General features: G+C 34.9%; 4 protein-coding genes across 5 annotated transcripts; 2 read left to right on the top strand and 2 right to left on the bottom strand.

Moving 5' to 3' along the window:
- Positions 1-23003: 23003 nt before the first annotated feature.
- Positions 23004-24215, top strand: LOC146993925 (uncharacterized). Its single transcript, XM_085826429.1, has 2 exons — positions 23004-23238; positions 23346-24215. The coding sequence occupies exons 1-2, from the start codon at positions 23110-23112 to the stop codon at positions 24195-24197; spliced, it is 981 nt and encodes a 326-aa protein (XP_085682555.1). The 5' UTR covers positions 23004-23109; the 3' UTR covers positions 24198-24215.
- Positions 24216-26816: 2601 nt separating this feature from the next.
- On the top strand, positions 26817-28115 carry LOC118205042 (uncharacterized protein F54H12.2-like). Its single transcript, XM_035377322.2, has one exon. It carries the CDS (start codon positions 26817-26819, stop codon positions 28113-28115), a length of 1299 nt encoding a protein of 432 aa, XP_035233213.1.
- Positions 28116-31361: 3246 nt separating this feature from the next.
- On the bottom strand, positions 31362-34660 carry LOC118205043 (uncharacterized). Its single transcript, XM_085826626.1, has 10 exons — positions 34528-34660; positions 34076-34447; positions 33917-33997; positions 33556-33814; positions 33120-33446; positions 32729-33025; positions 32392-32636; positions 32235-32312; positions 31850-32128; positions 31362-31750 (listed from the first exon to the last, which is right to left on the bottom strand). The coding sequence occupies exons 1-9, from the start codon at positions 34533-34535 to the stop codon at positions 32002-32004; spliced, it is 1794 nt and encodes a 597-aa protein (XP_085682752.1). The 5' UTR covers positions 34536-34660; the 3' UTR covers positions 31362-31750; positions 31850-32001.
- An 88-nt stretch (positions 34661-34748) lies between these two features.
- On the bottom strand, positions 34749-37796 carry LOC146993924 (uncharacterized). Of its 2 annotated transcripts, XM_085826628.1 has the most exons (6): positions 37699-37796; positions 37373-37597; positions 37217-37273; positions 36420-37127; positions 34972-35276; positions 34749-34877 (listed from the first exon to the last, which is right to left on the bottom strand). In XM_085826628.1, the coding sequence occupies exons 2-6, from the start codon at positions 37412-37414 to the stop codon at positions 34847-34849; spliced, it is 1143 nt and encodes a 380-aa protein (XP_085682754.1). In that variant the 5' UTR covers positions 37415-37597; positions 37699-37796; the 3' UTR covers positions 34749-34846. The 2 variants fall into 2 exon arrangements, with proteins under 2 accessions (XP_085682754.1, XP_085682755.1); XM_085826629.1 differs by having other exon boundaries at positions 37373-37787.
- Positions 37797-72089: the final 34293 nt, after the last annotated feature.

Here is a 72089-nt window from a genome sequence, read left to right as displayed (position 1 = left end):
AAAATCTCCTTAATGACAAAATAAAATTTTTTGTTGACATATTTGTGATTAATTCTATGTGCACAGCTCTAGTAACACTGCATGTAAATAATGTTATGTAAGCCTTTTGAGGCGTATCCTTTCCTGATTTTATTAAAACTGGGCCAGTGAAATCTATGCCAGTTACAGTAAAAGGAGGGTTTTCAGTAATTCTACATTTAGGTAGTTGACTAGTTATTTGTTTAGCTGGTTTCAACTTATACTTTCGACAAATTAGGCAGTTACCTAATACTCTTTTTTTAATTTGTCTACCTCGTGGAATCCAAAATCTAGACCTAATTTTGGCTAGCGTAAATGTAACTCCACCATGAAAAATTTTATTATGTTCTCGAATAATAATTAACTCTGTAAATTTAGACTGCTTAGGAAGAAGTATAGGATGAGCTTCATCCTTTGTAAACGCTCCTTGTTCTAACCTTCCTTTTATGCGCAATACACCACAACTGTCGAGAAATGGGGCTAAATTTGAAAGTGGAGAGTTTTTAGGAATCGATTTACCATTTTTAAGGTTCTGCAATTCTAAGTTGAACTCTATGTTTTGCTCATGTTTTATCCAGTCTATTTCAGCATTTTGAAGTTCTGCTGTGAGGGGACCTGCAATCGTTTGTCGTTTTTGAAGTTTATTAACAAACCGTTTAACTAGTGCAGTTACTCTTAGTACCTTTAACAAACAACTATATTTCCTTAAATCTAAAATAAATTTCGAATTTTCTACCAAATAGTTATTTTGCACTGTACTTTCAAATTCCTTTTTTAGCTCTAAGTCTACGTCTGTAGATTTTAAGTTCTCTCTTTCAGTAGGCCAGTATTCAGGTGATTGGCTTAGCCACGGTGGACCGTTCCACCAAAGATGGTTTGTAGCTAAATTTGCTGCAGAAATTCCTCTGGACAAGATATCTGCAGGGTTATCCTTACCAGGGCAATGAGCCCAATTATTGGTATCTGATAAAGATTGAATTTCTTCTATTCTATTTTTTACGAAAGTTTTGTATTTACTAGCTTGTCCCTTAATCCAACATAATGTAATCATCGAGTCGGTCCAAAAATAACTAGAAGTATTAAATTTAAGACATTTACTTACTTGATGGACTAATCTTGCGGACAATAAAGCTCCCATTAATTCCAGTCTTGGTAATGTAAGACTTTTCAGAGGAGCTACACGACTTTTAGAACAAATAAAACTGATACTTATCCTCCCATATTCAGATATAGCTCTTAAATACAATACAGTTCCATAGGCTAAAAGAGATGAATCTGAAAAAGAATGAATTTCAAATGAAATAAATTTACAGTTCAAATTTGACAAATTTGAAAAATAACATCTAGGAGTCTGGAGATCTTCTAAGTGTTCGATTTCACTGCACCACAACTGCCACTTGTGATCCAGTGACGATGGAAGTTTATCATCCCAGTCTATGTCATGACTCCACAGTTCCTGTAGAATGCACTTCAGCTTTATGATGAAAGGCCCAAGAAATCCGATAGGATCATAAATACGACCCACTACTCGAAGAATAAACCTTTTCGAAGCAGTTCCGTTCTTGACAAACTTTGATAATTCTTTTACGGTAAAAGATATACTGTCCGCATCTGGATCCCAAACTAGACCCAACACCTTGGATGGTGAGTCAAGTCCTGTACTTGAGCTCTTTTCCTCATCGATGTCGAACTCAGCATCTTTCCACAGCTTACGCAGTTCCATGGAATTGGTTTTCCATTTTCGTAATATCATGCCACATCTTTTGAGAATTTCTACACTTTCAGTCGTAATTTCCAAAGCCGCTTGCAAGACTTCTTCACCTCCAATCAAATCGTCGACATAAAACCATTCTGACAGTAATTTGCAAGTATCAGGAAATCCTTCTTTACATTTATCAAAATGATATTTCAGAGTTGCAGCTAACAAATATGGGCTTGGTTTTAGTCCAAATAAAACTCTACTAAATTTCATTTCTTGATATGAATTAGAACCGATATCATCAGTCCAGAAGAATCTAGTAAATTTTCTATCACTAGGATCGATCAAAATTTGTAGATACGCTTGCTTTATATCCGCTGTGAAGGCGATTGTATTTTGTCGAAACTTTAAAATCATTTCAAATAGATTTGGATACAAGTTTAGTCCTTTAAATAAACAGTCATTAATTGAAAGTTGTCCTCCTTCATGAGAAGAACCATCAAACACGATTCGAAGTCGACTAGTAGATTTGTCCTCGCGAATGACAGCGTGGTGGGGTAAGTAGAATGACTGCTCAGAATATGACACTTCAGTATCTGACGACGAATTCTCAATGATACCTTCCCTACGATAATCATCAATTACCTTTTTGTAATCCTCATAAAAAGCTGTATCATTTCTAAATCTCCTAACCAGACTATCGAAACGTTTCCGAGCCACTTCTCTATTATTTGCTAATTTCTCCTGCATACCTGGTTTCCACGGCAACTTTACACAATATCTTCCATCTACGAACCCAACAGAATTATTAAATTCATCAAGTATCTCCTGTTCCACTAAAGTCAAACACTCCGCTTCCTTGTTTTCAATGCCTAAACTTTCCATTTCCCATAAACGCCTGAGTTCAGCTGATACAGTGCTTTGATCACCTAAAACTAAGTTTACAGCAGCCGTTTTACTCATATCACCACAATTTCCCTGCAAGGACCATCCAAGTTCTGTGTTTACAGCTACCAAAGACGTATTTAACCTTTCGAAACCTTTTGTCAAATTCCAATAAAAATCTATACCTATTAACAAGGAAATTTCATTATCATCTGACGCTTGATTATAACCCCACGTTAAAGTTAATCCCTTGGCTTCCATTTCAGCTCTTGTACGCTCATTCGGCAAATTAATCGCCGCCCTCGAAATTTCATCTGTTTCCAACGCTTGTATTACGACTTCATTTCCATCTAAAATATTTCGCAATCTCACTTCAACTCTGCGACATGTTTGCAACCTAGGATCCTTTGCTCCAAATGAATAAATCTTTAATGTTTCTGACCCTAGACATTTTAATCCCAACTTCATAGATACATTTCTTTTAATAAAACTCTTCTCACTACCGTTATCGAACATTGCAATAACTGTACCTGACGATTTACGACCAACAATTTCTGTCCTAACACACTGCAATAAAATCACATTCCTATCATTTACAACTGAATTCGAAATAGTAGGCTGAATTTCCAATTCCTTTGGTTTTTCTTCTTCCGGTTTTGAATTAGATTTACACTTGCTAGAATTTTCAAATTTAAAACAAATAGCTTTGGCGTGTCTACCAAAGCAGAATGAACACTGTTTAGCATTACATTTTTTCACAAAACAGTTTGTGTTACAACATAACAGACATCTCCTTTCCTTAATTAATTTATCCCTTTTTTGCTGTACAGTCATGCTTTCACATTCAGTCTTACAGTGACCTTGACCACAGAATAAACAAACTTCGGAAGTTTTCGCCATAAATTCTGTTACTGACGCGTGTTGATTATTGCGACTCGGATGAAAGTTTCGTTTCTGATTTCGAAAATTGTTTTGTTTGTGTTGGTTACAATGAAAATTATTATATGAAGATACATTATTAGAATTAATACGGAATGCCTTTTCTCTTGCACTAATAGCATTGTGTAAAAACTTCATCAATTCCTGTAAATCATGACAATTATTTATATTTTGCTTCGAAAATTCAAGAGTCAATTCTCCTGGCAGATTTTTTAGTATTATGTTAGTCAGTATTGTTGTGTATGTTTCCGATTTGACATTTAATTCCTCTAAACATCTAATTTGAGTTTGGGCTTCAAAATAAAGGTTACGAAGGGCCTGAATGTTAGAAGCATTTTTTACAGGTGCCAGATTTAATAAATTTGACAAGTGAGCATTTATTAAAATGTCTCTTTGGCCAAATGTTTCAGAAATTAATTTAACAGCCTGTTTATAATTATCTGGAGTAATTGAGAATCCTTTGATGCTAGCTAGGGCTTTACCACCTAATAACGACTTTAAATAGCAAAATTTGTCAACCTCAGTTAAATTAGAATTATTATGCACAGAATTCTCAAACTGATTCCAAAAATCTAAATATTCTGAAGGGTCACCATAGAATCGAGGAAGCGAAAGTTTAGGAAGTTTAGTTCTGTTTCCTAAAGTTTTATTTTCTACGTGAACATTTTCTGGATTTACTGTTTCTTCACCTGACTGATATGGAACTTTTCCATTTGATTTAATTTTGTTTTGCAACTTTACTTTAACTGGTATTATTTTTTCGTTATATTCATCTACTGTGTTAATTTCATCCTTAATTTCTTGTTCTTCTTTCAACAATTCATCAATGTTACTATTTAGTATGTTAATAATTTCAATTTTACTATATAATATAATAAATATGAATCACATACATCTATATCAATATCTGATTCATTCAAATATATGTTTATTTTTTCTACTAAATTTAAAGTTTGTTCACGATGTGTGTCACGCTTAGTTCGAAGCTTTAACAATTTAGCCATTTTCACAGTTTCTAGCAACAAATTTTACCCCTCAAATACTTTAACAATAAATTCTAATTCTAGAATTCTAAGAAAACAAACTGTAATTTTCAACAACAAATCACACTTCAAGCATTAACAACAAATTCTAATTCTAAGAAAGCACAACATTTTCTTATTTTCAAATACCAATGCAAATATTCAGTAAATTCGAAACCTAAAGTTGTAAATTTTTACCAAACAAAATCAACAACTTCAAACAACCCTACTACTTCAACAATTACAAAATATTCTATTCAACCAAATTTTCAACAAAACTATTTACTCACCCCACCATTACGATAATTCCCGGCGACAGCAACACATGTTACGAAGCGATTAACGATACTAATGCGTAGTTCGAAAGGCTAGTAATAACTTGACGATTCTTGTTCGAACGCTAATTTTGTTTCGACGAATTTGCATCAGTGGTAAATTTGATCTTGATTTGGATACAAAAAATTCATGACGATATCTTTCATTTATATTTAATGAAAGCACCAAAATATATCACAGCAATACACATACATCGCAATGGCGAACCACAGTTACATAATGTAAAAAACACAGAATTCTTTTGGCGCAACAGCGCCCTCTATACTATGAAAAGTTCCAACATCCAACAACACACACAACACACAGACAGACTCTTTCTTTTATTATATGTAGAGATATCATATGGCAAATTTGAAATAATTCTCAAAATAGAAGAAAAATATATGTAGAATAATACATCAAGTATACAATAACACATAATGTGCCATTATAACAAAATTTTGAATTTTCCAAATTTGGAATAAAATGCTAAAACAGAATATATCATGACAAATACTGAATAATACATAAAATATGGGAAATAAAATATAGCTTAATACATAAAGTATAGAATAGTACATAATATATCATATAATAAAATTATAATTTTGAATAAAGTGCTAAAATATAGGATAATATATGATATATCATATAATAAAATTAATAAAATAGAAGTATAACATGTAGAAGAGAATAAAATTGTATTTTAGAGTTCATGATCACAAATAGTTTTCAGTATTCATTAGGCAGACTTCATAAGTCACTAAAGTGTTCATGATTACAGAGATCATAAAAAGTTTCTCGTTTAAGTTCATATATTTTACATGACTCATACAATATTCATAGCTCATTTTTGTCATGACACAGCAAATCAATGTCATGACCAGTTATAAATAAATGTTTCTTCTTGTTTTTGATTCTTATTTAAAAACACTTAACAAACAACTGAGGTCGTGTTTTGGGATCTGGAACGGATTAATGGCATTTCGTTTAATTTCAATGAGGAAAATTGCTTTGAGATACGAGCAATTTGACATACGAGCAAGGTTACGAAACGAATTCAACTCGTATGTCGAGGTACCACTGTACGTAATTATATAATCGTTAGCAAGCTGATAGTAATAAATAATTTTAAAAGTCTGATGCTATCAATATATAAATTCTGTTGACTAGTATAATTAATTTAGAATTATACGCCTACATATAATAAGATGATGTATGTTACTTACATTAATATATACATATATAAGTCTGTGCATATATATGAAATCATAATTCTATTTAAACAAGTTAGCAGTTAGAATTACTGAACAACCATGAAAGATTCCCCAAGAATGAAATATGGTGTAACAATGAACACTTAGTTTAGAAATTAGATTCTATTTTATATTGTTGTAAAAGTCATTGTAAGAGTGAAAATTCTTCATTCTGCCTTAATGCGATTTTTTGCGTTTAATGCGTTGTTTGGAGATTTTATGATCCCGAATTATATTGATGTGATATATTAATACTGCATTTGTAGATATACGTTTTTTGAGAAACGAGTCAAAGCGATTGATTTTTTGTAAAAATTTGGATTTATCCTTATTTTATTGACGTGCACCAGCACTGAATTGAGAATGGCTTGTGCTATGCTTCGATGGATGAAAAAGCGTTCGTAAGTAATGAATATTATGAAAGTTTCAGCATATTTAAATGAATAGTATTAAAAGTATACATTTACTAATACACTCAATAATACTAATACAATAATGTGAAAATTGCAACACCATGAAGGACTTACGCGAGTGAGCTGAAATTTTCAGGAAATGCAAAGTAGCGCATGATATGCAAATGATTAGAATTGCAAATCCGTAGCGCATGCGTATGCTGAGCAGCGCCCTCTGAACGGTGATTGATCTATTGATGGATCCGAATAAATAGACGGCTGTAGCGAGGCGTGTATGGTTATCGGTGGTTATCTGCTAGTGGTAAACGTTAACTCAATCTGTACTTATGCCTCGTCGACGAAAGAGAGCGAGATTTGAACAACTTACAGAGTTTGAACGAGGGAGAATCATCGGCCTTCGTGAAGCTGGATTGTCGTATCGTGCAGTAGCCTCTCGTGTGCAGCGTAACAGCAGCACAGTGATGCGCGTTTGGAAGCAGTGGACGGACGAGTGTCGGACAACTCGGAAATCCGGGAGTGGACCTCGAAATGTGACGTCAGCTCGCGATGATAGACACCTGGTCCGCATGGCGCGGACGGACCGTACAGCTTCCTCTAGACAATTGGCAGCACTGTGGTCAATAGCTACAGGTGTTTCATTGTGTGCTTCATCAATTCGTAGACATCTGCTGCAGTGTGGACTGCGCGCACGGACTCCTTTATACAGGATCCCCCTAACGCACGACCATCGCCGCCTGCGGCTACAATGGGCCAATCAGCATAGAGACTGGCGTGCTGATTGGCAGCATGTCGTGTTTTCTGACGAATCCCGCTTTAATTTGTGGTACCATGATGGCCGCATTCGTGTCAGACGCTATGCCGGTGAACGCCACCTTCCGGAGTGCATTATCGAACGTCACAGTGGACGAACACCCGGAGTTATGGTCTGGGGCGCCATAGCATATCATAGACGATCTCAATTGCTACGAATTGTGGGCAATCTGAACAGCAACCGGTATATCCGTGAAGTTCTACAGCCCGAAGCTGTTCCCTTCCTTCAAAGCTTGCCAGGCGCTGTATTTCAACAGGACATTGCCCGCCCTCATACTGCTCGGATTGTTAAATCCTTCTTTGCAGCGCAGCAGGTACAGCTTCTTCCTTGGCCTGCCTGTTCCCCGGATATGTCGCCAATTGAACATGTGTGGGATGTCATTGGTCGGCGTCTTGCTCGTGATCCTCGTCCTGTTGCGTCTGCAGACGAACTTTGGGTACGCGTACAAACGATATGGAATGCTCTTCCTCAGTCAGACATTCAAACTTTGTTTGACTTCATGCCACGTCGTGTAGCAGCACTTATTGCGGCGCGTGGTGGCCACACAAAATACTGATTCTGATCTCTTGTTCTTGTTTGTTTGCTTTGAACATTTAATCATTTATTTGTACCACTACCACTCAACTGTGTATTAAATTGCATTCAATTATGACGATTCCTTCTTGGTGTTGCAATTTTCACAAACGTGAGTGTATATATATCAATAGTTTATGGTAAATGTTTCATTATAAATCTCATGATAGTTTCATTTCTTATTCTATTGCATTTCTATAGCGGTACATTAATTTTTTGGTCTACATATTATAGATTGCATCAGTTTTGCCGCGCAATTTATTCCTTGGTATGTTACTTGTAGTGTTATTAGAAATTCCATTATTTTTGTATTTTTTCTGCAATTTTTAGTATCTTATTAAGAAATTTATGTTTTATTTCAAGATGTAGCGTTAGCTTTATCCAGATAGATAAATGAATTTCCTATTTCTTAAATACTCAAAATAATAATATAGTATAGTAAATAAGACACACTCGGATAGTAGATTCACTGACTTTACGTTTTTTAAGGGTTATATATATACATTAAGGGCGTGTTCAAAACAACCATTGACGGGTAGTCTTGGCGTAATTCGGATTCATACCAAGTTTATCCATTTCTCAAGGCAATAATTTTCTTTATTTTTGTTAAACCGTTTACGAAAATATAATTTTCCGAATGCTGAACTCTTATGCATGAAAAGGCAGATTTTAAGATTTTTGTTTTGCAATTTGATGCAAAATTCGTATTTTTTAAACACTGATGTACATGTTCTTATTTTAAAACTCTGACAGTATATAACATTATATAACATTATTGTGTTATCACCATTTATAGATGTCGCTTGCTGTACACCCTGCTGAATACATTTTACTTTCTAGCTATCTACAATTACATCATGTTGTTTCGGTATGAACAGGGGCGAAGTATTCATTACTTAGATAAAGATAATTAATTAAATTTTTCTGATTTTTATATCTATAATATATAGACAGGATTACTGATAAAAAATTTAAGAAAACAGTAAAGGAAGAAGTAAATAGAAAAATTTCGTTCAGGTATTGTGAGATGCTAATATAAACTTCATACATTTTACTAGAGGGCTGTTGCCAAAGCAAAATTTTTACTATATATGTCTACGAGCTCTATGTATACAGTGTGTTGCTCAAAGTAAACTTCCTGCATTGTGAAGAGTACTACGTGTATGTCTTGATGCGTTCATGCGAAGCTTGTTTCCTCGTATACGCTGTGCCTCTTCGAACCAAAATTGTCCGTAAACTGCAGCGTCTTGAGTTATTTATACAGGTTCTTGAGCTGTTCTGGTATTTCCTGTCGAATCTGACGATGACGCAGAGAGTCTTGTAACCTTCGTTTACTTGCTACTTCTTCTATTCATCGCGCATGGTCTGTTGACGTTCCACTTGCCTAATGGGCCTCCGTTTCCCTTCTGCCTCCCTTTCCGGAGCATGCAGTGTTTCTTGGTTTTCTGAATGTCTTTAGTGTCTTTTACTAGTTTCTGATACAGTTTGAGCACGCGAAGTTTCTTGAGTTGCTACTTGTCTGCTGGAACTCCTATTCGTTTCTTCTTCAGTTTCTTGAATGCGTAAGCTTTCTTGTCACTATGCGTGCCTGCTGAGTTTCTAGTTGTATCTTCATTCATTTTTGAAGCTCGCAAATTTTATTGTACTTGCCTGCTGAGTCCCCTAGTGTTTTTTACTTAATTTTTCTGTAGCTCGCTGTACCATTTGTGCTCTCTTCTTGCGTTCAGACATTTTAGTAAATTGAAAAAAAAAAATTATGTAACTGTAGTAAAGTAACATTGCATCTAAAATACGTTAAATACCTACAGATGTTTAAACTTCTACTCAGAAAGTAAGTATAGAATAAAAGAAATTAAATTTTTATAAATAAATTTAGAATAGCATAAAATGCATAGAAACATTTCATTATGAAGAAAATGTATTCATTCTTTCCAAGCAACCAGCGATTCGTAAATAAATGTTTCTTGCCAACTCAGGAAGCAAAGAGCTTTGACACTTCAAGTAATACATTGGAGGTTATGATTTAAATTTATTTGAATATAACAAATTTTCAAAATCTCAATAAAGGAATTAACGTAGCGATAGCATATCGTGTCACGTATCAAAAGGTGAAACATAAAAGTTGCCAAAAGCAGCTATTCATTTAAAATACTGATATTAACGAAAAATTTTCGACATACAATGACGTTATATGGAATCACGTGCTTTCTTCAACTTCAGAATATAACCGTAAATAATAACAACAATAAGTTTCACGTTAGGCAATACTATTTATTTCATATTTTTTTTTAACTTAAAAATATCTCTTAAACAAACTCTACGATTTGAAAGTGAGAAGGGCGAACATTTTTCCAAGTAAAGCATTTTGATGTCCAGTGCGCTAGACTTCGGCCACTTGGAAAAATAAATACGAAAAATTAGCGTTTTCCGAAATTTTATATAATATCTCGAGTGATAGTCGTAGAAAGTTAACAATAGTTGGAAAGTTTTACCAAGAATTTTTGAAATCCGAGGGTACCTCCTTCCAAACTCAAACTCCCCGTTCCGGAGATATGATGTTACGAAGAAAAAAAACAAAGAGGCAAAAATCCACAGATATTTATATTGTTGATTCCTGTTTACAATATTCAATTTCCTTTAAAAACATTAAGCTTCATTTAAATAAAAGGAAATTAAATTCAGGCATTTTTATTACCTTTCAAGCTTTTATTGTATTTTTAAATATTCTTTTTGTCACAGTTGCGCAAGTTTTCCTCGGCGTCATTAGGAGCCGTAGGTCGAAAACATTTAAGAATCATTGCTGTAAATAATGGTCATATGATAAATTGCAATACATATTCTATTGTTTTTATGAGAATTTGAGTACAATTCTTTATACATCAGCTACTATGCCCCTTTATGTAACGACAAAGATTATTTTCAATGATTATCCGATGAGAATGATTCTTTACAATGATTTTTCGATGACAATGATTATTTGCAACGAATATTAAAAGCTGATGACTATGATTACTTAAATAGAATATGCATGTCATTCGATGACAGCGATTATTTCCAAAGAATCTTCGATCACGTCACTATTGTATATCGCTATACCCGTGGGGTTGGGGGCCGGTTGTGAATTGTACTACGGCCCTGTAATTAAGCGTTTTAAATGATGTCAAAAAGTCACTGATCCAGATATTTTACTAGTAACTGCCGCGTATTGTGATCGAAACCGTTATTTAAATCTTCTGAATAAAATTTGGGATAATTCCTTTTACATCAGAGAATAAAGCAATTTGTAACACGAATTTCAACAAAACTACATGCATCGAATAACAAGAATTATATAAACGGAAGTATCAGTACAACACTCTTTGCAGCTCCGCTTTTGTCCGACACTTGTTTTTCAGCTATCGTATCTACCCATTTGAAGATACCATGTGAAGAATACTTTTTTTAAGTGTGTAAATTAATTACATGTATGTTATGTATATATATGGAGATATTTTTTGAATTAGGAAAGCACCAACTTCTTTTAACGAAAACAACCGAGACATTATCTCCAGTCCAATTTAATTTTTCCTCTAAATCATTTCTTAATTACAAAAGTTAATATTAATTTTCTTTGCAAAGGAGACTAGGTGTTGCTGGAAACAAATGAAATACCAAACATCATAAATTTATTAAAGTCAACAGCAGAAAATTGTTAAACAATTAATAGATCACTTCAATGAAATGTAATTGCATTTAAACGTATTAAATTGTTTTCAGCAGATGTAATAATCAGGAACATAGGAAGATCCGAAGAGATATTGTGCGTTTAAATACTTCTTTTGTTTTGGCTAATTTTTTTATACATTTCAGTTAACGTGTAAATCTATGTTTTGAACGCATGTCCCGTTAAGTGAAGAAGTCTGTGGGAAGGAAGTTGTTAATCCTGTGCGGAAATTGTCCAAACGATTGATCAGTCATCGGCTCAGCATACGCAGCCATCAGGTTGAGATCCCAAACATTGATTAATTGCGCTCGACTGGAAATTTGATCAGCCTGGTCAACGGAAGCCACCGTTTAAATTTTTTCTTGCTCTTAAATATATGCTTATTAATTTTTGTAATATGATTAGATACTTATAATCACAGTTCCTTCACTTTCAATAATATATTTCATAAATGAAGTGGAGACACACACTTCATATTGTAGAAAAACGTTTCTCTGGAATTTTTGATGCAATTTTTGATGGAATTTTTGATGCAATTGATAAATTTTTTCTAAGAAGGGAAAGTAAGGGAGAGTGCCATTTATAAAGCTTAGGTTTTGCTAGATTTGCAGGTTTTTCGCGCTCGCATTTTACGTGCTTCTTAAGAATCTCTGGAAATAAAATGGGAACTTTCCATGACTTGTTGCCAATCTAATTGGAGAAAAAAATTTATTCTTTATAGAGATACTTGCAGGAGGTAACCGTCGAGCAATCTTCTTGTATCTGCCTCGTCCCATCCTGTTTGTTATTTTATTAAAACGTGTTTGGAAATTTTTTTCCTCAATGCAAGGTTTGATTTGAGATGATAGATGTCAATCAGACCTTTTAATATGGCATCCTGAGCTGCTGGTGCCAGCAGCTTCATTTCCTATTATACCTGTATATCCTCATAATGAAATTTAGGCTAATAAGACGAATATTCATTTCCATATTTATTGTTTTTTAAAGATTTTGAATAAGTAAAGATATTTTCTTCGTGGAACATAGAGCGTTTAAAAATCTTTGACAATCTGTAAAAATGCTCGCAAACTGTAACTTACTACTTTTGACAAAAAACGTATAAGTAATCATTTATTAAATTAATGAATTCAAACATATGAACATATATATTTAATAAAATAAAAATATTTCAGCGCAAATAATTATCGACGTGTATTTGAAGAAGAAGAAGGAAAAGCAGAAATACACTACAGCGAACAATTACTAGAAGAATTGGATCCCCAATGTTTAAGATTGCAATACGTGTCGGAGACGTAAGTCTTTTCGGAAAAAATAATAAAACAAAACATAATGTTTCAGGTCCAGTTTAATTATACATTTAATAATTTTTTGACAAAAACGCTGGTCTGGAAAATAATACGTTTTCAGATTTATAATGCTTAATGTTTTTTTCATTCCTTCATTACAAAAATAGATTATAAATGTTTAAGTTGGAAAATTACATTGTGAAGAATTCAAATTTATTGTAATGCTTTTTGATTATAAGGAAAGTTTATTGCATTAACTAATGAAATATCTAAACAGAAAGCTAATATACAAAATACACGTGTTTAAACGGCCAGTTTGTAAAATTTGTGAATGAGAAGTAAATGTCAAATAGTTGATATAATTAGAGTAGCAAAGACAAAAAGGACTCTATGTTTATAAATAATATGCATATATATATATATGTAAAACAAATTAAGTAAACACTGAAATCCATCCCATACTCTGTTCGGAAAAAATCTAATATAAATTGTTCTCTTCACCTCTTTCTGTTAGACTATATATTTCTAGATTTACAGAGATTTATGATATTAATTAGCTCGAATTTTGAGAATGTACTCATCAAACATAATAAAAATTTCGAGATTCTAGCTTTTCATTGCAATTACTTTTTTTTATTATATATAATATTAAATGATTTTGAATTAATAGCAACTTAAAAAATAAAAATTAATTAATTAAAATATATGTTTATGTAGATATATATAGCCCCATCACATGATTTTTACATAAAGATGATGACTTAGCTAAGTGGGAATATAAAATTTCCTGAATCAAATATTTCTCTTACTAAAGCACAATATTGTCGAACTATGCACATTTTTCCTATCTCTGCCATCACTGACACGGCGTCGAGCTACTTTCTTCCTATTCCAACAATATGAGAAATATAAATATTCTAGAAATAGGTAAGTTTAGAATTTCAAATGAATTGGGACCGCAAATTTGAATTGAAATAAATCTAAATATTTTATTCTTTTCATCTGCCAAATTTGCTCTGTATTATAGATCAACATGTGCGATCAGAATTACTAAAATTAATTCACACACACACACATATACATACATATATATATATATATATATATATATATATACGTTTATCGTATATATGTTACGGTGAAACACCGAAATCTGGAGAATGTCGACTTTCACCGGTGAATGTCAACATTCACATAGTCGCTTGTTGTATGTCCGAAATATTTTCAAATACTCTTATTTCTGACTTACACCGGTAAATGTCGACATTCACCATCTACTAATGGTGTATATATATATATAATCGTTTATTGCAATGCATTGTCGAAAACGCTTTCCTGGCGCCATAGTGACGAGAGACAACACAAGAAGAATAGGGTACGAACAGTGTAAAGATATTTGTTTATTATTCTTAGCGCGGCGGAAACTAAGAAATAAGAACAAAAACATTGGTTGTCATCAAAGAAAGTATTCGAAAGTTCCTTCGGAAAGTATCCTAAACATGGGTTTGGTAGGGGTAGTCCAGTGCATTGTTCAGCAAGATCACGAGCCCTCACTTGCATTATCACTTCCTCTAGTGTACGTCAACACATTAGTGCACGAAACCCCTGTTAGAAGTCCAAAAGAAACTTGTGGCACATATCGTGGCAGCTGCTGGGAAAGTCCTGGGGGTGCACGGTATTTTCCAAAACATCTTATGTTCGATGTGCGAGAGATGTGATACCTGTATCAGGGTGCAGGTCGTAATTTCGAAGACCTTAAGTGTCTAATTTTTTTCCTATTTTTTAATTTCTCTTGTGCTAAGCATAACTGGTGTCCGTTCTTTCTTGTGTTTTGTGTTGTTTGTACCGGCCAGGAAAGTGTTTTCGGCCATGTTTTGCCATTTCATTTTTCGTCGTCGTCGTCTTTCTCATATATGTGCATAATTACTTGTGACTCAAGTGTTGCTACTATATCATGAAATTTACAAACATAGTGTTTAAAATGCTACATATTGCCATCCGAAAATATCTTTTTTTTTTTTTTCTCTTGCCCTTCAAATAAGAAATGTTTGTCCTTCATTGTAAAATCTCCTGGAACTTTAATTCTTCTTTTTTCGAAGACTATGGAGAAAATATTTCAGTATAGGCAGCTGTCAATATTCAAACATTACATTTTAAAAGCCATTAAAGTGTAGCCGAAACGCTCAGAAAGGCTTAATTCGCTTAGGATTTAGGAAATACATTTTGTAAGACTTAGCAAATTTTCCTTCAATAAATTTAATGGAACAGGCAAAAGAAATTACAGGGAACAATAAATATAGGAGAAAACAGATATTACTTTTCGTAATTTGTTTTGCTTTGTTTGATTTCTTTTATTCTTCCTGTATAAATAATTAAAAATTTTAAGAATGCAACTGAAGAATGAGAATAAAATTTTCAATTGAAAACAAATGTTGGACAAAATCCTAGTGCTGCTCTTTTTTACCACGAAATAGACCAGCAATATATTCCGAATTTGGAATAACCAGAAAAAATTTGAAACCTGTGCAGCCAGCGATGCAAAGAGATTGATCTGAGAGGAAGATGACTTAAATGAGGAAACTCGGAGATAATGTAATGATGTGTAAGGTTACCTCTACTGGGATAATAATAAGAAAAGGTTAAAATACAAAATACGTAAGTAAATTATACAAAAATCGAAGAAATTTAAAATATCTGGCATGCGTAAGAAATAGTAATTGATTCAAAAATATAAATGAATCCAAAGCTCTCAAACTTATACTCGTTTAAATACAGATTTTGCTGATTCAGAAAGAACTTTACGTGTATATCTTCTAAAATGCTTTTTCCATCCTTTGTTTGTAGTTGTTTCATTTTTCATTTCAGTTTCATTTTTTCCTCCTATTTTGCAATTTTCGCCATTCTTTTCCTCTGCTTTTAAGCCACCTGAGTTCTGAAGTTTATTAGTACTATTATTTATATTGCAATTTATGTAAAAATTGAGTAAGGAAAAGTAAGGCACTGAAACTTTGCAAATTATTACGCTCTACGTGAGATTCATGGTGGTCGCTTATTGCATACAAATCATGCCAAATGCTTTAACTCTTTCGCATCGAGAGACGACCAAATCTGTTTTTAACAAACATCGAAAACGCCCGTGTTTACGAATTTGTCTTAGAATAGTTTTCCTTTCCCCCTGCGGTTTCATCCATTGTGTGCAGTTTCACCTTATGGCCGGTTTGCACCTGCGAACGTCAATAGCTTTCCGTATTTCTCCTTTATTTGCTTCAAAAGAATGATTGACATGTCCTTTAACAACTCGCGAAACCAATGAGCCATACACACTAACGTGGAGGGGAAAGAACTAGGTAGAAAATAAACGAGGCGTTGGGTCGGTTTGCTGTAGCCTGAATGAACGCGCGTTACGGGCGACTTCGACGCGAAAGAGTTAATTTCTTTGCTTGGCTTTAGGTCCTAACAACGAAAACTACAAATTCGCCCTTTGTAGAAAAAAAATTCTGTCAGGCAATGAATCTACGGGGAGATTTTTCCCTATGAAACTGAGCCAAAAGTGTTATATACTATCTAAATATGGAGATGTTCTACAGGTTAAACGTGATCTCCGTAGCATTTCTTTCACTTTTTGACTGCTGAAATAAAGATATACTGATTATTTTGTAGATTGGAAAACCCTCCTTGTGATCATGAAAAGGAGCAAAAACTGGAAAACGAGAAAGAACTAGAAAAGAAGCGAGAACAGGAAAAGATGCAAGAGCTTAAAAAGAATCAAGAGCTGAATAAAAAGGAAGAACAGGAAAAGAAGGAGAAACTGGAAAAGAATCAAGAACTGAAAAACAAGAAAAAACTGGAATTGACACAAAATCGAGAAAAGAAGCAAGAACTGAAAAAGAAGCAAAAGCTGGAAAAGATACAAAAACGAGAAAAGAAGCAAGAACCGAAAAAGATACAAGAATTGGAAAATAAGCAAGAACTGAAAAAGAAGCAAAAGCAGGAAAAGAAGCAAAAACTTGAAAAGAAGCAAGAACTGAAAATGAAACAAGAGGAGAAAAAGAAACAAAAACTGGAAAAGAAGGAAGAACTGAAAAACAAACAAAAACTGGAAAAGCAACAGAAACAAGAAGAGAAGCAAGAACTGAAAAAGAAGCAAACTCTGGAATGGATTCAAAAACTGGAAAAGAAAGAAGAACTAAAAATGGAGAAACAACTGGAAGAGATACAAAAACAAGTAAACAAAGAAGAACTGAAAAGGCAGAAGAAACTGGAAAAAGTGCAAAAACTAAAAAACAAAGAAGAACTGAAAAAGAAGAAGAAACTGGAAAAAATGCAAATACAGGAAACGAAGCAAGAGCCGGAAAAGATGCCAGAACTGGAAAATATAGACGAGTCAGAAAAGACGCAATACCTGGAAAAGAAGCAAAAAACGGAAAAGAATTCAAATCAGAAAAACAAGCTGGAACCGGAAAAGAACTGTCAAAAGCGAAAAGGAAACCGATGAACTGCGAAAGGAGCCAGACCTGGATAACGACTGTAGAACGATTGATTTAATGACCAAACGAAGCAAGACCCGAAAAAGAAAAATAGAACAAATAAATCATATACCACTGCAAATAATATTACTGCAAACATTAAAAATCAACTTCAAGAAAGGAAACACCCTTCTTCAAGGGGGCCTTGCAATACACTGTCATAATCCAGAAGATATAGAAAAACATCAGCTATAACCTCATTGCCAAAACAGTTGCAAAATATATAGTTAACATAAAATTTCCTGAAGCCAGAATACCAAAATGCACAATTCATAATATTCCAAAAAATTTCAACTCTGATGAACTGATTCAAATTATAGCCCAAGAAACATAATATTTCCGAGCTAAGACCTTTATTTAAACTGAATGATCAAAATAATACTCATAAATGGATCATAAAATGTCACGGTAAAACTTTCCAAAATTTTATGAGTAAAAAACAAATATATATTGGATGGCGCACCAATAAAATAATCCAGTTTATCGGTTTACGCAGATGTCAAATCTGCCAGGATTTCTCCCATAAGACAAACAAACCAAAATGCTCATTCTTCATCGGAAATTATCATATTTCTTGCGTTCTTCCCAAACTCCATACTGCATAAACTGCTGGATTAACAATGAAAAGTATGAAGCAAACTTTGACTGTAAACCTCCAGCTTTAGCTACTTACCGGTCCACATATCAAACAGAAGTTAGACGAGTAAAATCCAATACATATTATCAACAATAATACAAGATCCTTCAGACTATCTATAGACCCTTTCCATCAATAAAAATAATAATATTGTCATCCGCTTTCTCGAAATAAATCTTCAAAGAGAAAATACCGCCATCGACCAACTAAGTCAGTATCATATAGATTATCTGGCAGATTTTATTATAACACAAGAACATTATTGCATCACTGGCAAAATAGGAAGAATTCCAAATAACTGGACAATTATTAAACGTCATGCTTCAACTGGTGTTTTATCTTCTCGTACTTTATTCCAAACAATAAATGGAATTCTACAATAATGCTTAATACTCGAGATATAATCACAATTTCAATCAATACTAATGCATCTCAGCTTCTTATTACTAATATCTATATATCTCCGTCCAAAATCCAAATCAAACCTTATCCGTACTAAATGAAATCTTACAACAATAATAATAGTCCGCATGCTATTAGTGGAGACTTTAACTCTCATAGTACTTAATGGGGATACTTACAAACCGATCATAGAGGAGAAAAACTTAAAGAATTTTTAAATGCAAACAATCTCATTCTACATAAACATTTTACAGACCGACCTACCTTTGATAATACCTACAATAAAGATTGGACTGATCTTCTTATTTCTACAACACATCTTGATAATAAAATTAACAACAGATCAATACTAGATGAACACCGAATCTGATAACAAATATATCTCTTTTGATATAACTGAATATACGTCCTTTACTGTCCTTACAAGATTTAAAATCAATAATAACAAAGAAGAGAAATTTCAACAAAAGTTCAATCCAATTTCAAATCACTTTCTAAATTCTATTATTCTCTGTACAACAAAACCAGAACTTAATAATATTACCAAGGAACTTATCAGAAAGTTTCAAGATACCTAAGAACGTATCTTCTTCAAAAGATCATTAATTCCCATTATAAAAATCAACTGGTGACGAAAGAACTCCGCAAAGAAACACACAAAACACGAGCATTACGAAGAAAACTCAAATCATCGCAAACTGATGAAGAACGACTCAACCTACTTCAAAAATACAAAAAACGAAAAGCCTCATATAAAAAGCAAATAATATCTGCAAAACGTTAAGCATGGTGCAATTATTGTTCAAACAACCAGGATACATATGGCTCATTGTACAAATTGAAACTAAAAAAATCTTCCACCCAACGGAACTTACAGTCACTAATACGGGAAATAATGATAAAAATGTTACGAAGATCACTTTAGAAAACATCCTAGATGTTATTCTACCAAAAGAAAACATATATGATGATTCAACTGAACAAAGATTAATTCGTTTTAATCTACTTCCACGAAAAAATCCTAAGCTAATTCTAATCTGCAATAAATGTCTTCAAATTGGTATTTTTCAAGACTGTTTAAAAACAGGACAAATCACACTCTTCCTCAAAAAGAAAAAAGCTCCTGATAATCCTAATTCCTATCGGCCAATTAACCTTCTTCAAGCTCTTGGAGAAATTCTTAAACGTTGTATTATAGGAAGACTTGAATACCATTTTCACCATCAAAAATTTATCAAGGTAAATCAGTATGGATTTAGGCAGCAAAAATCTACCATTCATGCAACCAGTGCAGTCCTAAATCAAATCGATGTTAATAAAATCAATAACCTACACTCCGCAATAATCAGCTTATATCTTAAATCAGCCTTTGATTCATTATGGCGGCCTTCAATTAAAGAAGCACTTAGAAATATTGAATGTCCTTATAATATCTATCAAATTATCAATAATTTCCTTCATAATAGCCATAGTCTCATTTTATATAATAATACTTTAATCAGAAGAAAACAAGTTCGTGGATGTTCACAAGGCGCATGTATGAGCGCAGAATTATGGAATATTACATTTAATAAAATTATAAAAAGTGCCTAGCTTTCTTTTGCTAAAGTTACTGCTTACGCCGATGATGTCGCATTTGTTATCAGTGGAAGGTCCCATTTAATCCTTCGAAGAAATTGTCAAGAAATAATAGCCATATTCCAGCAAGAATGCAAGAAAATTAAACTTGAAATTTAATCCTCCAAATCTAGAATCATGACAAATCATAAACCTGGACAAAATCTTACTAAGCAATTTTCTGTTAAAATAAATGGCGAAAAAAATCAAGCATACTAAATCAATCAAATACCTAGGAAATTATAATACATGAAAACAACAACTTATCGAATATCTCAAAGAACTTAAAATTCGTACACATTCTATATGTCAAAATCTTCGACATGTGCATGGCATAACCTGGGGTTTAAATCGCCATATCACCAAATTACTATATCGTACAGTAATAACCAAAATGATTACCTACGGCTCTGCCATCTGGAAATTCCCTATAACCACAAGAAAAAAAATTCTTACCTCAACACAACGACAATTTACGCTTAATATTACCAGAAGCTTTCGAACTACCTCCAGTACTACTCTTAATATCTTAGCTGGAACTATTCCACTCCATGTCGAATCCATTTAGGAAGCAATTTATTCTACAATATATCAACTTCGCCATAATATTACTTATAACAAAACCATATACATCACAGAGGATTACGAAATGTGCCGTGCTCCTTACAATAGACATCTCCTGCTGTATCACACACACAAATAACAACAGCAAGAAACACTAAAACTAAAAACAATTCAATTGAAGTATTTAATTATAGAATTAAATATTAATACCGACCGTCAAACTGCCATACTGACCGTACTATCTCCAACCCAGAAAATCAGTCTTCTATTGCTTATGACATCAATAGACTCTCTAAAAAAACAGATAATTTAAAAATTCATATATCGTGGATAAGAGGCCATAGTTAGATATGCCGATGACGAAACATTCGACAAACTTGCAAAGAAGCTGTTCTTAATCAAGAAAGCAATTTTCTATATACGAAATTTCCCAAATCTTATCTTCGACTCTGCATAAAAGAACAAATTACCCAAATATGCCAAGAACAATGGAATAACGCATCTACAGGTCGACGAACTTACTAGTTCTACCCCTATTGCGATACTGACACCAAGAGTACAAAATCCTTTTTAACATGTAATATTACTGGCCATGGGCCATATCGTGTTTATTTTCATCAAAGAAACTTAATAGACACTGACATCTGTATATGCTGCTAGAAAGGAGACAGTGATCATTATCTTTTCTCATATCCTCTCAAGAAAAATTTCATATTCTCGCACCCAGAAATATTGATATATCATTCAAAAGAACGATCACCAAACTTCAACATCTTCATTGTAATATGAAAGAAATTCACCAAAACTTAACACAATTGGATTAAATCTATGCAGAGTAACCCCATCTACAACAAAGATTAATTCAATATAACAAAACTAATAATAAATTCAAATATAACAAAATATTTAATTTTCACCTTTGTAGAATTTTAAGATAATTATCGATCTTTGTCACAAATACTTATTTGTACTGATCGTAATAAAAATGCCTTGCAAAATTCATAATAAACAGAATAAAATATAAAAATTGAGTCGTCAGAGTAAACTAGAATTGAAAAGGTGAGTCATGATATTAATTTGCTGTGTCATGACAAAAATGAGCTATGAATATTGTATGAGTGATGTAAAGTATATGAACTTAAACGAGGAAGTTTTTATGATCTCTGTAATCATGAACACTTTAATGACTTATGAACTCTGCCTAATGAATACTGAAAACTATTTGTGATCATGAAACTCTAAAATACACTTTTATTCTCTTCTACATGTTATACTTCTGTTTTATTAATTTTATTATATGTTACATCATGTATTATCCTATATTTTAGCACTTTATTCAAAATTATAATTTTATTATATGATATATTATGTACTATTCTATACTTTATGTATTAAGCTATATTTTATTTCCCATATTTAAAGTACTATTCTGTATTTGTCATGATATATTCTATTTTAGCATTTTATTCCTAATTTGGAAAATTCAAAATTTTGTTATAATGGCACATTATGTGTTATTGTATACTTAATGTATTATGCTACATATATTTTTTCTTCTATTTTAAGAATTATTCCAAATTTGCCATATGATATCTCTACATATAATAAAAGAAAGATGTGTCTTTTATGTCTGTGTGTTGTGTGTGTTTCTTTCGTTCGCGCTACGCGTAAGCTAATAGACACACGAGTAGTAAGCGCAGGTAACCGTGCTACGGAAGTGACGTCACAGAAAAGGGGCGTGGCTTGGATCACGTGACCGGAAGTGCCACCATGTTGTCGAGTGGAGTTGAGTGGTTTCGAATTGAAAGTGTTTGTTTGAAAGTGGAAGTAGGAGTGAATAGAAATTTCAGAATTTAAGTTTTTTGGAAGTTTCATTTTTATTGTGTGGCAACGATTATTTTTTTATTTTTTGTGGCAACGAGCTCTTACACCACGTTTTTGGAATGACATCATCAGTTTAGGCGTGCTTTTACAAAATGGCATCGGGAGGATGACATCACCTATTCCTGTTTGGGCATGTTATTTTTCAAAATGGCGTCTGCCTTATTACATCTTTATGTGCTTCTGCTTAGGCGAACGAATACATTTTTCTGTGGACCAATCAGATTGTCTGAATAATGGACCAACCGCCTCTTAGCCAATCAGCATTCAGATGAAATAAAGAGTTCCTACCTGATATAGAGTTGTCACGAGAAACGTTCAGCATTTCGTTCCCTGCTCTTGCCTTGAGTGTACGCACATTTTTTGCTTGGGCGATCCTTGTTATTTTCTTCATCGGACTTTTATCTGTTTCTTCTCCGCTTCGAATATGGATCAGCTAGGAAACTACAACGCTGCAGAGGTAAGTTACTTTTCGAAAACATACTATTTTTTAGAGTGTTAATCTTTTAAAAATTTATTTGTGAAAGTGCAATGTGGGCTTACTTTGCCTTTTATTTTTCAGATGGAAAATCTATTGGAGAAAGAATCCATGCCTTTGAATGATAAAGTGTTGAGCCATGATGTTCCAAGAGAATCAGATAGCTCTTGTGCCAAAAGAAAAGCAGAAGAAACATCCCATTTCGAGAAAAAAGTACGTATTTACGAAAAGCTTATAAACTTTTTTTTATTTTATGTTACCTCATTTTTATGTATGTTCTTTTATCTGCCAACCGACTTACCATTTTTTCCCCTTTTCAGCGCAAAGGACTCTTTACCGAAGAGGCTATTCCAAAGGAACTCACTCACATGGGAAACAATGTCTTTGTGGGACCCAGCATTTACAAGGGAAAAGTGACTGTGCACATCCGAGAGTATGCTAAATATGGTAAAGCTTACTGTCCGACAAGACGAGGAGTAAACTTTGAGCCATGGTATTTGAATGTTCTCGTAACCATCATGACAGTGGAGGAACCAGACCTGCTGACACTCAATCTGGAATTGCCCAAGAACATTGTAGTTACATATAAAGATGACCACTTCACTTTGACTCAACTCTCTTCGACAGGAGAGACAAAATGTAGCCTCAGCATTACGACTGCGCAGTGGGAAGAACTGCTAACAAACTTTAGCCGTATCAGTGACATTGTCACCAACCTCGTTTATCAAAGCATGAACTTTTGTGAAGCTTATGAAAGCGTATCCGACGAACCTATTAGTGAAAAAACTCCTCCAGAATCCTTCGATCTTTCTATGGGAAAAACATGCCTTCAAACTATTCTAAAAACATCGCTTGAAGAGCTCCTTCAGCAGCAAGGAGAACTAAAATATCCCAAGCTCATAGACTGTGAAGAACTCGTTGTTCATAAAACAGAAACTGTGAATTCACTTGCTGTGAGATTACATCCTATAGACATTGCCAGACAATTTTATGGAAATATTTGGGGTGAAGAACCCTATTTAATGTTATTGAAACCTGCTCACTATATCACCAAGGACTTTTTAAAATCTGTATGTTTAACTGATGTATTAAACGAAGTAAGAGAAACTTTTTGTCCAACAAACTTAGAACAGTATGGTGCCTTTGGTACTGAATATTATGAATATTTGTAAAAATAGATGCTCAATAAAATGTTATTTTATTTTACAATGGCCTCATTCTTTGATTCAGACAATCTTTAAATGAAAAAAAAAGGTATAGTATTGTATTTGTTACATATAGTTTTTATTTAGTACGAACTTATCGATTAGAAAGAATATAAATATGGTTGTTCGTAAACATATATATCATTACTTGTTCAACCTTTAAGTTGTTATGTTCATTTTCTTTCTTGTTTATGTCATATTTATAAAATCTTTATATAGGCGAGTTATTATTTTCCTGTTAAACATATATAAATGAATATCAGTGCACGTTTTGATCATAATAATTGTTGCAATGAACTCAGCTCTAGCTCAGACCTATCGGGATCCTCAGGTCCCCGCGAGTTTCGGGGGTGTTGCTGCTTTACACCGTGCTTTAAAAGGTCGCGTGAAAACAAAAGATATACAGAAATGGTTGCAAACCAAAGATTCTTATACTTTACACAAACCCGTGCGACACAAATTTCCCAGAAACAGAGTCATCGTCGGAGGCTTAAACGAGCAATTTCAATCTGATTTAGTAGATATGCAATCGTTAGCCTCATTTAATAATGGGTACAAATATTTACTGACTTGTATAGATATCCTTTCTAAATATGCCTGGGCTATTCCTCTGAAAGATAAAACATCGGTGTCTATCAAATCTGCTTTCGAAAAGATATTTTCGGAACGTACACCCAAATCTTTGCAAACAGATGCCGGGAAAGAGTTCACCAATAAGCAAGTTCAAGATTTTTTGAAAAAGAAAAACATTCACTTTTTTACGACACATAATGCAACCAAAGCTTCTGTCGTGGAAAGATTTAATCGCACCCTTAAAACTAAAATGTGGAAATACTTTACTGAAATGAATACACGAAAATATATTGATGTTATAGATCAATTGATATCCAGTTATAACAATACATGGCATCGAAGTATTAAGACGGAACCCACATCGGTTACATTACAAAATCAAGAAAAAATTTGGAAAAGATTGTACGATCAGAAATCAGTAAAAAAACATGTTCCTACCGATTTAAAGATCGGAGACACGGTGCGCATCAGCCGAGCAAAATTGCTGTTCGAGAAAGGATATGAACAAAACTGGACAAGAGAAATTTTTACAATCTATAAAATTGTTCGGAGGACTCCTGTCGTCTACAAACTGAAAGATTTAGCAGGAGAAGTCATACAAGGGACCTTTTACAAACAAGAACTTCGAAAGGTTTCCGACTCTGGTTATTAGCCGGTAGAAAAAGTTTTGAAAAAGAGGAAACGTCGAGGGAAAGTGGAATATTTTGTGAAATTTCAGGGGTACCCCGAAAGCTTCAATGCTTGGGTAGAAGATGTTAGGATGCTATAAAAGGCCTGTACATTCTGCTTAACTCTCATTTGAAGAAACATGTCTTTCTTTATCACACTGATCAGCGACAGCTCCATGCGCTTTTTCCCAGACAACAAAATATCGCAATTTACCACTCAGCTTCCTACGCCGATTGATTTAAATAATCAGTGGGAATTATCTCTTGTGGACTTTATTTACCCTCACACGTGGTATAACGTCCGAAAAGACAACAATTTATTTGGATTTGATTTAGGAGATGGAAAACTGGAAGGGAGAAGAGTTCCTCCAGGATGTTATGAAACGATACCAGATTTATTAAAAGCCATGAAAATACCCTCCCATAAAAATAAGATTGAATTCAGTTATCATCCTGTCACGAAAAAAGTGACCATTAAGACGGACGAAAAATGCAGTGTCATTCTTCATGAAGGATTAGCTGAACTTTTAGGATTCGAGCCTGGTGTTTACAAAGGATTGGAGCAAAGTCCTTTTGTAGCCGATTCAAAAGCCTCTTTTCCTGTCATGTATGTATATTGTGATCTCGTAGAGCCTCAAATCATTGGAGATGTACAAGCTCCATTGCTAAAAATTGTCACGGTGGAAGGAAATGATGGGGATATCATAAACGCTCATTATCCCAGACCCTTTTACCTGCCAGTCATTCGTCAGCAGTTTCAGACTATACATATTGACAAAAGACTTCAATCTGGAGATTTAGTGCCGTTCGAAAGAGGCAAAGTATTTCTTGTATTGCATTTTCGCCTCAGACAAATTCTATAAAAGAAGCATCCATTTGAAAATCCATTTCATTTGAATTGTGTATGCAAGAATAGAAGCATCAAAATGAGAGTGCCTTATACGTGTTGTACGAAAAAATTTGAAGATTATTATGTAGCTCAAACTGGAAATGGGTTACCTTACTATCAAGGAACCATTTTACAGAAAGGTTATGGGATTGGTGGATTTTTTGCAAAACTGTTTCGCAGTGCCATGCCTTTTTTGATGAGGGGGTCAAAGACAGTGGGAAAAGAAGCTTTACGGACTGGAACACAGATTGCGAACGACGTATTGTCGGGCGAAAATTTTAATGTGTCCCTCAAAACCAGATCTAAAGAAGCTGGAAAAAAATTAGCTAGGAAAGCAGTTCAGAAAGCAGACGAGATGATCGATCATGGAAGGTTTAAAAGGAAGCGCAAAACCCCCAAACGCTTCATTTCGTCTAAAGCCAGGAAGGTGTCACGACGTGATATTTTTGACTCGTAATGGCTTTTCTGTTAAAAGATTCTCCAGAATGCGCAAAATCCGAATTGGATTTATTTTCGTTACCTCCCACTCAAACAGTGATAGAAAAAGGTCAGTGGGTTGAATTTCATCCATTAGCCAATGTGTCGGAAGGAAGTCCTGTTGAATTCAATGTTTCTGGAAGCGGAGACGAATACTTTGACTTATCACAGACACAACTCTATGTGAAGGTGAAAATTTTAAAAAGTGATGGCAAGCCTATCACCGCTGAAAGTAAAGTAGGACCTGTCAATCTGTTTTTACATTCCATGTTTTCACAAGTGGATATTAGTTTAAATGAAAGACTCGTTTCTACCAGTAATAACACTTATCCCTACAGAGCCATGATAGAAAAATTACTGAATCATGGATTTGATACGAAAACTTCGCAACTTTCATCAGAATTGTTTTTTAAAGATACAGCAGGACGTATGAATGTTTTTGATACCCAAGATACTCAGCCGAACGAAGGATTCAACCAAAGAGCAGAATTGTTTAAACTGAGTGCCTCAGTCGATATGATTGGCCGGTTGCATTTGGATATGTTTCATCAAGAAAGACTTTTGTTGAATATGGTGGATATGAAGATTAAACTCATACGCAGCAAACCCGAATTTTGTTTACTGGGAGATGGTGAATTTAAAGTCGTACTCGAACATGCTTCTTTGTTTGTAAGAAAAGTGAGAGTTAGCCCTGGTGTTGTGCTAGGACATGCAAAAAGCCTAGAAAAATCAACAGCCAAATATCCCATTCAAAGAGTACTATGCAAAGCCTATTCCATTCCCACTGGAAATATGACTTTTATTCAAGATAACATTTTCATAGGCCAAATGCCTAATCGTATTGTGGTGACTTGCGTCGATAATGATGCCTTCAATGGAAACTATAAAAAGTCTCCTTTCGAATTCAAGCATTATAATATGAACTTTATCGGCGTTTATGTAGATGGTCAACCGGTACCTCATAATCCTCTTCAACCTAATTTTGAGAAAAACCATTTTATACGAGCTTATCAGAATTTATTTACAAATGCAGACGACCGAGGACTTTACCTTTCAAGATCAGAATTTTCAAAGGGATATTCCTTATTTCGCTTCGATTTGTCACCTGATCTTTGTGATGGCTCTCATTTAAATCTGATTCGACACAGCAACTTAAGATTAGAAATAAAATTTGACAGTCCTTTAGAACAAACTGTTACCTTATTAGTGTATGCTGAATTTGAAAATTTGATAGAAATCAATAAAGCTCGAAATATTCTGTATGATTTTGGAAACTGATGAATTCATCACAGATTCATCAAATCTTATCTCGAGATCCTATTTCTTCGAGATATTATGCGGGTATTTTCCCATCTGACAAAGTACCTGTGATTCAAAATTTTCCCTGTGCACTGGTGCTGAATACGGACAAACATGATGAAAAAGGAACTCATTGGCTAGCTGTCTACCTTGCAGATCAACAGACTCTTGAATTTTTCGACTCTTATGGACTCCCTCCCGAAGTATATGGAGAAGATATCGCATCCTTTGTCAAGAAATATCGTCATGTTCGCTGGAACAAGATTTCGCTTCAAAGTTTAACTTCTAATGTATGTGGACAATATTGTATTTATTTTATTATTAAACGATGTCAAGGACTCTGTATGGAACTCATTGTATCACCGTTAACCGGAAAGAATTATGATTTCCGAATATTTCAATTTGTCAAGAAAAGATATGGTGTAAACATGATTTTTAAAAAATAAAGTTGTTTTAATTTTAAAAATTGTGTCTTGTATTTCTTTTGTGTTGTTTCTACATATATTTAAACAAAACTCGTGTAACAACAATTTAGATAACACATTTTGGGGTATAAAAGGGCTCTTCATACACAGTGTGAGCACAGTGTGTTAAACATCACGAACATGGAAAGACAAAAAATTGTTGTTGTTATTTTAGTTTTGTGGATTTTTTCAAGTATGGCCCTCCTAATTTGGACTCATCTCCAATGGACATCTAAACAAGATTTCAACTGTTTTCAAAATAAAACAACACTTGACATTTATAAAATTTATCAAAAGAATGATTCAATAGGTTTTATCAAGTGCCACGAGTTTTCCAATTTTTATTTAAATCACAAACATTGCGGAGAAACAATTTGTGAATGCGTTCAAAGCTCTTTAAATGTTTTCAAAAATCACTGTCTGGAATTTACGAAAAATATTGTGGATTCAAGGAGCGAATGTCTTCTGATTGCCAATATACTTAAAGGCTGTTTAGAGATTTTCTGTAAAGTATAAAAGTCAATATTTTCTTGTTCCTGTCATTTACAAAAATGGAACTGCCCAAGTTAGTACACCCTTCGACTTGTCTTCTGAGCGGACCCACAGGATCGGGAAAAACATTTTTTGCGAAGAAATTGATAGATCATAAAATGTTCCATCCTATGCCAACTCATATTATTTATTGCTACGGCAGTTATCAACCTCTTTTTAATTCCATGAAAAAATGTTGATTTTGAAGAAGGATTACCATCTAACCTGCAGACTCTCCAAAATGCTTTAATTATTATAGACGATTTAATGTCTGAACTAGCAAGCGATACCCGTTTAAGCAAACTTTTTACAAAAGGAAGTCATCACCGAAACCTTTCAGTCATTTTTATAACGCAAAATGTTTTTCACCAAGGCAAAGAGATGAGAAATATTCATTTAAATTCCCATTACCTTGTCTTGTACAAAAATCCTCGAGATAAAAGTTAAATTATGCATTTATCTAGACAAATGTTCCCCGGAAAAGTAAAGGCCTTTCAAGAAATTTTTCAAGATGCTACTTAAGCCCCTTTCAGTTACTTGTTGATTGATTTACGACCTGAAACAAGTGAAACGTTTCGCCTTCGTATAGGCATCTTTCCTGGGGATAAATACTATGTCTACCAGCCCCGACAGTTCATTTCAGTTTGAGACGTCGAATGGCTAACATGTCTTCTCCCATCGTGATCGATTTCGAAGGCTTTCAATGGATGCCTCATTGCTACGGGTTTAAAGAATTAGCCTTGTATTCTGTGCATGAAGGATATCACAGTTGATGGTCATTTTTACCTCCTCAACCTTGGAAAACATTATCACGATCTCAGCAAAAGTGTTTTGCCTGGGTCACAAGAAATCGTCATCACATGAACTGGAGTGAGGGTGTATTACCTTCTACTCATCTTCGTATTATTTTGCAATATTTGTCATCTGTTTACTCTGTCATATACGTGAAAGGGTTAGAAAAGAAATTATTTTTAGAAAATTTATTAGGTAGAGACATCATAAGTTTAGATTGTCCTAAGATAGAAAATTTTAAAAAGAAAAGTTCTTTAATATGTTCGATTCATGCAAATGGATTTAATTGCTGTGCTTTAACCAAAGCAGCTGGATTTGCGACCTATATAAAAGAAAGTGTGCAAGAAAAAGAGCTCATTTGTCATCAGAATGTCTCATCAGAAGGATGTGGATTATTTAAAATTGTTAGGAAAAAGTCGGACAAAAGCAGCTCTACTGAAAAAGTGCCCAAATCATCTCATCAAATCAGTTTGTGAATGCGTTTTAAATCTTCTAAAAGGAAACGTACCCATCACAAAACGCGTCAAAAATCGACTCACCCCATTCAAAAGAACTTTAAGAAAGCTAGCGGACAAAAAAGTACCTCTTTTTAAGAAAAGGCGTCTTTTGGTTCAAAAAGGTGACGGTTTCCTATCTTTCCTGATTCCTGCAGCAGTCAGCGTCTTATCCTCTCTTATCCATGGAACACAGTAAGAAATTTGCGCTGGTACCCCTGGATCGTATGCACCAGTTTGAAGATGAACATTTGAGTGATTTAGATACCCAAATTCAAAACATCTTAAAAAAGAAAATGGACGATGAAGAAAAGTCTAAATTGTACATCCAAGTTCTGCAAAAGTATGTTACATTTCCTCATGTGAACACTTCCGAAGAACAACCGCCTGAACAACGTTCTGAGAAAGATATAGAAAAAGAAATTATGCAAACAGTTCCTGTGAAGCAGAAAAGAACGGCACAGAAAATAATAGATTTTCTAAAAGAGCATCAGATTTCCTGGACACAGAATAAAGAACTCATTCTGGATGATCATGTGTTTTCTGGCTCTGACATTGTTCAGTTGATAAACTTTCTGTTGAGAAATAGAACTCAAAAACCTTTTGCCTTTGAACAGTTTAAAAATGTACTGAATGTTAACAACTTTCCTCAAGACTTTGTCAAAAACAAACATTTAATGAATGTAAAAACTATGTATGCTAGACCTAAAAGAAAATCCTCTTCGCAGCTGTGGCTAAAATTGTAATGACATGTGTAATACTTTGAGATATGAATAAAAGTTAATTTCTGATTATTTGTGTTATGTTTTTCTTTCTAATTAAACTAACATATAATAATAATTTTTGAAAAAATATAACAATTTTCTTAAAACAATAAAAACTTACCTTTCATGCCATTCTTTGAAAAAAGAAAAAACACCATAATTTTCAAACTTCTGTTTATTTTTTATCTAAATAAGTTTTTACACACAAGTACTGTGCATAACATCTTTTTACACACAAACATTTTTTGTACATACCATACATTTTTACAAAAGTTATTTTCAAAATCCAAATGGTAAGGTGGTCAAGTCTTGTTGGATTACCCTTTTATCCAACACAATTCTGTACAGTTTTGTTTCCGGTTTATTCACCACCTTTCTACTCTTCGCTTCTCGGGTGATTTTGCAGGGGTTGTGGAGAGAGATGATCTCACTTCGGTCGAGGCTGCAGACCAGACTTTTAATGGCTTCAAAATTCAGCAACTGGGAATTCCGGAAGTTCAATGAAAATCCTCGGACACTGCAGCAGGTTTTCCCAGTGGCCGTCTGGTATGCGTAGTTTTTCGGTCCTCCTGAAAAAATAAAACATCATGAGAAAAAAAGAGATAATAGAAAAAACATTAAACATTTTTTGGTACATATTAAATAAGGAACTTTTTAAAGGTGTTTACCTGACACGAAGGTTTTGATAACATCTCCATCCAGTTCGTCGGTAAATTCTCCTAAGAAGTTTCCTAAGGGGGGATCGTTGCAACCATTCGAGGCATAGATGATGGAATCTGTGTCGTGATACAGGACGTCTCGACCCAGCTTCTCCATCTCACTATACAGCTTGAGACGAGCCCAAGCTGTCGTAAAATGTTGGTCGAGGCATCCTGCGGTACAAACTCCTTTGAAGATTCCCAGCAAATGGCAGCCACCTCAGGCGTGGGAAGGAAGACATCCTTGATCTGAAAATAAAAGAAGAATCATAAGTTAACAGTTAAAAATAGTTATGAGTTAACAGTTTGAAACACACTAAGCTTATAGATGGATAAAATCGATAAGAAAACTTACTTTTTTAGTAGGATCCGCCAACATCTTGGCACCGTATGTACGTAGGTCAGTTGGGCTTTGTTGACGTTCATGCCCCATCTGAAACAAAAATTCAACATAAATCACAAAGAATTAAAAATGTTTACAAAAAGTTTAAGTCCAAAAGAAATCATCTTACCTGCGCCAGAAACTGTTCAGGGCCAACTTGGCAACTTGTCGACGCCCAGGTTTCTTGGAAATCTTTCCAGCGTCCAACTTGACGCCCTCTCTTCCTTCATACTGGCGAATGTACTTCAGTCTGGCTTCTTCCGTCACACACTCCGAAGGCCAACCGCTACTTTCCTGTTTGATCTTCAGAAAGAGATCAATGTAGGAACGAAACAGGGAAGTAGACGATTCTTTGAAATGATAGACTTCGTAAATCTAGAAAATAAAGAATAAATTTCAGTTATGACAAAAGATTTTAAATAAATTTGGGTTATGACAAATAATTTAAATAATCTTTGAATACTTACATGTGTGACGCGGTAACCTTTCTTTATCGCCAGCTTGACTTCTTCCGATGCCCACGTTCCGATAAGAGCTCTTTCATCGTCTGTGTGGGTACAGGAAGACTGAGACTGTAGAAAGTAACAAGTCCGACACAGGGGGAACATGAGCTTCTTCCTACACCGATAGGGCAGTACCGGGAGATAGAGATTCCGAGGAGGAATCACACGGCACTGGATAAGTCCAAAGTAATTTTCTATATCCCCAAAGCTTTCCGTAATGATTGTTGGATGTCCTACAGGGTAGACGCAATATTTGTTCACCTGTGAAATAAAACAAAGTCAAAAAAACATACATAAAAATCAGAAAAAACACATCATCCATGAAGAGGTTTTAAAATAATAAAAAAGTACGAACCCATGGATAGAGGGATGTGAAATCCACATATTTATCGTCTCCCTCGTGGAACAATTTGAGGGCATTGGTCCGTCCTCCGAAAAATGAGTCTCGAGGATTAAGCCGGTCCCTCAGATGGTGTTGCTCCAGGAAAGCTTGGAGATCCGGATTTTCCTCTTTTTCTCTCTGAAACTCATGCTCCCACATTTCTATGACGTGGAAACCCTGGGTGCGAAGCTTTCGTGTGGTCTCTTCCGTTTTCTCTCGCAACGTTGTCATGGAAACCCCTTTTAGCGGATGAATGACATCACCGTCATTACAGGAACTACACCCGTGGAAGAAACAGCCCTAAAATAATACAAATATATTAATAGTGTTCCACATGTAAATTAACATTAAAAGTGTAAAATCATTAAAAAAGAATCACATAGAAAAAGAAATGGTTATATTTTCTTACCTGAAACTGATAGATGGTTTGAGTTGCTTGGCAGAAACCGTCTACCGAGATTCCGGCGATTCTGTGCTCTCCGGAACCATTCAACGCATGTTGAATGGCAATGCCTTCCGAAGCAGCAACAAAGTCCAACCACCGGATCGAATCAGGGCTGTAATTTGTGGAGTTGACGTAGCCGTGTGTGGGTACCATGGCAATCGTGTTAGGCTGAATGTGGCCACTCCGATACGTTGCCATACACGCTGACGCAATGGTCACGTATCTGAAAAGAAAAAAAGAACAATTTCATGAGCATGATTAGTCTATAAGAACATAACTGTAAACATGATCATTACTGTATAAAATAATTAAGAAAATAATTTACTGGAATGGATCCACATTCGCCACATCCAAAAACTGGGCTCGAAACTCCAGACAACAGCGGCGAAGAATATCCACGTCCGATCTATGAATATAAAAAGAAAATGTTAAATATACGAAACATAAAATATAAAATTAAAGCAAGAAAAAGGAAAAAACATACCTGCAATAGGCCAGCATCTCGTCTTGAAAATTGAACACATCCCCCTTGTGTTCCTCATGCCAGGACAGAAATGCTTGTCGGGCTGAAGTGCTCATGGTATCCGGGCTGTAATAGTGGGGGTCCGGTAGCGGTCTGACATAACTCTGGTTTTCCTTCGAGTTAAAGAGATGAGGGAAGTATCCTTTCTTTAACTCGCTGAGACCGAAGCACCCCGGTAGTTTGGCCAACACCATAGGTAAAAAGTTTAACGAGTCTATGACCCGAATGTTGAGACTGGGGTGTCTTACTCTCATGATCATAGACCCGTTAGGGATCACCTCCGGCACTGTGCCTTGCTCCAGGAGCCAGGCCATCACGAACTGCCCATCGAACCTGTAAGTAAAAAAATATTATGAATAATATTGAAAGCATAGTCATAATTAAAGCATGCAAATTATAGGATTTTAACTTACCCTTTCATGTTGTGTGCCACGGCGGTGAAGCCCTTGTGTTCTGTAGAGAACAGCCAGACGCAGAAATCTTGGCATGCTTCGTAACCCGGGAACACTTTTTCAGTGCCGTCGGCATACTGATCCACCGCGAAATTTACGAGATGCTCCCCCGAAGACTGGTCCGTTTCAAAGTCAAAAAAGATGAACTTGTCCTCGGACTTCTTCGGAGCAACACGACGCAAATAACAGCGGTGCTCAGCAGCCACGACAAACTGGCCGCAAGACGGACATTTGGTGGTACCGCACTTATGCAGATCTTTAGGGCAATCCCGCCTCCGGATCACTTGGCAGCAGTCCCTGCACTGGTATACCTGTAACGACAATAATTTTTTTTAACATAACAATTTTGAGAAAATTATATGATAAATAACTTTGGTCATTAACATATATTTTCAAAACACTTACCCTATCGCAAAGTGAAAAGTCTTGGTTTCCAGTGAGGGCTTTGTGTGCTGCATAACAGGCATCGGATCGGCAGAGACGGTCACAGTCCGGGCATCGTTGGGGCTGGCCTGGAAACAATCAGTCCTTAGGCATATAGGGCACGCATTGGCACATCTATGGCTTTCCGGATGATCATACGGCTTTTCACATGCTGTGCAATAATGGTTGCTACGAAAAAACCCTTTCAGGGACTTAATGACATCATAATGTCCATCGTGAAGCCACAAATTGATCCGTTGTGCCCTCTCTCTTCCTTTGTACACCACCTAAGATACAGCAAGACAAAAACAAAATTCTCTTGAATTCCAAAAAATCAAAGTAAAAACAGTTTTTAACATTTAATTGCATACATAAAGCGATATAAAAATTCCTAATGCATTTAACATCGAAAGTAATTACATGCATGTATGTTAAAGTAAAACAAAAAAAATTTTCATCGTGAATTCATTTTTTATAGTTTAAAGTTTAACATCTTAATGAATTGTGTGCATGCATAAAATGAATCTAAAAATAAAAAATTCTTCATGCATTTTTTTTTTTTACAAGTCATATTTTTAACATCGAAGCGAACCGCATTCATGCATGCATTTATGCATAAAATTTAACGCAATCTAAAAAATTCGCCATGCATTCAGTTTTACAAGTTAAAGTTTTAACATTTAAATGATCAGAAATATATGCCTAAATGTTCACTTTTTGCTATATTTTTAACATAGAAACAAATTGCCTTTGTGCATACATGTAAATAAAATCTAAAAAGTTAAAGTATTCTAAAAATAAAAATTTTTAAAAGTGAAAGTTTTAACGAATTGCATACATAAAATAAGAAATTAATCTAACAATTTTATGTAAACTAAAATTTCACTATGCATTTAATTTTTACAAGAAATATTTTTTAACATCGAAGCGAACTGCATACATTCATGGATTCTATGCGTGAATATGCATAAAATATAATCTTAAAATTTAGAGCAAGTCAAAAATTCACCATGCGTTCAATTTTGACAAATTATATTTTTTAACATGGAAATGAAAAATGCATCATGCAGAAATTTTTCTCTAAAAATCATTCAAAAATCGGACATTTTAGAAATCAGTTTTTAACTGCTATATTTTTTAACATGTATACGAATGATATGTATGCATAAAAGTTAATCTTAAAATTTAAAGTTCACTGTGCATTTTGTCAAATTATATTTTTAACATGGAAACAAATTGCCTACATGTATAAACTATAATGTGCGCATCTCAAATTTTAAAACTATTCATTACCAAAATAAATTTTACAGTTTGTCACATAAAAAAGAAGTGAAATCAAATTACGATTTTAAAATAAATATGTAGAAAAAGTTTAGGTAATTTAAGGCTAATATTTATAAGCAGAAATATCTTGAGAAAAACTGACTTACCTGATTCAAATTTTCCGATGAGAAGACTGCAATTTGAGTATCCAGGTGCTCTTCAAATCTGGCAATTTCGGTAAATGTGCAGGGACCTAGAGGCACATTTGCGGCCACATGGAGTTCCTTGGCCCTGTTCACAAGAGCTGGCCGACTGCGATTTCTCATGGCATTGATGGCACTCGTATCTTTTTTCAAATGTGCTAAGGCATACACAATGGCTTTGGCACAGCACAGTCCTTCCTCATCGTACGGAATAGACAAAATAGACTGTTTTCTCAATCTGTCTATGAAGATATTAATGACTCTCCGATTTCCTCCGGCACCCACAGGTCGTCTGATGGTGATGACATCCACCGCGAATCCTGAATCTAGCTCAATTTTGTCTTTCGACTGCAACACTTTCATCACGGCAGCCAGAATCTTTTCCACTGTTAAAGTCGAAACTGTCATGAGGGAAGTACTTATCGGTTTATCCAGCCCTTCTGCTTGGATACAAAATCGGATGAGGTCCGAGGGACCCAGATTAGTTGTCGTTCGGCGAATGAGCTGCTCAAACAGTTCCCGGACGGTGTCCGGAATTCGGACCATCGGGATGCGTTGTACGTTCTGAGGCAGCCGTTTGATATCTATACTAGCTCGGAAGGTAATCTCCTCGGCCTGATATTTATGGTTTCGGCGACGAGACGTTTCTTCGAGCACAATCGCCTCATCGATCTGAAAAATAAAAATAAGTTTCAGTAATAATGAAACATTTTCAAAAAGACATTATTTTAATAAATCATGCAAAAAAGAAAAATACACACCGAACGTTCATCGGAACCAGCCATAAAAACAGACCCACGAGCTGATGACGGAGAAGTCTAAAAATAAATAAATGCATTTTTAATACTGAGAAAAAATATTCTAATAAAATCTAAAAATGCTGAAATACTTAAATAAAGATATACTTAAATATTTACCTCAAATCCGGAGCCCACTTGATAATACAAGGGTAGATCCATAGGATTTTCCAGAAAAATCTGATCCACTTCATCGATTAATTATCAAAATAAAATAAAATACGTTTAAAATACATTCAAATAGTAATAAAATACGTTAAATAAAAAAGTGCGTTAAAAATACGTGTAAAAACTTACATCGTCATCTGAGTCCCGAAAAGGAAAGTCAGGATCTTCAAACAGGACCTGGCAATTAAAAATTTAAATAAATAAAAGATTCAAAAAGAAATAAAATTCGTGTTTAAAATAGTAATCTAGACATTAAGTACAAGCGAAAAAATACTTACATTAGATGCAGAATAAGTTCGTTTAGCAGACATCGTGTACAAGAAAACGAAATGGCGCAGGAAAATGACAGAATCAAAATGACGTTCACTCAGCAAGAATCAGAGTAGAAATGATGAAATCGTGAAAGCTAGCGAATTTATAGGCGATATATAAGAAACAAACACGCTGATTGGCTGAAATAAGATAGATATTGTTAGCGGAATGCTGATTGGTTGTTAAGATTGTATACGTTCGCCACGGCGGATGCAGAAAGCGTGAAGCGGTTTCGACAGGCTGCAACGTGAAAGAGATGACGTTTACCTGTTCCCCCCCAGCCTATGACGTCATGGTGATTTTCGCTCCAAACGGAAAAATAACAGGTTTGATAACGTGAAGGGCTTAGCCGAGCGGTAAAGCGCTAGACTCCCATCCCAGAGATAGCGAGTTCGAATCTCAGCCGTGGAGTTACTTTTAAAATTCAGAGAAAATAATATTAATTTCCACAAAAATTCATTAAAGGTAATAAGTAAAATAATGATGTACTAAATAGTTAAAAATAATAGTTAATAATTAAAAAGTTAAAATTAAAATGACGTATTAAAAATTAATCAAATAACAAAATAATATTAATCACATGTCAAATAATTAAAAATAATAAATTAAAAGTGATGTCATTCCAAACACGTAGTTCAAGAGTTCGTTGCCATAAACATAAAAAATAGTGTCGATGCCACACAATAAAAATGAAACTTCCAAAAAACTTAAATTCTGAAATTTCTATTCACTCCTACTTCCACTTTCAAACAAACACTTCCACTTCGAAACCACTCAACTCCACTCAACAACATGGCGGCACTTCCGGTCACGTGATCCAAGCCACGCCCCTTTTCTGTGACGTCACTTCCGTAGCACGGTTACCTGCGCTTACTACTCAAACGGTTAGAAAATTTGCTACATAGGTGTATCTAGACAAGGGCCCAGTGCAACTCAAAGCGATTTTTTCGAAATTCGAATTCGAATTTTTTTTTTATTTTATGTTTTGTGACGAAATCGCGTCATTTTGAGACATAATGGGCTATAGGAAAGCGAGATTTTACTCTACACATTCCATTTTCAAATCGTCATGAAACGTAAGCACTTAGATATTTTACGAACTTAAAATAAATTTCTTGTTTCAATAAATAGATTAAATACGAATTTATTTAACAAAGGGAGCTTAACACCTTTTCAACGGGATATTTTCTAAAAAAGTTTATTTTTAAAAATGTACAGTTTATTTTTCTTTGTTTTTTGGACACGTAAAACTTTCATCCATGCGACTGCTTTTACAAAAAGAATTTTGGAAAACTGATAATAGTTTGTACCCTTAAAAAGATTTTAAATGAAGCTTCTGAGTACACTTCGCATATTTTGCTTGCATATTTTTTTTTCTTCAACGGAAAGTTGGTTAATTTTTTATTAGGATAATAATTATTTGCATTAAGGGAACCTCCTTTATACCATTTGAGTTCTTAAGATTTTGCAAAGGGAAGTTGGTTAATTTATTTATTAGGATAATTAATATTTGTATTAAGGGATATTGCTTATTTCATTGTAATTTTGCTATACGTAATAATTTTTTTATGAATTTGTTCTGCAGAGTAAAATTCTACGCTGTTTTTAAATTTAACGTTTGGTGTTCCTTTCAGCCATTTTTCCGGTACATTTAAAAGCCAGACGAAGGCTGGCAGCGAAGCTGCTAGTATTCTGTACAAGCTTGATGTAAAACTTGTTTTATTAGATTTCCCTCCTTTCCCAACAGCACGAAGTTTCGAGATCTGGTCTCATCCGGTGGGCTAATAATTGATTTACCCACTACAATATTATTACTACCTTCTAATGAACTTTTTTCTAGTTTTTTTCATTTCTTCTATTAACAGTTCTCCCTTTTTGTCTTCCTCACTTAAAAACTAACGTCTAAATCTCTCTTTAAAGAACTATCAGCAGGTTTATTCTTCTTCTGGCCTTCCCTCCGTGCTCTATTCGGTTAGTGATTGGGAGCTATAGATGTGCAATCTTTAATGAAGCTCCAACACTTTTACCTGTACATGTATGTATCTAAATGAAACTGGCTCGTTTTGATGTTATAGTAGCGAAACACCAAAAAAAATCTTGATTTAAATGATGATTATTTAAAAAATTTAGCTGGTATTTTAAGGATGAGAATTTACACTAACTGCTGATGATTCTTTATTTAAGTTATCGTGATTATATGTTATAGTGATGAAGAATATGATTAATTGAGTATGATGGTAATAAAATTTTATGTGATAGTACTTTTTATTTAGGTGATTTTTTTTATTTGACGACTTCAATGATGATTGTGGAGATGATATATAGTTGCGTTTGATCAGTATGGAATGATGATGTTATTTGTGTGATGGTGGTTTATTTTATTCTGACGATGGTGATAGTGATACGATGGTTTAAAATGATGATGTGTTTTGTGTGGTGAGCAAAAATTTAGATGATTTTTATGATGATATAGATTTGACTGATGACGATTTTGTAGCTGATATGATAGTGATTTATAGAATAATTTAGAGGGTTTCGGCAGTGAAGACGATGGTTAAATGACGATGAAGAAGATGATTTGGGTTACATTGCTTTCTATTTAGGTGAACTGGAGGATTATAATTTATCTATCTCGACGATGAGGTTATTGACGATGATATATCCGACGGTTTAAACTGATGATATGTTTTGGATGATGGGGGATAATTTAAATGATTTAGATGATGATTTTGATTTATCTGGTGATAATTTTATAATCTATATTCTGGTGATTTAGATAAAAATTTAGATGATCATTTACATGGTTTAGATGATGAAGATACTGATCAAATGAGAATGATGTTTTTGATGATGAAGATTTAGATGATTATACTGATTTTTTTGTTGATTTGAACGATGATGATTTATCTTAATTTGGCGATGATTTCAATGATGATAATGATGATATATATATGATGGTTTGAAATGATGATGTCTTTTGAGTAGTTATGATTATTTAGCTGACTTAGATGCTGATTTAAATTTAGCGGATGAATTTGATTGGATTTTGGAGATTTATATTTAGATGATGATTTCAATGGGTTAGATACTGATTTAGATTATGATTATTTAAACAATACTAGGGTCATCTGAAAAATCAATTTCCCGCACACCATAATAAAACAAAGCACTATGACTTTTAAAGACCTACTGCAAAAGATACAGCTATATTTCAGCTGCTTCTCAGCATAACAAGCATCGGATCTGTACCAATTGTTATATCCTCGGTTAAGTATATCCAGTCCGGTCTCATAGAAGTCTGCCGCCTGGGAAGGAAGGCAGCCTGTCATAGTTGCCTGCAACATTTCTCTTGTGGTAAAGTGATGCCTGGACAGGAAAATCTTCAGATGCAAGAACAAGTGGAAACACTTGAAAACAAGATGGGAGCTATAGCATGGAGGATTAGACACCTATGGAATTCGCCGTATGCATCAGATGTTGTCGGGTACAACACAACACCAGCACTGATCACCCCAAACCATTTGTTCTGAATTTTGACCGTAGCACCACTCGCCAAGAAGTTAATGAGCAGAATGCCTTTCTTGTCCCAGAATACCTTGCACATCAATTTCCGTGCATATAGTGTCTGCTTGAAGTTCGTCCTGGCACGGGGATCCCTGTGACGCCAATTGGTTGAGAGTTTCTAATTTCCTGGGGTGAAGTGAGCATTCCACATCTCATCACCTGTAACGATCCTGTTGCGGTACTTGTTACCGTCATCGTAGTATCGCTAGAAAAAGGTCAATGCTGCTGCCATGCGTTTCATTTGTTGTTGCGGTGTCAGGTTCTTGGACACCCAACTGGCTGACAATTTTCTGATAAACAGAAGTGTTTTGTGACGATTTCATGCACCACAATTCGTGATATCCGAGGGAAGGCTATTGAATTGTGCAACTGTAAAGTGAGGATTCTGCAGAATGCATTGACACACATGTTCCATAAGGCCGTGATTTAAAGACGGATGGCCAACGGCAGCGCTGTTCATCATGGATATTTTGCTTACCTTCTCACCAACACACCAAAACCGATATACCAACGACGAAACATTAGCTTGCTGATCACGTCTGATCCCTCAACAAAGTGCAACAGAAATTTGATTTCGATCGATACACTACCTTCCGTGCGTTAATGTAAGCATTACAACGACGTTAATGTAAACCTTAAGCCTTCAAAATTACAGCTGTTGCATACGATAGTCACACATACAAACTATCGGCTTCGCGTTTCGGTCCTTCTCAGCGCCATCGTTTTGCGGATATGGGAAACTGACTTTCCGGATGACCGTCGTATATAAACACTGTGAAATAAGTTGCCCATGACAAAAAATATGGTGAACATAATGAACGACTTCAAATAATAATAATAGACATAAATACATAAAGCTACCGAAAAACATTTGTGGATTTATGCTTGTTGCAAACGCTAAGTGATTGCTTCGATATCAAGTTAAAAGAAAACGAAACTTGACTGATGGAAAGAACATAAAACCCGACTGATTCAAAGAACACAAAACTTGACTCTGGAAGAATATAATATTTGTCTGTCTGTAACAACATGAGTATTTCATTTTAAAGAAATAAATGCGAAATACGACATCGATAAGAAATTCAGAAAAAGCTCTGAACTTTGTAATAAATAATTCTGTGATAAATTTCCGATTGTGTGCTGAAATTGATTAGTCTTAAATTTTTTGTAAACCGATAAATTTCGTTCGATAAAATGATTTTAATATCTGCTGGCTTTAGTTCTTTGTGTTTAAGTTCTGATTATTCTAAATTAATCGCAAATGTAGTCAATCAAGTAAAAATATTATCAATATATATTTTTGAATTAATTACATATTTACTTAACAGCCCGGACTTTTAAGTGAGCACTTATTGTTATTTACGCTTATACATTATCTCTGGTTTTTAATGATATTCTGTACTGTTCTAAAACACAGCGTTGTTATTCGCTTGAATGCATATAAATGGATTGTTACGTAGAAGCTAATACTCAATTATTCTCGAAACTAAACAGATCGTATACATTGCAACTCATTTTTCTCAAACAAAATGTTGAAGATTCAGTGATTTGTCATGGTGCTGAATACATTAAACCTTTTTATCCGCCGATAAATATTATATTCTTTCTATTCCTGAAAGCGAAGCAGTCAAACTGTTTTCTTCTTTTACGAATAGAACAATTCTACGCTTAGCTTTCGCTTTAAAGCTTTCTAGAAAATTTTTGCATATACTTTAATTTTATTTAGTGTGCAAAATGTATAGTTTTGAAGCGATTCAAGAGTAGTTTGAGTAAATCCTAAATAGTTCTTTTAGAAACTATAAAGAGAATGTTGAAAGCAAGCACAAATCGCTTATCTCTGGAAGATTTTATTGCATTTATATTGTCATTAAATTTTGAAACTTCGGATGCCAACTTTTTTTTCTTCGTTTAGAGTTAGAATTCCCTTTGAGATCTTATTGGCGAGGAGTATAATAGGACAAGATTTAGAGAAAGAAAATAACTGAAGATTCAATGAAAAGAAGTAAGTCATGTTCGCCTTTTATAGTGTCCGCTGAAGAAGATTTGAGTTTCGTAATTCCCTCCTTACCGTCATGAAATTTTAAAGAAACCATTTTATTTCTCAATATGTATAGAAACATACCATTATCTCAAAAAAGTTTAAAGTCGTAAAGTCTTGAAAATTTAAATAAATTGGAATCAGATTTCAGTCATGCCCGCATTTGCTATTGTCGACCCATTTAAAATCTCTGTCTGGTGATTGATACCAAAATTAATTAAATTTTTATATTTTAAAGTAAAGTTAGAAGCATATCGCTATAGTGCCCCTGTATTGATATCCAACAAATTTTCAATAATTTTATCCTAAACTCAGTTCATATCTAGATAGTTATGTCTTTATCTTGTGAAAGACACTTTGACAAGAAAGTCACATAATGTCAGTTCGCGCGGTGTCATAAAACCAAGTGGTAGCTTAGCTCCCAACATATCATTAAATGATATTCTTAGAATTCCATAATCCCGGTACAGGAGGATACTGAAAAAAATATATGAGCACATGATAGATCAATCCTACTCTCAAAATAGTAATTTAAGTTCTACAAATAATATCCTACTAAACTCTGTTAGCAATAGAAAATTAAAATCCAACACATTTTCAATAATTTTATCCTGGTAGTCATGTCTTTATTTTGTGATAAGACTCTTCTACTTAATTCTCTGAGAAGAAAGTCGCATATTGTCTTCAAAACCTAGAGCTGGCTTAACTTCCAATAAAACCTAGAGGTAGCCTAAAATCCAATATATCATTAAATGGCATTCTTAGAATTCCATAATCCAGGTACAGGAAGATACCAAAGACCTGTAACTGTAATTCTACTCTTTTGCTTTCCAGAATTCTCGAGAAAACAGAAATTAACGCACCTTTCTCGCAACCGGTTAAAAAAGCTTTAAAAATCCAGACAGGGAACATGTTATATCAGTTCTTCTTTAGTGAGCTGTTGTTGTTTATTTAGCTTCTGTTGTTGATCGGATTAGATTTCTCTGCGCTGTGGATTACTTTCTATTTAACATTTTAGTAGTTTAAAGTATAGCTACTAAAAGATAAATCGTTTTATCGGACAGCAGTATACGGATATAAAGTACCATTGGAATGTATGGGGACTTAATCCTGAATATTAGAGCGACGTCTTGCTTTAGAAGATGTTTCGGACTCTCGATTTATTATTCTACATAATATATTGATGTGTTGCAAATGAAGCAGCTTAAATAATAATTAATAGGAGACTAAAAAACAATGTGTTTATTTTGCGAAATCAAGCATCAGCAGCATTAATATACATAATTTCGAAGTGAACTTCAAAGTGACGACATTCAGTAGAAGCTAGATAATTGTCATAATATTCATTTTGGGCCTTGTATCTCCTGTTTTAATTATGCAAACCAACACCGAAAGTTTTGTGAGATATATTGTGTGATATTGTGCGAATATCTCTAAAGAATAATCTAGCGTTATTTCTTTTGATAAGAATAAATTTTAGTAACCCTTTATTGGACTTGTGTATTCAATCTGTTACGAACCCGTATGCAAGCAACACTTTTTGTTGTCAGAAGTGGGATTGAATGCCAATAACGTAAAGCGATAGAAGAACAATTAAGACAGCTCGTGGCTGCTTTTGCTGTATTTCAAGAAAAGATGAAAGCCGGCCAAGCACCTTTAAAGGAGAGATGAAAGCCCTTAAAGAGAAATGAAAGCGGGTCAGGAATTCGTTAAGGAAAAGTTGGAATCAAGTCGAGAAACGATTGAAGCAGGTCAAGAAGAGGTGAAAAGAGAAATTACCTGCATAATAGAAAACATATTTGAGGCTATGGAAAGTAGAATAGAAGCGACTGAAAATAAAATTGGACAAATTAAAGAAACATTTTCCTCTTTCAAAGAACGAATAGAAAAGAGAATCTCGGCCATGGAACAACAAATAGATTACAGAGCTTCTTCTGTCAGAAAAACAAATCGAAGGAAGAGTTTGTGCCGTTCAACAGAAAATCGAACAACAAATTGATGACAGGGTTGTTGCAGTTGCCAAAGACGTTGGTACTTTAAAGAAATTCATAGCTACGGCAGAGAAGAATTCCGATGGTCTTAAATTTTTATCCGTGCCTGTTCGTCCGTCTCTGAAGCTATCCGTATATGATGAGAAGACCTCCTGGGAAGTATATAAGACACAGTTTTCTATAGTGGCGAAAGCAAATGGATGGGATTCCCAAACTAAGGCCTCTCATCTTGCCGCTTCTATGACAGCAGACGCAGGGGATATCCTTCAGACTCTTCCCGAAAACCAAGAATATATATTTCAAATCTCTATCCAGGGCGTTGGAGCTGCGGTTCGGGGAGAAATGCTTATAACGCTACATTAAAGTAGATTATCCGGTCCTCACCTCATGTGGATTTCATCAGCAGTAGGTAGACTGCATTTACATTTACATTGAATTTCTTTCAATTTAAACCGATTGATGTAGCACGGAAAGGCTCCGTGATTGGTAATTACTTGACTTAGGAAAAAATCTGCATAGTGTCTTTTTCCGATACCTTAGGAAAGAGCTTGAAAGTTACTCGACCTGTGTCATCTTCCATCCATCTTCTAGCAGGCTTCAGTTAAAATTTCAACTGAAGCCCATGGAAACACTCCAGGAACTTGCCACGGATAGAAAGGCTATTTCATCTCGCCTTTTCGGAATGCCTGGCAGAAACAAGAGAAATCTTGTCCCTACAGTACCTCATCGACGGCATCCGAGATTCTGAAATACAGAACGCTCTGCGAATGGCGATGTCAAAGACTTAAAAAGTGGTCTGTTGTACGCCATGAAATTCGAGGCAGCTCAGCAAGCAACTCGTGGAGACTTAGAACAATCACTGCAATCCAGTGGATTAAGTGATGACTTTTTCAGATGATTCATCCAGATAAGTCAATGTTTTGATACGGTGTAGGAGTGAGAAAACCTGGCTCTAAAATGTTGGAAATGTGGTACTGAAGGCCACATACGACGGCATCGCAGAATACCCCAGGGCACAGAAAATAAAACGGATGATTTGACAAGACCAGTGAACGCCTTGAGACGGGATATTGGTGAAAAGAAACCTACCGTAAAGAGCTGGAACTGCGCTGTTGAAGGCCACATACGAAGGAACTGCAGAAAGCCCCAAAGCACGAAAAATAGATGAGTTAAACAGACAATCAAATGTCATGAGACGGAAAAGGAGTTACAAGAAACCAAAGTGCTGGAACTGCGGAGCTGAAGGACACGTACGAGGAACTACAGAACACCACAGGGCACGGAAAATAAGACTATTTCCCAGAAAAGACACAGGAAACAAATTAATGACCATATCGCGGAACGGGTTTTCAAAGATAGTGCAAATCTTACGTTTTAAAGCGCTCCAGATTTCTGCAGTGAGTGGCAACAGTAATGAACTATCCATCAATGGACATATGGGTGGATCTCCTTGAAATATGATCATTGACACAGGAGCTAATGTTACCATCATTCGTAGAGATTTAGCTTAACAATTTAAAAATAAACCCATTTGCACGCCATGCTGTGTTACCATCCACACTGCGTCTGGTGATAAAATCCACATAAATCGGAAGTTAAACGTGAACATGACGTTTGGAAATGCCTCCTATTATCACACGGCAAATATGACAGATATTACAGATCCTTGCATAGTTTGATTGCACTTTTCAAAGAAAAACAATTTTTCCTTGGATTTGAAAAACAACAAATTGCTTTCAGTATCAGAGGACATGATTACCCATCATTAGAAGATCCTCACCTGGAAACTTGTTTGAAAGACCATGCTCAGAAAGCTGCCGAAATATGTATAACTACGAGTATTTAAACGGAATTAGAGAATACTAGGGTTGAAGAGAAATGCGAGACTAGCGACTATTCCCCATCTCAGATGCTCTTCGGTCGTTACATTCGTCTACCTCCTGATCTCTTGTTTGGTTGCCCTCCGGATGTGCCTTCATCGGCTGAGGAATGAAGCTACAAGCCGTCGTCGAAGTTCGAAGGACACGTTTATCAAGTCTGTAAAACGAATATCGTTTTAAATTTTTTTTAACTTTAAAGGAAAAGAAAATATTTTTTCGCGCAATTAAATTCCTTAATGGATTAGTTATTTTGACCCCAAAAAACTGCGAAAATCCGAGTTTAAATTATCACGAAAAGTCAAAGAAAAGTTCTGTCCAAGAAAATTTCTTCTTAGCACCGTACTCCTCAATTTCCTGTAAACATCGCGGAGGGGGAAATTCTCGCCGCTAGGTTCCATCGCCAAATCTCTTGGCAAATTTTCCCTCCGATTTCCAGCGACGTAATAGCAAACTGGTTTAGATTACGTTCTATGGAACCTTTCCTTCTTTACATAGATGTTCTTTGGCTAAAGTGGTTTGTGCGTGCGATTATCATGTTTCGATGGTTATTTATGTTTTCCTCATGTAAGTGACATTATCCGAGTCTCCATTGAGCATCAGTCATGCCAAAACGAAAGCTGAAATTCAAAGAGGAATTACAAGGCGAGTTTCCATTCATAAAGAATGTTAGAAGCAACACCGATAGTGAATAGTGATGTGAGATGCGACAAATGTAGATCACATTTCTCCGTCGCTCACAGCGGACGTGGAGATATAATGAAGCATTTGAATACGGATCGTCACAAAAACGCCCTGAAATGTCGGCATTGCCAGGTACAATTACGAACTATTTTTCAAGATCTGAATTAGGTGAAAAGGAAGCTCGGTTGGCTGCTACAGAAGGTAGCTTTGCATACCACACGATTTATCACAATCACAGCTTTAGGTCGATGGACTGTACTTCCAGATTAATGCAAAAGTGTTTTAATCCAAAATTCACTTGCGCACGAACAAAATGTGAAGCCATTGTCACGAGTTTGCTTTGTCTATATGTAATGAACCAAGTCGAACCATAAGGATGTCAAGCTATTTCCTGGGATAGTGAGATACTTTATGCAACTCTCAGGTGTGAAAGTTAAAAGCCTGCATTCTCTTTCTGGGGAAACAGCACAGACGATTTGCAACTTTCTTGTAAATGCATTACAACGGCATGGTCTGACAGAAAAGATTGTTGGCTTCTGCGCAGACAACGCTAACACGAATTTCGGTGGATTCGGAAGGAAACTGTTTGGTATTGGTTGTGCTGCTTCTATCGTCCACAACGCAATCCAAACAGCTGGAGATTGCTTGTGAATTGATATTGAAGTAGTTTCTTTGAAAATTTAATTTTATTTTTATATCTACACTGTTTGTATTGAATCCTTCAAAGAATTTTGCGAATTTTACCTGTGTAGAGTACAAGCTCATTTTAGGATATGGGGAAACTAGATGGCTATCACTGATGTCTGCAGTAGAGACAGTTTTAAAATTGTTTCCTGCACTGAAATCTTATTTCCTGTAGGAAGGGTGTTTCTTGTTTTCTTATTTCTTGTCGGAAGGCCCCACCCTAATGAGCAACTTTTTTGAGAATCCCTGTGCTGAATTGTGGCTTTATTTCGTACATAATATCGCTGCGGTGTTTCAAACGGGAATTCTGCACGTAGAAGCACAGACTGTAACAGCATTGGAAGTATCTTCTGAACTGAATGATTTAACCCTCCGGAGGTTTTGAAGGAGATAAGGTATTGTTTTGTAAAGCGTCAGCAGCTTTGTCAAGAAATTGCTTCAAAACGCGTGGAAGGTTTCTGTCAATGTATCCACCGAAAGCGTTAAGCAGTTTTTTTTCACCCCCCTACACCTGCGGAGAATCATCCAGAAGAACTAATTAGTGACGACTGTAAAAGTATCAATCACTGTCAAAACTTTGCCCTTCCGGAGTTTTCAAAAAGGAGAATACTTCGAAAGCGATCTGACCTTGTAACAGTAACTGTTCGCTTTATGCTATGGATTTTGTTATCAAATGAAAATTTTGAGGGAAACTGAAAAATCAAGACTTTAAAAGAAAAAAAAAATATATGTTTAATTTTTTTTCCGTTCATAAACCTCCATTTTTATGCATGTATACATGTGTGCGTGCGTGTTTATATATATATATGTATTTAAATTTTGTGGAAACCAATGTGCATACGGCAGTAATATCAAAATATTTTTGTGTTTCTAACTCCCTTCACTTTAGTTATTGAATTTACCTCTTATATACGATTGCTTGCTATGATAAAAGGAATATTTTCTCACTAAAAACCATATGATTTGCGGTAGTTCCCAAGATAGTTTACTTTTTATAATAAAGTAAAATATCTTTTTAACTTAGAAAATTTCCTATTTTATTTGCAACTTCTTGTATTTTTGATCCAGAGTTTATTTGATGCTACGGATATAAATAATATTTCAAAATTTACTGGATATAATGACAGAACTAATTAACTAAACATGAAGTAAAAAACGTTTTTATTTGCTAATCATAATTACAGTCGTCTAAGTTTTAATCATGCAATTTTCCGCTTTTGTGTATAGCCATGAATAAGGAAAGCCGCGAGTTTATTAATTGTGCCATAATGATATTGTTTTCTTCAAAATCTAAGAAAATATCAGTATATTTTACTATTCCGCTACTTATTTGGGGGGGGGGGCTAAGAGCAAATAAACAGGTGCTCTTAGAAATTCCTGCGTTGAAAAATTATAAGAACATTAATGAAAAAAGACATCGGATTTTGACAGATTGATGCTTATGGTTTTATTAATCTCTATAGATTTAATTCTTTCTCTTTCTCTCTATATAGAAAGAATTAAACAGAGACTCTAGTCAAATGCTGATGATTCTTACTTATTTTTTTTTATTTTTTTTAATTTGACTATGGCAAAGCACTCGAACGTTACTTGCCTAAGGGTAAGGATGTCTTCGTGGAGGCATTTCTGAGGGAAACTGTCTCATATACTCATTGCACGTGGGGAAAACAAAGAAAACGCCTACGCAGTGAGCTCGTTCGCCGAAACTCGAATTCTCAGCCGAATTATCGGTATTCAGAGACTTTATTGCTCGTTCGCTGATGGGCCAACGCTCTTGATGCGTTTTATTGAATATAACTTTTGCACTTTCAGTTGGAAAATTTAAAATATTTTTTCAAAATATTATAGTTAAATAGAGGCAATGCATAGTTTTACTAAGTATTTTCTATCAGTATTACTTTCAGTGCAGTTACCTAATGCAGAAACATATAGTTTTATAAATATTTATATTTATATTTTGTTTTTCGATATAATGAATTAAGATTTCCCAGAATTCTATACATCCTTAAATTTCATTTTTCAGTATAATATTATAATCTTAGTATTATAACATAATCTTAATATTATAACATTTTCCGAAGTTAATTGTGGTTAATTTAAGTCTTTGGATTTTTTAAATATCGAAAATATTTCATTCATTTCCATCTGCAATCTTGTGTTCAAAAAGCAATGTAAAAGATCTCTGAGCATCGGAAGAGCACAAAAGAATTTTCCATTTCGACCAATTGTGATAATTATTCAAAATCTTTGTTAACACATATATTTTGAGGTGTTCTATCCTTCTTTGCTTATGTAAAAATTTGCACTCACATCAGAAAATTATACAACTTGTAAGGATCTTAAGTTTTACTAACGTTTATTTTATTTTAAATCTTTACTATCACTTCTTATTTTCTACTTCCGGCCAGAATTATAAGCGTGAAGGAGTTTATGCAAAGTTGTCTGGCGAACGCCAAGTATTTAAGTGTGGCCTTTTTGCCAAGCAAAAGAGAGGAAGCCGTGAGTTCGAAGCAGGCCGCTTACCTTAGAAGTTACGCAGTTGCTACTTTGCCTTCCAGGCCAGAGGTTTTAATCCTCTTGATAAATTAAACGTATTGTAGTGTTCACAGTCTCTGTGCTACATACGCTTTCTGTTATTATAAGGCCAATCTTATTCTAAAGTTAAATTAGAGTTTAGTTTTATTTTGATATCTTTTAAGTTAGACCCCGAGTGGAGGGTCATTGTATTCCGAAGTACGGAAGTCATTGTATATAAAGAAAAAATAAAGGGTTTTGTATACCCTTCGTCTGTATCCTGTCTACTTACTACAATTAGTGAACATAGCTTTAGTAAGCTCTCTGTTCTAGTCAGGTCATTGTATGTTTCCGAAGAAGGTTAGAAGAAACATTGAACCTGATAGTGGCGCCCGACGAAGAATAACCATGGCCGAGTTTCAAGAAGAACCTGTGCTGCCTGCAGAAACAGCTCAGAATCCAGAAATGCCAGCTGCCGCCCTGGAAGGATTTGGGTATATTGTCCAGACCATGCGCGCTTCGATGAAACCAGAAGCAACGTTTAATGGAAACTCACAGGTAACCAGTTTTTTGGAAAAATTGGATGACCACTTCATGCTCTACCTCGTGCACGAGTTTCAAAAAGTTACCTTAGCTACCAGCGCTTTGAGGGGCCAAGCGCTTAACTGGTTCAAATGTATCGGCAGAAGTCTCTTGGGTCAAGCAGGAAGTCCCACCTATACCTACGAAAATTTCAAGACTGCCCTACTAAAAGCCTTCCCTGTTGTAAGGGATCGTGCGAAATTAGAAACAGAACTTTTCAGTATATATCAACAAAGAATGGAAAACATCTCCAGGTTTATTTTAAGAAAAATTCACGTTTTCAAGCTCTTGTATGGAAACCGTCCGGATCCTGAAATAATTCAAGTGATTTTGCCGAGGTTACTACCCCAAGTGCAAGACTTTATTGAATTGAGAAATCCGACTACACTGGAAAAATTATTTGAGCTAGCAATCCAGTTTGAAAGTAGAAGAACGGCGGACGTCGAAAGAAGACGCCAATATCAACAGCGAAACCAATTTGGTACGCCAAGACTACAGCAAACTCAAGCACATGGCTACGGAGAAAAAGCGAATCAGTGGGCAAGGAAACCCGAGCATTCAAAAACAGCCGGCGAACGTCGACAGTTCAATAGCAACCCAGGAACAAAGTCTCAAGGCCAGTGGAGAAAGAAGGAAAGCACCGAAAGAAAAAATAATTTAAACTAAAACGGATTTCTGCTGACGAGAGGGTGCGGAAATCCGAAGGCCACGAAAACCCCTCTTCCTACAAGTTAAATACAGTAATGGTGAAAAATTTAACTCTTCCGAAGATTGAAGTCTTGGTAAATAATATCCCGGCCACCGCACTCCTGGATACCGGCGCGCAGTGTTCCTGTGTGGCAGAAGTCTTTTTTAGAAAGTATTTTCGCAAATACCGCATATATAATGCGGATAATACAACAGTATTAGCGGCGCAAGGAGAACAATGTAAGTGCGTAGGTAAAGTACCTTTGTACATCCGTATCAAGGACGAACAAGTAAAGGTGATGTTTTTTATAGTAAAGAATTTGCAAGCACACTTAATACTAGGAATAGAATTTCTTTCAGACGCACAAGCTACACTGGATTTTAATGAAGCGTCTCTTAAGCTGACGATGAAACCAGTGCGTGTAGAAAAGGTTGAACCGCCAAGGGTAAATCTCGACCACCTGCCTAATGACGAGCAAGATAGAATCCGACAAGTGGTAAGTGAATTTGCTTCCTTATTTAGTGATATTCCAGGATTTACCCAGGTTACTAACCATAGTATTGACACCGGAGATGCATTGCCGGTTCGTCAAAAACCATACCGGTATGATAAGAATAAGGAAAAAATTATAGAATGGCATATTACCGATATGCTACGTAAAAAGATCGTAACGCCTATCTCAAGTAGTTATGCTAGTCCGGTGGTTTTATGTAAGAAAAATAATGATTATCCTTTGGAGCATCCAAAAAGGTGGAGATTCGCTATTGATTACCGTAAATTAAATTCCATAACGAAATATCCGGTATATCCCTTACCGATTATAGAAGAAATTTTAAGGAACATAAAATCAACCAAATTTATGACAACTTTAGACTTAACGAATGGTTATTTTCAAATAGGGATCAGGCCTGAGGACGTGCCTAAGACTGCTTTTATAACCAAGTCTGGCACTTATGCATTTTTGCGAATGCCGTTTGGCCTTTCAGGCGCCCCAGCAACATTTCAGCGATGCATGGACATTGTGTTAAGACCTGTTCTCGGAAAGTCCACATTTATCTATTTAGACGATATCATTATTACTAGTGATAATCTAGACCAACATGTACAGGATTTAAGACAGGTGTTTTCTTTATTAAATGAGGCCGGTCTAAAAGTTAATGTCGAAAAATGCAAATTTGCAGCCCCTGAATTAAAATATTTAGGTTACAAAATATCGCAAAAAGGGATCGAGACAGATGAATCAAAAATAATCGCTGTACAAAAGTATCCGACTCCAAACACGGCAAAGAAGCTCTCTTCTTTTCTAGGACTTTGTTCATATTATAGGTCCTTTATAAAAGATTTTGCGGCTATCGCTGAGCCATTGTTAAAATTAAAAAGGAAAAAGGCAAGATTCTCGTGGACGGCCGAAGCCAATAGTGCTTTCGAAAAATTAAAACAAGCATTAACGCAAGCCCCTGTGTTGAAATTTCCTGAAAAGGATGAAAATTTAGAAATTTCAGCGGATGCTTCGGATTATGCGGTAGGAGCGGTACTTTCGCAAAATCAGCAGCCAGTAGCATTTTTTAGCCGAACTTTAAATCAAACACAAAGAAACTATTCCGCGACCGAGAGAGAGGCACTTGCAGTTCTGTTAGCAGTGCAAAAGTTCCGAGTCTATTTTGGAAAGGCGCCGATAACAGTATATTCTGATCATGCGGCGGTAACTAGATTGTACTCTGGAAAAAATTTATCCCCAAGGTTAATAAGATGGGCACTCAAGCTGCAAGAATATAATCTGGTAATCAAGCATACCCCCGGAAAGGAAAATATCGTAGCAGATGCCCTGTCACGAATTAAATTAGACGAACAGGGTAATACCGTAAAAGTTGCAATGCTGACAGAGTGTACAATAAATTCCCGAGAAACTGTAATAACCGAACTGGGTAAGGATCCTGAGTTTGGAAGTATTTATGAGTATTTGAAGGATCCTGAAAATTTTAGCCACCAAGATATTGTGGCGATAAGAAATAGGGCGGCGCATTACGAACTAATAGATGGTCTATTATTCTACACAAAAACTACGAATTCCAACAACGAATTTCGACCTGTTATCCCAGCTAGTCTTAGATTAAATATCCTGCAAGAGCTCCATGACAGCCCTTTAGCTTCTCATGCTGGTATTCGAAAAACTACTCAACGCGTACCCGAGGCAGTCTACTTTCCTGAACTGCAAAAGTTAACAAGGGCGTATGTCCAGTCCTGCCCAACATGTCAAGCCGTTAATTATATTAATTTCCGCCCGGCCGGGTTTCTAAATAGTATTAAATCCGAATTTCCAAATGAAATAATCGGCATCGATTTATTGGGCCCTTTCCCAAAAAGTCAGTTAAACAAAAGTCGCTATCTCCTTGTTATAGTTGATCATTTTAGTAAATGGACCGAAATTGTTCCCTTAAAACGAGCCTCCGCGAAATTAGTTACCGATTCTATTTTAAATAAATATATTTTAAAATACGGGGCGCCCCTAAAAGTTATATCGGATAATGGTCCTCAATTTGTAAGTAATATATTTGAAGACATGTGCCAAAAACTGGGCATACGTCATTTAAAAATGGTCCCGTATCGGCCGCAATCAAATATAGCGGAGCGGGTCAACAGAAATATAGTGAAAATTATCCGTAGTTATGTTAAAAATTTTCATAAAAGCTGGGATAACTATGTCAATGAATTTGCTTTCGCCCTTAGGACCGCAAAACATGATACAACGGGAAAAACTCCTGCTGAGTTATTTCTAGGCAGAAAGATTATAACACCGTTAGATAAACTATTTTATGTGCAACAAAGAGCCCCAGAATTTAAAATGGGTGATATAGAAAAACTAATAAAAGAAGCAAAAAAGAATACGGAAGTAGCACAAAGAAAACAAAAATTGTATTATGACTTGAAACGACGGGGAGTAACTTATAAAGTAGGGGATGAAGTACTAAAAATTACGCATTCACTTTCTTCAGCACCAGAAGATAAAACTGCCAAATTTTTTCCACGATTTGAAGGACCATATGTTATAGAAAAAATAACTCACGCTGTTGTAGTGTTAAAGGCAAGAAATGGTGAAACCTGTTCCGCAAACATTGACCAGATAAAACCATTCTATGACCGTAATAAAATGCAAATCTTTTCAGATCTTTCGCAGGATCCGGTACGGCAGACACCGCAGGTACAAGTTCCAGAGGTGGGAAAACGACAAGTACAAGGGCAAGCCAATGAGAGACAGAAGCAAGTGAAAAGAAAATTGCCCCGCGGAAAAATTGAAGGTACAAAGAAAAAGAAGCCGTTCCACCGTCCAAAAAACAGAGTTCACGAACACCCCCAGAATGAAGAAGGGAGAAGGACGACGTATGTGGAAAAGACCGGGAGAAAGGACGGCAACTATAACCCGGCTGTGAAACGGAAGATTGACTCATCCGACAGAACTCTCCGCAGCAAAAGTCGCCGAACTGCGGAAGGGCCATCAGCGGCGGAGGAAAAAGTACAAGAAAAATTTGAACGGCCAACAACGAGGTCCAAGCAGGATCACGACAGAAGTTTCCCGGTTCCACCAAGACCAGCTGCCTTCAAACGGCCAAGACCACAAGCAGAGGACAGAAGGAAGATGTTCAAGGGTGGCCGTAGTGGTGAAAAACGGAAGCTTCCAGAGGAAAGCACTGAAGGGCGAGCCCGTACAAGAAGGAGGATCAACCAAGCTACGGTCTGCAGCACCTTTAAAGATTGGGCCCAGAAAAGGATGTCTGAATATTACAAAGATAAGTAAAATTTTATGTTACTTTACAAACTTAAGTTAATCTTTCATTCTTACTGCAAGTGGCAGATTTCAAGAAGTTTTACCTCATGCGAGGTCTACCTTTATCGCCAAAAGGGCGAGAAATGAGTTGTGACCGATTTTCTTATTATGTTTTTTAATTACTCGCGCGTAAAACTAAAGTTGATGTATAATAGCGTTGTATAAAGACTTAAATATTGTAAAAAGTTATTGTATAAATTTTATTTAAAACATTCTAACAAGAAAGAAGTTTTAGTCTGAAAGACTTTTTGAAATGTAGTATTATTTCAATGTAGAAAGAATTGGCACTTGCTTTGAAAAGAATAGAAGTTAACAATGTACTACTAATGTATGTTTTCAAATGTGTAAAATTAACGGCATCTTGATATGTTCTTGTATACATGTGAACTGTTATTTTGAATGTTTAGAAATAACGTGATATGGTAAAAGTGAAAGTAATGTTAAAAAAATTTGTTATTCGTGTGACTGTAAAGATTAAATCATGGTGAATATGTGTTAAAGGTTGAATGATGTAGTTAGGCTCTCTGACGCTACACTTTAGAGTTAGCCACTTTCAGAATAGTACCTCAGGGTCTAGAGTTGAAATTAGGGTGTGTTAAGAGGTCTCGTATGTTGAATTTTAACACGTTAGTGTTTTGATTGTAGGAGGAAGTGTTGAACACATAGACAGAAACACATTCGTGTTTGGTGTTTTTACAACACATGTCAGATAGCACGGGGAGAGATAATTAAAATAGTCATGAATGAAATAAGAATGTTAAGAAAAGTATATTCTATATGTTATTTACAATGTCATTCTGTAACATTTCATTAAACTAGTTTTCCTTCCAGATCTCTGGAAGGAACCAGAATTGAATAAAGCTCCTGTTTTGATGCAGTACAGATGAAAAAGAAAAAAGATTGTTGTATATTCCGGGAGCTGCTATTGTAACAAATTTCTTTCTTTTAAAATTTTCTAGTTTCTAGCTAAGTTACGATTGTAAAAGTTTGGCCTCGCGTTCGTTTCTAGAGCTAAAAGTTTTCAACAAGGTCGTTTTAGACCTCAGTTTCAAACTAATTAACTCTGGCGGGAAGTATGTAAGGATCTTAAGTTTTACTAACGTTTATTTTATTTTAAATCTTTACTATCACTTCTTATTTTCTACTTCCGGCCAGAATTATAAGCGTGAAGGAGTTTATGCAAAGTTGTCTGGCGAACGCCAAGTATTTAAGTGTGGCCTTTTTGCCAAGCAAAAGAGAGGAAGCCGTGAGTTCGAAGCAGGCCGCTTACCTTAGAAGTTACGCAGTTGCTACTTTGCCTTCCAGGCCAGAGGTTTTAATCCTCTTGATAAATTAAACGTATTGTAGTGTTCACAGTCTCTGTGCTACATACGCTTTCTGTTATTATAAGGCCAATCTTATTCTAAAGTTAAATTAGAGTTTAGTTTTATTTTGATATCTTTTAAGTTAGACCCCGAGTGGAGGGTCATTGTATTCCGAAGTACGGAAGTCATTGTATATAAAGAAAAAATAAAGGGTTTTGTATACCCTTCGTCTGTATCCTGTCTACTTACTACAATTAGTGAACATAGCTTTAGTAAGCTCTCTGTTCTAGTCAGGTCATTGTATGTTTCCGAAGAAGGTTAGAAGAAACATTGAACCTGATAAACTTTAATGCCTATTCGGCAAACCTTAAAAGTAGGAATTTAGCTCGGCTAGTGAATGTTCACCATTACTTTACTAAACGATTGTTCCTGCTAAATCCATTTGAGTTCCAAAATTAGGTAGTGTATGTGATGCTGGGAAGTTGGTTTTAACTGTATTAAGGCTTATCAGATGTTTAACTTCGAATTAAACTTTGCGTTTATATTTTTTAAAATTTAGCTACAAGAGAAAAGAGAATCATCTTAGTCATCTAATTTCTCTGCCACCCAAGCGGGACAATCGACAACGACGCTGACCGTCGTATCGAAGATCCCACGGGTACGAATCTCGGTGAATGTTTGTCAATAAGTAGTGCATTTGAAGCATGGGGAACTCTATAAAAGCGGCCAGCCAAATATTCTCTCGAGAGGTTGAAGGCAGGGAACGAGGGATGGGAGACCATCGGGCATGTCACCTCGGGCTGTTCTCCTTCAGACTTGGTGACAGAGCTAAGCAAAGTGGAACTTTTACCCGTATGCTAAAGCGCAAAGCAGCGGGTCTATGCACAAGGTATTCAGCACATGTAATGGACCCGTATGCTAACAAAAGTCGCAAACATGACTCCTTGCCACAATGCATTTCGTGTGGTTAATCTCAATCACAAACCAAAATTAGTAACAAAAGCGGCTATTTTGATAACAATAAATCATTGTTTCAGCTTTGTATTATATTTTCTGTTAAAAACCAAAACAATGGCTTAATAAACTTTTATTTGTATTTTCATCAAACTTGTTTTCTGATTCTAGTTAAATAGCTGTTAAGAACAGACAATCTTTAACAGTCTAAGGTAATGTTAGCCGTTAGGTTGAGTGTTTACAGATACTTCAGCTTTTTAAGAAGGTTTAACCATCTCAAGCCAACATTGTTTGCAGATTACATTCCCGTGCGGTTTACACTGTGTCAGATTAAAAAAAGGAATGTGGTTTCCGAGCTGATAATACAACATTCTACAGTCCACGATATATTAGATGAAAATACTGTTAAAAATTAATATTTCACTGTGCGAAAAAAAATCTTATAAGTTAGTGTAGTAACTCTAGAAGCCGTGCAAGCAAACTTACGCAGCCAGCGAATACATTTTCCGTTCAGAAAATTAGCATTATTATGATAATCATTATTATGTCAAATAATTTTAACAATTTTTTTTAATTTTTATGATTTTGAGTTCAATTTTAGATTATTTTGATTATCATTAAAATCTAAAATGAGTAAAGCCTCTGGAAATTTACAAAATGTGTTTTTAAATTAATTCTGAGATTTGAAGATATGGATTTGGTTATTTACATGACTTGGCATTAAAACTGTTATGGAATATTTTAATTTCATAATTATGTTTTACTTTCACTAGTGCTTGTATACTAATGTTTGAAGAATCAGTGAACTTCTGGAGTGAAATCAATTCACACATTGACTACAGACATGTTGGTTTAAAAATATTCAATTTAAGGAAAAAAATATATATTACCCAAATGCAGATTAATGTTTTCACATATTTCCGTACCCTGTTGAGACACGTAAATTATACCAGATTTATAGAGAATAATAATATAAAACAATGAGACCTTGGTGGTGCCATTAATCTCAGAAATACTTCGCTTCAGTTTCTAAATGGTATTCACAGTATGTGATCAATATTAAGCTTTATCTCCGATAGCCTTTTAAGAAAATCTGTGATACCCCTTTACTAACGTTTAAACAAATGCGTGCAGCTTATACAAATTGGATTACTACATACTTGGGAAAATAATTCTTTCAATTTCTTCCTGAATTACATGTGACATAGAAACAGGTTTCGTTTCGATGATGAATGGGATTTTTAAAATTATAGATTACAATGCAATGTATTTTTAACTATACTTTGAAATTATATTTACGATGATTTTTCGTAGTTATTATGAAAAAAGTTATAAGAAATTTTTTTACTTACTAGTTTTTTCGAACACTCTAGCGATACATTTGCCTTTAGAAGTAGGAAAATCTAATGTCCTTTTTTGAGTGTATGCCATGTTTTAAATGAAACTGCTTTGCGTATTTTAAGCAGAGCGGTGGCTTTTGAATAAATTGTAGTTTTATATATTATACTGCTTGGTTTCTGTGGTTAAATTGTTTCCTCAGTTTGCTGCTCACTGCAAAAGCTATTAAAAATGAAATTCAAATGATCCATTTACAGCCTGATGAAGATTGTAATCTTTTTGAAAAATTATTTGATATATGCTTTCAACAGCTAAATTATGTTTATTTCAGGAGCGCTTTCCAAAAGCTCCGCCGGAAAGTTTCATCAGTTAAAGTACAAATAGTGGGCAAATTGCGGAACGCGAATATTTTTTTTGTGGCGCGCTAAGACAGTCATAAAATCCGCTTTGATTCGAGATTTCCTTCAAGTGAGCAATCAAAGATTCATGTCGCATATCGCTATATATCTGGTTAAACCTCCGCGTAACCATGACAGTGCTCTCTGGGTATTTTATGTGCGTTGAGATCCCTGCTTTCTGCATTTTTGTGAGTGATCTTCTTGCGGTGTTTAAGTGCTGAGATATTTTAAATTACCATGACTATTATATTGGGCCAAAAATAGTGAAATTCTCCCGTTGGAGAATACTTCGAATAGTGTGTCTGAAAATGGCATTAGGAATATTACGTAGGCCGATGCCTCGTGCTTTTCGCATGAACATGATTTAGACCTTGATGTGGAATTTCTTACTAAATTCTATGTCTCTGATATTTTGGAATACCTGAATAAGATAATCGACGATATGTATGTGGATAAATTACTATCTCTATATTTTTCAAAGTGTGATACTTCGAATTGTGCACTTGTTGACTGGCTCATCGAAATTTGAAAATAACCTCTCTCCGTACTGAAACATAAGCTCGCGTTCATAAAGATAATATCGGTGCTGTGTTCCATTACTATAATTTGCCTGAATCTAATGAACTAATGGTCTATGGGCAACAATTTCGTAAGGATAATTTCATGAAAATTAAGAAACTCGAAGCCTATGTTACTTCAAAAATGGGTAAGTGTGATTTTCATTTGTCAAACAGAGAACACTAATTTTTGTAAATGCCAGTAACAAACAAAAAATGTTGTTAATGGTAATGAGTGTATTTCTAATGATGATAACTCAGATTTTAAGAAGTCGGCTAAAAGTGCCAGAGGCATGAAATTAATTAACCTAGATCGAGTTAACGGTACAAAGTATATTTGCTAATCTTGATCTAAATGATATTCCTATTATAGTGATAACAAATGTAATGTTCGTACTCGTAATAATGCTGTATTGAATAATGTTCATGACAAGCCCAATCCTAGTAAAACTATTGTGAGTAATGCCAATTAAAATTTTGCTATTATTAATAACCCAGTTTTAGAGAAGGCACAGCCGTGCAGGAGCCGTCGGATCAGCCTAGAACTCCCTGTCATGGCTAAGCCTTCAGAGGGTGTTACTCACCGAATCAATTTTATGGAAAAATTTTCTCGGAGTATATCACAGTTTCAAGAGAATTCCTTTCTTAATTTCCAGCATACATGTTGCTTTTTAAGTTATATTTAGACACATTAAAAACTTAAATTTATTACATTTACGGGCATAAAATATTTCAAAGATTTCTAGTCCCAGTTTCTTCGAAGCTTATCATGATTAATTTAAATCCTTCAGCTTTTTAAACATCAAAAACTTTCATTCATTTACAGCTGCAGTCTTTGTTTCAAAGATGAGTGCAAATGATCTCTGAGCGTAAGACAAGCAATATTCCGTTTAGAACATTTGTGATAATCATTCATAAATTTAGAGAAAGCTTATATAAGGTGTTTTATCTTTCTTTACTGATATCACACTTTTCGCTCACATCAGACAGTTACACACATTTAATGCCTGCGCGTCAGAGCTTAAAATTACGAATTTAACTCGTCTAATGTATTGTTCGTCATTATATCAAAAAAAATGTTGTTCCTGCTAAATCCATAAGAGAACTAAATTTAGATAGTGGTTGTGATACTGGTAAGCTACGTAAAATTTAACTGGAGTGTAGACCTAGATTTGAGTCCTAAAATTAGGTAGAGATTGTGCTATTGGTAAGTTGCTGTAGAATTTAACTGTAGTGTAGACTTGTTTAACAGATGTTTAACTGAAATAAACTTTGTGTTGATACATTTTTTAGTTTAACTACAAGCGAAAACACTCATCTTGGTCATCTTTTTTGTATGCCACTAAAATGGGAGAGTGGTAAGAGACGCTGACTGTGGTATCACGTGTATCGAGCCAGGAATACGAATTCCAATGAAGGCATAGATATTTGTAAATGAGTAGTCTCTCTGGAGCATGAGGAACTCTATATATGCGACCAGCAGAAAGTTCTCTCGAGAGGTTAGCGGTAGGGAAATTGGGATTGCAGGCTCTCGGATGCGTCCACTTGGGGTGTTCTCCTACAAATGTGGCGGCGGAGATGAGGATAGTCGAACTGTTAAGTGTATGCTCTCCAAGCTATCTGTATGCTACCGATATGTATCCCAAGGTAGCTGATCTATGCGCAAAGTACCTATAATGAACCTGTATGCTACCGACAGGCACAAATTTGAATCCTTGACATAATGAATTTCGTTGGCTTGATCTGAATCAGACAACCAAAATTAGTAACGAGAAAACTATTTTAATTCCAACTTAAATTAAAGCAAATTATTGTTTCAGATTTTTATTATATATTCTGTTATAAATCCCAAGAATGGCTTAATGAACATTTATTTGTAATTTCATCAAGATTGCTTTCTGATTAGAGTTACATTGCTATTAAGAGCAGAAATTCTTTAACAAGTTAAGGTAATTTGAATGTGAGCCGTTAGATTCAAGTGTTCACAGATAGTTCAGGTTTGCTAGAAGGTTGAACCAACTCTTGCAGATTAGGCTCCCGTGTGGTTTGCACTGAGTAAGATTAACAAAATGAATGTGGTTTCTCAGCTGATAATACAGCATAATAATGTTCATGATCTATTAGACTAAACCTCTGTTAGAAAACAGTATTTTATTGTGCGCAATGAAGTCTAATTCTATAAGATAGTGGTCTGAGCCTAGAGGCTGTCCAAGCAATCTTGCCCAGTCAACGAATGCATTTTCCGTTCAGTTAATTAGCATGATTATAATACTAAATATTATGGCAAGGATTTGTAACAATTGTAGGAATCAACTTCTTTTGAGTTCTTTTAAACCGAGCATGAGTAACGACACTAGAAATCGGCAAACTGTGATATTGAACAAAATCAGAAATTTGAAGTTACGCATTTGATTATTTATATGACCTGATATTTAATTCGTTGCAGATTATTTTATTTTCATAATTACGTTTTACTTATTTTTACTGCTGCTTGTATACTGATGTTTGAAAAATCAGGGAACTTCAGGATTTAACACAACGCACACATTGACTGCAGACATGTTGGTTAAAAAATATTAAATTTAAAGAAAACATTCCTACTAACAAAATGCAGATTAATCTGTTCACATTCAAGTTTCCGTACCTAATTGAAATAGGTAAATTATATCAGAATTGTAGAGGATAATAATATAAAACTATTAATATTGAGACTTGGTCGTGCAATAACTCTCACAAACACATATTCTCTGTTTCTAAAAAATGCATGTTATTCTCGTTCACTAATAACGACCCAATATTAAGATTAATCTCTGATAGCTATTTAAAAAATATCCGTGATAACACTTTACTAAAGCAAATGCATGCAGCTTATATAGACTGGACTATTAAGCACTTAGGAAAGTTAGTTCTTTAAATTTCTTCATGAAATATATGTGACATGGAAACAGGCTTCGATTCGCTGATGCCATGGATTTTATGATTATAAAAACTAAAAATTTCATCTTATTAATCTTAATTTTATCTAACTCTATCCCCTAAACTTTCTCGAGCTCATGGGGCTCTCTCTAGCTTGCATAAAGTTAGTTTATGCTCACTTTATTTAATTCTGATGAGGAGGTGTATGTCTATGTCTTAGCTCTGGGAAGAGGCTTTCGCCTGTAACGGCCTTTACGAATATATTTTTCTTGACTTTTTAGACTTCAAGAATCAATGAAGTTGAATTCAATAATGTGGAAAATACTTGTACACATGCTGTGCTAGAACTCACAGATTATAAGAGACGGAGGCTCCAATGCGGTCGTACGTGTTCGCATAACACTAAATCAGAGAAAACACTAAATCAGGATGTTGGGGTTTTAATTTTTGAATTTCATATTTTAAAATATCTTGCTTCTTTGCATACCACCTATTTTGCTCTTGCGTACAACCAGTGGTATGTCTACTACCGATTAAGAAATCCTGACTTGCACAACAGGCCTTGCTCTACTCTATAAATCTGATGTTTTTAAGACTAAATGTGAAGGTGCTATTGAAGAAACTTCTAATAGTGATATTCATGGTTTTATATTAGCCCCTAAAACTGATAAACAGCTTAAGATACATACGCTTTGATTTTCTGAATGAAGTAAACAACGAACTTTCATTTTGATACCTGCACCATTAACAATGGCCACAAGTATTTGTAGAAAAACAATTTATTTACCATTTCTAACTTCTGCCTTTTCCAGCATAAGAGCTTTCAATGCTGTTTCAGAGTTATTAGCAGGATTATCCTGTTCACATAGAGAATCATTTACGACTGGATAAGCTCTTTCGTATAACCTATTTTCTATGTTGTTTCCTTTTATAGCATGTTACATTCAACTTTAATTTTGCATAATCTTTAGCATGAAACTTTTTATAACACAAGAAACATTTAAAGTATCTAACATTTATTCTAAGAATATCCTTCTTCTGCGATAAATTAAATTTATTACAACGATTCGATAAATGATCCGTTACTTTATCAAAACAGCAAAAGAAAAACTTGAATTTTCAGCAAGCCTATTTAAAGCTGCAGTCGTTGACACTTTCTTCACATTTTTTAAAATTTTCATAGGATACGAAATTCTTTTATTTTGTTTATTATATCGAATGTATTTATCTGTATTTTTAATAAATATTATCCCAATCAGTTAAAGGAAATGTGCATTTTCTAGACTCAATTTCTTTCTCTAAAATGTTTCACATATCTGTTGTTTTTATTTTTTTCGGGATCATGAAATCGGTTAAATGCAAAAGCTTTACCTGTTGGTACCCAACTTATTAAAATGGGGAAAAAAGTGTACCATATGTGTTTAGATAAATGCCAAGACTGGCTAGATCTTCTGCTTAGATACTAAAGTGGTCTTTTGTTAATGACGTTATGGCTTTGGAATATCTGCATGGAGACAGATTCGGTAATCTAGGCATACAGATGTCTAGCTGTAATTCTTTTCTATCCAAAGCGTTTAACTTTAATATCTCATTTGCGTGTTATAATTTTCTGAAATCAGTAATAAACCTCCTGCGGAAGTTTCGTTAAATATTGTTAAATAAGTAATTCAACCTTTCTACGCCATTTAGAGATTCGTTATTGTGAATAACAGTTTTAAACTATGTCCAAATATTTTGAGACATGTTTAGGTTACTAAATGTGAAATTTTAAATTGAGCTGAACTGATATCGGATATTCTCGGATTATTTAGAATAGCTAGAAGTATCCTACACTCTAATTTCAGGTGAAAAACCTCTTTATACATTTTTTCATGCTTGTTTTAAAAATTAAAATGTTTTCTTTATAACCTTTAGTAGATTTTATGTCCTTTTAAATTGTTTCACGTCTGTCATATCTACTTCTTTTTCTTTATTTTACTGTAACTGATTTCGCTTTTCCTCTGTTAATATTAAAAACAGTTTTACAATCAGTTTAGTGTTCGAGGATGTAAGATTTAGTTATGGTATTAAATTTTGCTATAGTTGCTTTTTAGCGCTGTGCACTTATATATATTCTTCTCAAGTGTGTCAATTATCTAACAGGAAAATTTCACGTATCTCTTTTTTTCTTTCCAAACAATTCTTTTTTCGTATACTCTATTTTTCTGGAATGTCGGATGTTCTTGAGTCATATTTTTGCGGTAACTATTTGTATTACCAATCTTTAGATTTAATTCCGAGTATGAAATCCGATTAGTCCGGTCGTTATTAACACACATAAATTTGAAAGCAATACAGACAGAATCATTAGGGGCATGCACCTACAGTATTGTTAGGCTTAACATCTTCGTTCTTCATCTAGAAATTAAGTTATGGTATAACTCCAGAGACACGACGCTCGGAGTGCCATCTAACAGCCTGACCTAGCAAATCATAATACCTAGAATAAAAAAATCCAAGCCACATATCACTCTATGGAATCACATCCGTCAGGCCCAACTTGGGATACATCAAGGAATGGTAGAACATCAGGGTAGAAAATATATAAACTTACCCCAATGGGCCAATAAATCTAGTGCAGGTCCGGATAAACCAATAATAATATAACTGGCCTTTATTGATTTCTTTTATTTTTTTTCAAATATATTAACGTTCCGACTTATACTGAGAGCATGAATGAACTTTCTTCGGATCATAATTTGGAGATGGCGTAGATCAACATTAAGTGCTACAGTACACAACACAAAAAAGTCCTTATTACTAATTGGGTATTATACGCCAAAGCTCTAGACAACTCCAGATACATTTCTAGCACGAGGGATGAATTGGATCAGGTGTTCTCAAGCGGTGGTACGCAAAAGAAATGTAGGTGGTTCGCAAAGAAGCAAAGTATTTTTAACTTCTAAATTAAAAAATTAAAACCCCGACATCCTGATTGTGGTTTTTTCTCCAACACTCCTAAATTTATGCGATCTGAGCTTTATTCCAGCCGCTTATAGTCTTTAGCAAGAGGCGTACGATCTGTCTGCATGGCAGTTTCCGTTGTTCTTCCATGTTGTACACTTCCCAAATATTCTTTTAGCCGCAGACATAACAAAATTTTCCATAAATGATGTTTTTAAAAAGCGTGATGGAAATGGATGCTGTATTTAATAGGAAATAAAAATAAGTTCGTATAACAAAGATAATTGTATCTCATTAATTCTCTGAGAGTTTATCGATTTTTTAGCATGTCGGCGCTTCACATGTCGTCATTTCCGGGCTCGTATTGCTCCATTTTCAATGAGAATCATTTTTTACGCCGGTTTGCTGTCTTTAAGAGTAAGTATTGTGTCTTTTTGTTGCTTTGTTTTCCTTACCTTTCTACACGATTTGAGAATAACGTCGTCTGTTTTTGAAGAACTAGTAATATAATGTGCATTTAAATATTTGTGTAGGATTGACTAAGCGGAAAAGGGACGGTTCCCAAGTGAAGGATCCCGGACAATCTACTAGCACTGAGAATACTGAAGCGAAAAGAAAAGTAGAAAAGAAAATTTCTAGAAAATATAAGGAAAGGTTTTTTTTATTTGTATTTACTTGGAATGGAGATGAAATGGACCCTCAACCTCAATGTGTTGTTTGTGGTGAACTATTATCCAAGCAAAGTATAAAACCATAGTCTCGTAAAGGATATCTTGAATCTCAGCATGCCAGTTTAAAGAATAAATCTTAAGACTATTTTAAGAGGAAATTATCGAAGTGGATAAATATTACACAAGTAATGAAAGGTCTTGTTTCTTCAAGTGAAAAGGTTTGGAAGTAGGACCTAGTAAGTCCAAGTATTACTAAGACTGGGAAGGCTCACACTATTGAAGAAATGCGTATATTACCAGCAGCATAGGATATCGTTTTAACATTATTCAACGAAAAAAGGCTAATGAACTTAATAATATTCCGTTCTCAAATGATGCAGGAAGTCGACAAATTTACGCTTATGATTACGCTTATGCTTTACTTTCACTACAGGCATCTGCTTCTTAGAGTTTAAACCCGATCATTCTAACTTGCCATACGGCCATTCACGGTTGTAGAAAAATTTAGGCCGCTATCCCGCTACTCACCCGAAAGCGAAACTAAGAGTCTGAAAGATCAGACATTCAGAGTTTTAAGGTTTCAAGTGAAGGTGGCGTACACTAACATAATAGCACAAATTTCAATTTTTATGTCAGGAAAATCATCTGAGTCCTGACTAAAGAACATTGAACAGCATAGTGAGAGATTAGAGAATATTATATTTAATTCTTGAGAATTCAGGGTATGAGTATCATGTGACTGGTACTAGCCAATACGGTTGGATCCACATTGGTAGGCATTGGTGAGTTCAATTATTTACATTTTGTACAAATGACACTAAAAGTCATTGCCTGGACAGGCAATAAGTCCATAATCTTAGTAGTAAACGCAAACACAAATTCACAAACACGGGAAATAAATCTTAGTTAAATACTTGAATAAATACTAGGATTAAATGCGTGATTAAATACTGGAATAAAATGAGATAAATTGGATAGAACTATTAAAGCTATTACTTTACAGTGTGGTGAATTGGCCTAGGTCATTTTACGACGCTTTCCAAGTTCTCTCAAAGTATTGACTGCCAAATTCTACATTTTCTTAAAAACGTTGTCAGCATCCTTTAGGATCTGTTCCGGTATTGGTTTAATTTGGTTTAATTTTTAAATCTTCATAAATGATCGTATTTCTAACATACCAAGGCGCATTAACATCGCTCTTAGTATTTTATTTTGCAGGAGGTTAATTTTCCTTTGTTCAGTCTTTAACGCCATGGCCCAGGCCGAGGCTTTATAAAGCAGAATTGTTCTAATTTCCGCAAAAGGGACACTTATTCAAAAAATAAAACAGTGAGCATTTCGCATTGCAATTGGATGAAAAATCATATAAAACGAACTTTGTTCAATTATTAGTTTACGTACGTTTAGAAGAAGATAAACCAGTTGTTGAAGAGTATTTATTTCGTAAATCTCTTCATGATAGAGCAACTGCAAGTAAAAATTTAAAAGTAATTGGCAATTTTATGTCTGACAGTGTCCTTGGAATAAGTGTGTTGCCGTATGCTGTGACGGAGCTCGGGCTTTAACAGGAAAAATTTCCGGAGAGATTTCTCAAATAAAGAAAGCCGCAGCTGAAACTAAATTGAGAACGAAGCTTTAATTAACAAACTGAACGATTTCAAAGCGAGTAATGGCAAAACTGCACAGAGAAAAAAAAAGTATCTCCAGCTCGCGATACTGTGTATCGGAAAAACTAAATACATGCTCATTTTAAAATTATTTCGGGATATTCCTGTTGAACTGAATTTCATGTTTTATGTGCAAAGAGATATTTAATAAATAAAGGTAACACACAAAATAAAAAAAATGTGTCCCTTTGGGCGTAATGCACAATCTGAAAGCTTTCGGATTTTATTATTATAATTATCGTTGTTGTTGCTTAATATTTCTATGCAGAAATTGAAATATAATCATTGAAAAATGTAGTAATGGTATTAAAGGTTTACAATTTTTGTTTAGATGGTACGCGTTAGTTGAATGTTGAGAATTGCTGATTTAGACGTTTTGACTAAAGAATATACGAATAGGTTTCACGCTCCGCACACACCAAAAAAGGCAAGGAAGGTGCAGAAGAAAAACGATGTAAAACTCCTGCCTTAAGAGAACTGATTAAAAAATACAAACCATGCTAAGAAAAACCTGCAAAAATATCATGTTGTGCGCAATACGAAAGAGTCATGAATACACTCAATGAAATCAGGAGTCTTATCATAAAACAAGTTCAACTTGACCGGACTAGATACTTAGAATCACTTTCAACGGATTATAATTCTGTCTTGAATGCTGTTTCTAAGTATAAAGACGCAACACAAATATTACACATCTTAATAGCACTAACGGGATCGCATATAAAGAAACTGAGAAAGATGAGTCTCTAGCAAATCAATACGCATCTGAATTTTCCACTCACATCCTCGTTCAGATTAAGTTGTGTAATTACTTAATATATAATTCTTTTCAAGCACACACACAAACAACAGTCCTGTTGTAATGCCCTCGGATGCATTAGATGCATCAAAATAATAAAAAATCGCGCAAGTCCGGGATGGGTTGGCTGCAAAGACGTTTTCATGATTTTTCCGATGTGGAACGTAACTAAGAGCCAGTTCGCCTTACAGAGACCTCAGAGAAGTCATCTTTCCATAGCGTGTTTGGACATAAAAAAAACCGAACCGTGTTTGTAATCCGCAAAGTGAGACACACACACACACACAAAGAGTTTTTTCAATGAATCATAGTACTTACAGAATCAGTTTTCCTTGACATCATCACCTTCAAAGTATTTCTCTTAAGTATTCACACACTTCTGCAGTCTGTGCTGCCATTGCTGGTAGCAGTTCTGAAACGAGGGTTTTGAAAGGCTCTTCAGGAGATTCTTCGTTTTGGATTGAACCTCTTCAGCTGAGGTAAAATGAGTTCCCTTTAGGTAAGACTTAAATTATAGGATATGAAAAAAGTTGCATGGAGCCAAATTAGGTGAATATGGAGGATGCCCCATCACAGCAATGTTTTTGCTGGTGAGAAACTGCTTGAGAGATAGAGCCGTGTGAGCGGGTGCATTATCCTGGTGAAGCAGGCACCCATCAATCCACAATTGTAACATTTTTTCCTAATTTCTGCACGAAGTCGTTTTAGTACTTCAATGTAGTAGTATTGATTAACAGGCTGACCACTTGGAAACCCATTCAATAATGATGTCAATAGTGATCATCTACTACAGTGCGCCTTCCGCCTAAAAACCGCTTATGCCATTCAAACACAAGTGCATGAGACAAGCGTCGGTTAACATTTGAAAAGTTTTATCTTTGGCTGATTCCTGAAGTTTCACAAGAAACTTGATGTTAATTCGCTATTCAGTGTTTACATTAGACATCTTCCCGGTAGAATGCAGTTTTACATGTTCACTCAATGACGCAGTACTCCCCAATGGCGTGGTCGGTTACGTCAAAACTGGCCGCATTGACAGAACAACGACGTAACATGACGTAACCAAAACACTAAATTTACATGCTATGAGGGCGTGGTATTTCGTGTGTCATATCGTATGTGTATTCCGGATCATTGCTACAACCGACGAACATTACTAATGTCTTAGCTCACGAGATATCATTTTGATACTAAAAGTTGAGCATCATTTTCTTTTAGCTTAGGAGATACTATTTGGAAAGTAGATACTTTTTGAAGGGAGTATTTGTATTATTTAAGCAGATAGAAAGGGCAATAGTAGGCTGGACACCTATATAGGATGATATGAATCTGTATAATATTCGGTAATACATAACTGTTCAATTTTAATATTTTAAATAATTATCACCCGGTGTGTCTATTTGTAGCATTAAAATATGAATAATTAGTATGCTTAATCAGAATGCAATAATTCCAAGCGTTATTATCTTATTAAATGTTTTATTTTCCTCTTTTAAGACTTACACTGCACTGAAGGGATATATCACCACATCATAAAAAGAAAAAATTAATAGTCATGTAAAAGCGTAAAGCCACAAGTCAAACTGCACATAACTCCTGTCCCTGTAGTTGAAAGTTATGATCCTCACTGTTTGTTCTCTTCAAAATCCAGAAGATGTTGTTTATCCTTATATATTTTGTCAATTATTCTTTTTCGAAAAATCGTTTTTCTTTAACATTTTCTTACTGTTGCCATTTATCATTTGCGACTTTTATCTTACCGTGACCGTTGCTTAACATATAGTTGAAAATGCTTTATTAGTTGCACGAAGTTTTCTTAATGTAATTTATAGTTAAAATATTTTTTAAATTTCCAGGATAGTAAAATTTTTGTATTAAAATATATTTTAAATCTATCTATCTATCTATGTGTATATATATAAAGAAGATAGCACTGTTACATACAGAAGCATATGCACTTTTAGAGTTTCTTAAAATGTAAAGATATGCAGATGCCTGAAAACTAAATTTTGCTCTTCAATTTGCTGGGAGTTCTTAGTACGTCCTTGCAATCTCTATCTGAAGTTACATTCATTCATGGGAGTCTTATTCGTATATTTTCAGAATAATCTTATTTCGAAATATTTGCTTCTGTCAAAATTTCGCTGTACACCACTGCATCCGGAGCGAAGATACTTATTTGCTTTACCCATGATAACAATGGATATTAACTGAATTTCAGTGATAAATTTGACTGAAATGACAAAGAATAAAAATAATGTTTTACAACTGTAGCAATGAATATAAAGAAAGGTGGAATCTGAAAAATGTAATAGTACTACTTTGTTTACTCTAAACAATTTTCTCCCCGGAACAAAATTACATC

This window comes from Stegodyphus dumicola, chromosome 11 (assembly GCF_044657685.1).
Source record: "Stegodyphus dumicola isolate Sdum_Otavi_A_Nest chromosome 11, ASM4465768v1".
Classification (NCBI taxonomy): domain Eukaryota; kingdom Metazoa; phylum Arthropoda; class Arachnida; order Araneae; family Eresidae; genus Stegodyphus; species Stegodyphus dumicola.
Note: the sequence above shows the minus strand (reverse complement) of the source record. Positions and strands in the feature narration are given on the sequence as shown.

Bases quoted from the DNA above. Each gene is read 5' to 3' on its own strand.
- LOC146993924 (XM_085826628.1), bottom strand. From the start codon at position 37,414: ATGGATCTACCCTTGTATTATCAAGTGGGCTCCGGATTTGAG. The intron at 37,274-37,372 runs GTAAATATTTAA...ATTTATTTTTAG, and splicing joins AAGTGGGCTCCGGATTTGAG to ACTTCTCCGTCATCAGCTCG. The intron at 35,277-36,419 runs GTAAGTCAGTTT...GCTGTATCTTAG, and splicing joins CATCGGAAAATTTGAATCAG to GTGGTGTACAAAGGAAGAGA.
- LOC118205043 (XM_085826626.1), bottom strand. The intron at 33,815-33,916 runs GTAAATTATTTT...TTTTCTTTTCAG, and splicing joins GCGAATGTGGATCCATTCCA to ATACGTGACCATTGCGTCAG. The intron at 32,313-32,391 runs GTAAGATGATTT...TTTTTGTTTCAG, and splicing joins CTGAACAGTTTCTGGCGCAG to ATGGGGCATGAACGTCAACA.
- LOC118205042 (XM_035377322.2), top strand. From the start codon at position 26,817: ATGGCTTTTCTGTTAAAAGATTCTCCAGAATGCGCAAAATCCGAATTG.
- LOC146993925 (XM_085826429.1), top strand. From the start codon at position 23,110: ATGGAAAATCTATTGGAGAAAGAATCCATGCCTTTGAATGATAAAGTG. The intron at 23,239-23,345 runs GTACGTATTTAC...TCCCCTTTTCAG, and splicing joins CATCCCATTTCGAGAAAAAA to CGCAAAGGACTCTTTACCGA.